Raw genomic sequence first — 72089 nt, forward strand, 5'->3', positions numbered from 1 at the left:
ACTAGTTCTGTGCTTTAGGATTGGTGTAAGCACTGGAAAAGAGATGGTTCTGGTCCCCAATAATAATGCATCTAGTGGGATAAACAAAATTGGGTATTGGGAGGGTGTAAAATGCATAAACGAGATCCAACAACAAAGGGGTGCCTAAGAACAGGGAACATCATTTCAGGTTTCAGAATCCAAGTTCTTGTACTTGCTTCAGAAGTGTGACTCTATTTTCAGCTCAGGAGCTATCACACAAGCAGGGGAAAGAGTCAACATAGTTATTGGTAGCCTGGCATTTGACCAGCTGATTTGCTTCCTGTGTGGAGTAGGTAGAAGATATGGATAGAATCCTCTGTTGGGATTCCTATAAAACAACACAATGCACTGTTGACAACCAGGAGTAATGTCTTCTGGCAAAGGCAGGACCCTATGAACAGCACAGAGGCAGGTCCTCGGACACTCTACTTTGTGAGGCTTCCTGTTTTTGCTCATATCCCATCCTTCTAATCGTCCCCACGTGCATGGGTGCTGAGCATCCTGAAACTGGCAATAATGATTCCTGAGCTACATGAACAGGACAAAAGAAAGCAAAGGAGAAAACTAAGTGGGCACAGGATGACCAAAATGGAAATGACACAGAGGATGCTAGTGTCTGAGGCTTAGAGAGGAGAGGCAAGGGGAAGCATCTGGACAACTCATTTCTTTAAACTCCAAAGAGACGTCACTCTTTGATATGGTCAATCTCTACCTGCAAAAATTCTCCCATTAGCCCATCTAACACAGGATCTTGTTCTCATTTCCCCTCTGTCTTAGTCTGCTTGGGCTGCCATAACAAAATTCATAGACTGGATGGCTTACACAAAAGAAATGTATTTTTTCAAAGTTCTGGAGGCTGAGAATTCAAGATCAGGGTGCCACTATGATCAGGTTCTGGTGACAGCCCTCTTCCTGGCTGGCAGAAGGCCACCTTCTCAGGTGGTCTTTCCTGCGTACATGTGTATGGAGAGAGAGATCTCTCTTCCTTTTCTTAGAAGGTCATGACCCCTATTGAATTAGGGCCCCACTCTTAGGACCTCATTTAATCTCATTACCTCCTAAAAGCCCTATCTATAAATGCATTCATATTGAGGGTTAGGGCTTCAACATATGAATTTGGGGGGGAGGGACAGAGCTTAGTTCATAGCACTCTCCCTGATCAAACATCTTAGGAAATTGGTTTTGCTGAAGTATCTCTTATCTAGTTACTTCTGATTAATCCCAAGAGCCTCTTCCTAGCCCCTAAGTCCCAAAGACTCCCTTATGGAATCTTACAGCCCAGAAAACCTTGCAATAGTCTCAGCTTTCTCCCTATAGTTCCCCAGTTTATTAAGACGGATCTACCTTGTTCTGACGATACGTGAGGACATTCCACACTTCTCATTAGGAATTTTGCATACTATCTATGAGTTGCACAGCTGGAGTTTAGCCTCCTCCTCCACCGTAAACCGGTCTGCATGTTCCCCTCTCATTGCCATCTGCCTTAGCCCGGCAGACATGGCTGGTTTTATTTTATTTATTTATTTATTTTACTTCATCAATAATATTTATTTCTCTTTTTTTTGACATCTTTGTTGGAGGTTTTAGACCCAGGCCCTTCTTAAGCCTCTCCATCCAAGGCAGCTAATTCTCTCCGGCACAAGTTATAGAACATTTGCTTTCCAATTTGTTGGCACTCTACATGGACTGACTCAGAATCCAGTTTTACAAGTAAATCTTCAGGTTATTGATGGCAGATTTCTTTCTTTTTCTTTTTTTTTCCCCTCTGCCTCTACATATATATACTTTTGCCTTCTATAGTTCCCTACTGTGTGATTCTAAGAAAACCAAGCTCTCTTTTCATGGCCAACATACTACGTATCATCCTACTAGCAGATTTCCTTATAAATGGTATATCTATTGTTATAAAAGAGAAGAAAAATATTTTTGATTAGGCACACTGTCTAATCTTTCTGGCCCTATTCTGAGTTCTTTGAACCCTGGGCCTGAGTATTATGCTTATTTTTATGGTGACCCAAACCTGACAAGATCACTGCCTTTATGGAGCTTAAAGTGTAGTTAGGAAATAGACATCAATCAGATAATTAACTAAAATAAAGGAAACATTGCAACAAAGAAGTGGGCTGTGCCCTAAAGAGTACTTGATGTCAGTGTATAACAAAGAGACCAGATTTACTTTGGGAAAATGGGAAAGGCTTCTCTGGTAAAGTGCTTGGACAGACAACTGAAAGTTGGATTGGAGTTACTGAAAAGAAATAGGGAGTGTTCCAGAAAGAGGAAAAGACATATCCTGGGACAGAAAGAGCACACACAGCACATTTTGCTTCTGAAATAAGATCAAGTTTTTAAAGCACAGGGGATACGACAGTGAGGTGAGATGAGGCTCACCGAATTTTAGTTGCTTCTTCATTTATTTCTTGGTCTTTACTATTCTTTATTAATTAAACAATAAGAAACCATTGAATGATTTTCAGCAAGGGGATAGCAGAATCAGATTTATGTTTGGTATGGGATATGGAGATAAGAGGGGCAAGGATGAGAGGTGTGTTAAGGATGATTACTCTTAAATTTTTGGCAGGGCTTCCCTGGTGGCGCAGTGGTTGAGAGTCCGCCTGCCGACGTGGGGGACACGGGTTCGTGCCCCGGTCCGGGAGGATCCCACGTGCCACTGAGCGGCTGGGCCCGTGAGCCGTGGCCGCTGAGCCTGCGCGTCCGGAGCCTGTGCTCCGCAACGGGAGAGGCCACAGCAGTGAGAGGCCCGTGTACCGCAAAAAAAAAAAAAAAAAATTTGGCAGTGGTGCCTGAATGGATGGATGCTACTGGCTGACATAGGGAACAATGGAAGGAGACGCCACGTGGGGGGAGCTCCTGGGTTGATATTAGATCAACATTGGAAAGCTCTTATGTCTCCCAAGTGTATACATCAAATAGATAATTTGATGGTCAATTCTAGAACTCAAGAAGAGCCAAGGTCAGAAATATAAATTCGTGAGGCATCATCATAGAGGTGTTAAGTGAAGCTGTGGGCACAGAGAAAAGTGTGCTGAGAAGTCCAACACTAGGGAGTTCCAAGCACAGGAAACAAGAAAGTCTGTAATAAAGAGTTGAGGTTCTGAAGTCAGATTGTCTTTGTCTACATTCTGGTTCCTTCACATAGTAGCTGTGTGGTCTCAAGCAGTTTACTGAATCTCTTCGTACCTCTGTTCCCTCACCGGCAAAAATGCAGCTAATAATATTTATCCCCCAGGGCTTTGTGAGGATTAAATGAAATAACACACGTAAAGTTCTCAGAACAGTGTCTGGCCCTTAATAAACACCAACCAAATGTTAGTTGCTTCTTTTACTGCTTCTTCTTCAACAGCATTATTATTTTTTATATTATTATCATCATTATTATCAAGATTAGACAAAAGAAAGTAAGTCTGCAAAGGAGACAAGTAGATGGAAATTATCAGATTGAGAAGCAGAGTTGAAAAGAGAAAAGAGAGGAGGAATGAGGTCTTCTAAGAAGAAAGGAATGACTGGGCTCCAGAGCTTAGGTCAAGGCATTGACCTCAGGTAGGAGGCAAGACAGCTCCTCTCTTGTAACAAGAGGGAAGGGGGAGAGAACGGACTCAGAGGGAGTTGAGGGATTTCCCTTCTGATAGCTTCTAGGTTCTTATGTTCTTTTCAAACATGAGAGTGAGATCATCTCCTGCAAAATAAGATCGTGTGTGTGAGTGTGTGTGTGTGTGTGAGTGTGTGTGTGTTTGTGTGTGTGTGTGTGTGTGTGTGTGTGTGTGTGCACAGTGGGGTGAGGGGTGAGTGACCAAGCCGGCCAAGCCTTTCAGGAACGTGGAGATAGTTTGCAGAGTCCTGCAGCAGGTGGGAGAATGAGCTGACTTGTTGAAGTATGGTGTGCTTCTTGACAGTTCTGCAGGACCATTTGATGTGGGTGAGAATAAATTTAATGTAGAACCGATGTGTTTTCTCTCACAGCTTTTTCTATCACATCTTGGTTTCAAGCACAAACGTAGTGGATGTTTGCATTTATCGGGGTTGGTGTTTTAACAAATAGGAGTCATACTTAACAGAAGGGTAAGGGGGAATTTCTAGTACTATCGATATGATGGATGACGGCGTGCAAGTCGGAAGAGGGGGGAAGTGGACAAATAAATGGGTGAGAACAAAGAGAAGTGTCCTGACGGCGTCCAGCAATGACTTAATGAGATTATGTCCCTGAACAGAGAGCTAGATGGGGAGCAGGCTGCTGTGGAAGAAGATGCCTGGATTCAAGCTTTTGGCGAGAAACCACCAAATTCAGGTTGTCCCTCTCCAATAAACTGAATCTTCTCTTCGAGGACCCTGCCCCACTGCTCTCAGTCACGCTGAGGACATCTGTGTACCAACGACCAAACCAAACCGAATGCTTTGTATCACCACTGAGCTCATCTAGATGTCATATGACTGGTCACTTTTATTTTCTGACTGTCAAACCACTAAGCTAATGAATCATAGATGCTGTGCTCACCTCGCTTCCCTTTCTTTGCTTCAGGAATCTTATTTCTGTCCCCAACCCTACAGAGATCCCATTCTCCACTCTTAAATGTTACTCATGTCCCCTCCTCCACCAAATCCGCTGAGATTTTCCCATTAATCATCTTCCTTGAAGAAAAGTAAGTACTTTGAGCAGCAAAGAAGTAAAGAGGATATTTCAGGTGGGAGCATAGCTTTACAATAAAGGTAAGTATTCTGTCTAAGTTTTTCTCTAAGAGTTTTATAGTATCAGGTCATTTATTTAGGTCTTTAATCCACAAAAAAGATGAAATAATGCATTTGCAGCAACATGGATGGACCTGGAGATTATCATACTAAGTGAAGTAAGCCAGACAGAGAAAGACAAATATCATGATATCTCTTATATGTGGAATCTAAAAAAAAAAAAATGATCCAAATGAACTTATTTACAAAACAGAAATAGAGTCACAGACTTAGAAAACCAACTTACGGTTACCAAAGGGGAAAGGTGGTGGGGGAGATAAATTGGGAGTTTGGGATTGACATATACACACTATTATATATAAAATACATAACTGGGCTTCCCTGGTGGCGCAGTGGTTGAGAATCTGCCTGCCGAAGCAGGGGACACGGGCTCGTGCCCCGATCCGGGAAGATCCCAGATCTCACGGGCTGGGCCCGTGAGCCATGGCCGCTGAGCCTGTGCGTCCGAAGCCTGTGCTCCGCAACGGGAGAGGCCACAACAGTGAGAGGCCCGCGTACCGCAAAAAAAAAAAAAAAAATTACGTAACTAATAAGGACCTTCTGTACAGCACAGGGAACTCTGCTCAGTATTCTGTAATAACCTAAATGGGAAAAGAATTTGAAAAAGAATGGATATATGTGTAAGAGAATCACTTTGTTGTACACATGAAACTAACACAACATTGTTAATCAACTACACAATAAAAATTAAAATTAAATAAAAATTTTTAAAATAAAAAATAAAATAAAGGTAAGTAAACAGAAGTAGGAAAAGATGATTCGAGGTGCAAATGCAAAGCCCATGGGCAATGAAGGTTGTATGTTGGAAATAGGAGCAGATAAAATTGGAAAAGTAGGACAGGTATGAAACCAGTCAACTTTTGCATACTAGGTCATCCTGTTTAGACTTAATTCTACAAGCAATAGGGGAATATTAAGAATTGTTTAAGGGGAAATGGCATAGAGACACAGCTGTTTCAGGAAGATTAATCTGTGCAACATCAGAATGAATTAGATATGACTAAAAGCTGTGGATCTAGTTAGGAGGATTCAATTCCATTCAACAAGCATTTGTTGGGCTTTCCTATGGACATATGCTATCCATTGCACTATGAACAAGCAACGCACTGGCTCCAGGTATAAGACAAAGTAGATATAATATGACATATGTTCCTTAGGACATCATAATTTCAATAAAAGGAGCAGTGGAGAAGAACTTTGGATAATATCTCTAATATAAGGCATTACAGGAGATGTTTCAAACCAAAAATACTCCCTAAATTTTATGTAAGTTTCAAGGAGCAATCAACTAATACCAACTGAAATAGAGGGTTAAGAGAAGGTCTGCAGAGGTGACATGACTGAGGTCTTGAAGGAGGATAGAATACCAGTTGGTGGAAGTGATGGGAGCTGCACAAAATTGGAGCTTTTGCCCCTATTACTCTATATGATGTGTATACTGACTTCACACCTTCCAGCCCCGAAGTCCGGAGTTAGCTTGGAGTTTTAGGTCAATGGTATGGGGTGCTTGATGAGGAAGCGTGCTCCATCTTCTAAATGTTCTGACTTGAGGGAAGTCAGAACTAGGCTGCTGGAGCAATCTGATTCCTGGAGTAATGAGCTATTGTTGACTATTGATCTGCCAGAAGCCTGCACTGATGATCTGCCCTGTTGGTGACTACGGAGCAGTGCAAAGAGACAAGAGGTAGCCCCAGAGAGGGTAGGAGATGCAAGGTCCAAGCCTTCAGGCAATTTCAAGAGACTCGGATTCTACTTCCCTGGGGTTCAGGGCTTGGGCTGGCACCTCTGGTTGCTGGCAAGAACAGAGAAATGGTCAGCTGCATCACTGACCTGTTCTATATTCTCAGGCAAATAAGCTTTCCTTGACTTATTGTTCCTACCTGTAAACTGAGGATAATAATCCATGGCCCTTTGTTATCACTCTAAGTGGAAAATGAGAACCTGGAGGTGAAGGACGTTAGAGTCACAAAGACAAAGGAGCTCTTACACAAAATTTCCAGAGAGTGGAGTCCGATGCAACTAACATTTATGAGCCTTTGCTCTGCACTGTGCACCATTTCATATCGTGTACACGGAATTAACTGAAACTGCAAATTGTCCCTGTCTATGGGACGTTTGCCCTTCAAAAATGGTTTGCTGTAGAGCTGATATAAATATATTCATAGAGGAGATAAAGCTTTTGAAGGAGGAAGAGAAAGAGTTTTTTTTCTTTAAGCCCACATCTCCATGTTGGGCTGACTTGAGAATTTTGTTTATTTTTACCACTTATATTTACCGTGCTTACACCGCAAGAAGTCTAATCCTAATCCTGCAAACTCTGTGGCCAGCTATGGACTGACAGCCTGTGCACGGTGGCTCAGCAGGTGGGAAGCACAGAGAGGACATTGAGAGAAATCACTGGCAGGTCCTAAGCATGAAATCCGTCCTGGACTCAAGGAGAGGTAGTAAACAGGCCTTGGTGGGGTCATGCCAGAAGCGAGCTTTGCTTCTGCTGTTTGGACCGGGTTGGGGGCATATGATGACTGCAGGAAGAGATGCATCTCTACATCTGGGGGCTGGAAAAAAATCGGTGCCTCACACCGCAGGTCTCGGTGCCTAAGGAGCCTCTAATTTAATGGATGGCTGCAACTAGTTTCCCAAGAAAATTAAAGCGACTTAGTCAGTTAACCTGAAATTCCCAGCATGGCTCTGCCCTTGGGTTGGAAGTTTTCTCTCCAGATTTTGGAGGCTGAATGAGCAGGAAGCACGGAGGCCGTCAGAGGTGGGAGTCTACTGCCACCTAGTGGCAGGTGACGGGACTGCCTCCTTGTCCTCGTTCCAGAGGCCTTCACGGTGACTGGGAAGGAAACGGCCAAGAAAGAAGATACTGTAAAGTCCTCCTTAGGGCTAGTGCATCTCATAGGACAATCGGTCCCACTTCTGAGGGCGTGCATGTCTGACCATTCCAGAGGGTTGGGACCTGCCTCTTTGGGAGAGTACAGCCCCGGGACCCCGAAACCCGGGATGTATCCAGCCTGCTACCGGTAGTCATCTGCCCAGACAAAAGCATCAGACCTCTCAGAAAAAAACCTATTTTCATATTTGAGGCCAGGGAGCTTAGTTATTTATGACTAATCAGTTCACTGTAGTCAGACTGTAGTTTAGTCATTTCTGTTTCCCTGGCCACCGCCTGCCTTTTGCACTGAGTGCCACTCTGGGAACACGTTTTTTGATGTCAAATGCAGTGCTTGCAGTTTTCTACGTTAAAAGAAGTGATCTCCATGTAGTTATTGTCCCAATGAGACTAAAATTCAGCTTTGCTTCCCCTAAGCAGCTCCGATTCTAGAGGAGCTGGCAGGCACAAACAATTGCAGAGAAATGTGATAAAAGCCTGTGATGGTTTATTTTATGTGTCAACTGGGCTAGGTCCTGGTATCCAGTTTTGGGTCCAACACCAGTCTAGATATTGCCGTGAAGGTATCTTTGGATGAGATTAATATTTACGACCAGACGACTTTGAGAAGATCAGATTATCCTCTTGTAATGTGGGCGCGCTTCACCCTATCCACTGAAGGCCTTACGAGAAAAGACTGAGGTCCAAACAAGAGTAAGGTCCCCCGAGGAGGAAGGAATTCTGCCTTCAGGCTTGAGCTGCAGTATTCACGTTTCCCTGGATCTCCAGTCCGCTGACCTGCCCTGCAGATTCAGACCTCACAGCCCCCACATTTGCTGGAGCCAATTCCTTAAAATAAATGTCTCCAGACAGATGACAGGTAGATAGAGACATATGGATTTCTCCTGTTGATGCTGTTTCTCTGGAGAACCCTGGCTTATACGGAGTTGCAATGAACAACATTCAGGCATCACAGGCAAGAGGCTTCTTCTGCCTGGGGGTCGAAGTAACCCTTGGGTTACTTTTTCAAGGATGGACAAATTGAAGTTCTCCACATGAGGAAAGGGAAAGAAATTCTCCAAGCCAAGGGAATAACCAGACATGACCTGACCAGAGATCCTTGCAGTACATGATGGAGTGGTCCTCAATCACTCTGGTCTTTGGTACCCAGGCTGGTAAGAGCCTGGAGATGCAAGAGGATGGAGCAGGTTACCTGGGACCAGGTTGTGGAGTCCTTGATTACCAAGGGTTCGACCTTTATCAGAGACACTAAGATATTTGACATCATGGATGTGACTATGTAGCGTGAAGTAAAGGTACGAAATGGGGTGTTCGGGCTGCTTTCAAGTCGGCTAAGGATAGACAAGTCAACCCTACGAGGCCGACTACAATTTTTTAGCTCAAATTCTGTTAAGAATAATCTGTAGGTGTGAAGACTGAGCAGTGACCCAGAAAGAACCCTGGAGAAGCAGAAATGTAATCAGTCTTCTCTGTTTTGTCTAATATCGTAATGAAAGAGAGTAGAGTGTGATGGATAAGAGGTTTGGCGCCGCCATCGGACCGCACTGCGTCAGGATCGCCCCTCCACAGGTTAAGTAATCTTGAGCAAACTGCTTGCTAAGCCTCAATTTCCTTATTTATAAACAGGCTGATATTAGTTCCTGCTTCCCAGGGCACCTTTCAAAAGCGCTCTACCCTTTATTTATTTATTATTTATTATTTATTTATTATTGGGATATTTATTTATTATTTGCTATTTATTTATTATTGGGATAAAGCTGTTTATTTATTTAGCCCTTTATTTATTATTGGGATAAAGCTGTTTATTTATTTAGCCCTTTATTCATTATTGGGATAAAGCTGTTACAGCAAGACCCTAGAGCTGCTTGATATAAGGTTGGCAATTTTAAAAAGGGCTTCGTTTCTAATCCCATCCCAGCCCTTTTTTCAAATAGTCATACTGGTGTGTTAACTGGGAGCATAAGCATGTCTTCTGTCTTTGAAGATGCTCCATTAGAGCTACAGTCATGCTCTTGTCTTACCAAAGGGAAAAAAGAAAGACACCAATTCAATTGTGTCCGTCGGTAATGGTGGATACAGAGAAGTCCAGAGAACATGTTACTTACCTACCCTGGTGTTTGTCTTGTTGTCAGAGGCTCAGGGCTCCCAGCTAGTGAGCCCAGCTAGTGGGCTCCTGTGAGGTGGTCAGGGGGTGTGGTTCTAATGTCATGGTACAAAGGAAAATGCTCCCCATGCTGTCAACACCATCTCAAGCTCCCTGCACTTTCCCCAGGCACTCTGCCTCGCTGAAGCGCGGGCTATGGCTGGGGGCCGGGCGATCAGATGGCGAAATGATTGAGAAGTAGCCTCCCACACAGCACCTGCGCCTGCAGCAGCCTGGCCCTCATTAACACATCCTGCTCAAGCCCCCGGGGCAGGAACGGCAACTGGACAGTTGCACTTGTCATCTGCCTACAAGTCGGTATCAGAAAAGTATTTTCTCCTACAGAGTTAATGCTGGTTGAATGTTCCTGGGGTACCTATAGATAAACCCTGCACAGAACGTATGAACTGCTGAGACATTTTAAGCAACCGCAAATTTGCACGGCAATAAATACGATGATTCAAGCATACACACGCACACTTACACACAAGTACACTGCCACAAACACACATACACACATTCCCAAGTGTCCGATGAAATTTAGGGCTTCCCTGCCTGCCATCTGCCAGAGAAGTCTCCAGATGAACCTGACTCAGGTGGGGACTCACTCTCTCTGAGCTCCTGGTCTCCTTCTTAAAGAGGAAGTGCTAAGCAGACTGCTCATCTCTGAGACCTATTAGGCTCCCAAAAGCTTCAGAGCTGAGTTTTGTGTGCAAGGGCAGTGGCTATTTTAAGACTAGGATTCAGTCACCGTTGACCCTCCCACACACTCCGAGATTACTCAGCTCTTATCTTTTATTTTTGTGCTGATGATTCTCCAATATTTCACATCTACAATTGATATATTAAAATACCTTCTATTTGAGGCAAGTATATACACACACTTACTTGCCTCAAATCGTACACAATCACAATAGTACTATAGATAGTTGGCCTCAAATCTTACATAATAGTAACAATGATAATAACACTCATAACATCTCCTCTTTCATGCTGTTTCTCCGGGAGATACATAATTATACCATCATTTATACCAAATCTAATTTATAACCATGAACGTTCTCTCCACAGGCCTTCATGGGTATAAATCTCATGAATCCTATTTTTATAAACCCCAGAGTCACAGACTAGATCCTATTTCTTCTAATGGCATCTCTAGTCCCTAAATGTCTAGCGAGGCAAAGGTTGGATTTAGAAAGATACTGAGACTCCAGTGAAAGAAATATGGGTCTGCGGTGACTTCTCTCATTGATACATGGTGGAGACCGTGACACAGGCTTGGTTCACCTTGTGGTCCAGTGAGAGAGGAACCGGGGATCAAAGAGTGAGTGCAGGACAGGATGTATGCGGCCTGGCCCATGACCTTGACCTTGACCTGGCTACCCTGGGGCTCCAGGAGGCAGCCAGTTCTCTAGGACTCAATGTTCCATCTCGTATGGGACTGAATTAGCTGATTTAAAGCAGAAACTTGCAAGGATGGAATTCTTTTTTTTAGTTGTTCATACATTTTATTAAATGAATAAAGCGTGTCTTTTTCTTTTGAATTTTATTTTATTTTTTATACAGAAGCTTCTTATTAGTTACCTACTTTATACATATTAGTGTGTATATGTCAGTCCCAATCTCCCAGTTCGTCCCACCTCCACACCCACCACCCCCCACTTCCCCCCCGGTGCCCATACTTTTGTTCTCTACATCTGTGTCTCTGCTTCTGCCTTGCAAACCGGTTCATCTGTACCATTTTTCTAGATTCCACATTTAGGCGTTAATATACGATATTTGTTTTTATCTTTCTGACTTACTTTGCTTTGTATGACAGACAGTCTCTAGGTCAATCCACATCTCTACAAATGGCCCAGTTTTATTCCTTTTTATGGCTGAGTGGTATTACATTGTATATATGTACCACATCTTCTTTATCCATTCATCTGTCAGTGGACATTTAGGTTGCTTCTGTGACTGTGCTATTGTAAATAGTGCTGCAATGAACATTGGGGTGCATGACTCTTTTTGAATGATGGTTTTCTCAGGGTATATGCCCAGTAGTGGGATTGCAGGGTCATATGGTAATTCTATTTTTAGTTTTTTAAGGAACCTCCATACTGTTCTCCATAGTGGCTGTATCAATTCACATTCCCATCAACAGTGCAAGAGGGTTCCCTTTTCTCCACAGCCTTTCCAGCATTTGTTCTTTGTAGATTTTCTGATGGTGCCCATTATAGCTGGTGTGAGGTGGTACATCATTGCAGTTTTGATTCACATTTCTCTAATAATTAGTGATGTTGAGCAGATTTTCATGTACCTCTTGGCCATAGGTATGTCTTCTTTGGAGAAATGTTTACTTAGGTCTTCTGCCCATTTTTTGATTGGGTTGTTTGTTTTTTTAATATTGAGCTGCATGAGCTGTTTATATATTTTGGAGATTAATCCTTTGTCCATTGATTCGCTTGCAAATATTTTCTCCCATTCTGAGTTTGTCTTTTCATCTTGTTTATAGTTTCCTTTGCTGTGCAAAAGCTTTTAAGTTTCATTAGGTCTCATTTGTTTATTTTTGTTTTTATTTCCATTACTCTAGGAGGTGGGTCAAAAAAGATCTTTCTGTGATTTATGTCAAAGAGTGTTCTTCCTATGTTTTCCTCTAAGAGTTTTATAGTGTCTGGCCTTACATTTGTGTCTTTAATCCATTTTGAGTTTATTTTTGTGTATGGTGTTAGGAAGTGTTCTAATTTCATTCTTTTACATGTAGCTGACCAGTTTTCCCAGCACCACTTATTGAAGAGAATGTCTTTTCTCCATTGTATATCCTTTCCTCCTTTGTCATAGATTAGTTGACCATAAGACCGTGGGTTTATATCTGGGTTTCTCTCCTGTTCTGTTGATCATATTTCTGTTTTTGTGCCAATACCATATTTTCTTGACTACTGTAGCTTTGTAGTACAGTCTGAAGTCAGGGAGTCTGATAACTCCAGCTCTGTTTTTTTCCCTCAAGACTGCTTTGGCTATTCAGGGTCTTTATTGTCTCCATACAAATTTAAAAAATTTTTGTTCTAGCTCTGTTAAAAATGCCATTGTTAATTTGATAGGGATTGCATTGAATCTGTAGATTGCTTTGGGTAGTATAGTCATTTTCACAATATTGATTCTTCCAATCCAAGAACATGGTATATCTCTCCATCTGTTTGTGTCATCTTTGATTTCTTTCATCAGTGTCTTATAGTTTTCTGAGTACAGGTGTTTTACTTCTTTAGGTAGGTTTATTCCTAGGTATTTTATTCTTTTTGTTGCAATGGTGAATGGGATTGTTTCCTTAATTTATCTTTCTGTTCTTTCATTGTTAGTGTATAGGAATGCAAGAGATTTCTGTGCATTAATTTTGTATCCTGCAACTTTACCAAATTCATTGATTAGCTCTAGTAGTTTTCTGGTGGCATTGTTAGGATTCTCTATGTATAGTATCACATCATCTGCAAACAGTGACAGTTTCACTTCTTCTTTTCCAATTTGTATTCCTTTTATTTCTTTTTCTTCTCTGACAGCCATGGCTAGACTTCCAAAACTATGTTGAATAATAGTGGTGAGAGTGGACATCCCTGTCTTGTTCCTGATCTTAGAGGAAATGCTTTCAGTTTTTCACCATTGAGAATGATGTTTGCTGTGGGTTTGTCATATATGGCCTTTATTATGTTGAGGTAGGTTCCCTCTATGCCCACTTTCTGGAGAGTTTTTATCATAAATGGGTGTTGAATTTTTTCAATAGCTTTTCTGCATCTTTTGAGATTATCATATGGTTTTTATTCTTCAGTTTGTTAATATGGTGTATCACATTGATTGATTTGTGTATATTGAAGAATCCTTGCATCCCTGGGATAAGTCCCACATGATTATGGTGTATGACCCTTTTAATGTGCTGTTGGATTCAGTTTGCTAGCATTTTGTTGTGGATTTTTGCATCTATATTCATCATTGATATTGGTCTGAAATTTTATTTTTTTGTAGTATTTTTGTCTGGTTTTGGTATCAGGGTGATGGTGGCCTCGTAGAATGAGTTTGGAAGTGTTTCCTTCCTCTGCAATTTTTTGGAAGAGTTTGAGAAGGATAGGTGTTAGCTCTTCTCTAAATGTTAGAATTCACCTGTGAAGCCATCTGGTCCTGGACTTTTGTTCATTGGAAGATTGTTAATCACAGTTTCAATTTCATTACTTGTGATTGGTCTGTTCATATTTTCCATTTCTTCTTGGTTCAGTCTTGGAAGGTTATACCTTTTTAAGAATTTGTTCATTTCTTCCAGGTTGTCCATTTTATTGGCATAGAGCTGCTTGTAGTAGTCTCTTATGATGCTTTGTTTTTCTGCAGTGTCTGTTGTAACTTCTGCATTTTCATTTCTAATTTTATTGAGTTGAGTCCTCTTCCTCTTTTTCTTGATGATTCTGGCTACAGGTTTATCAATTTTGTTTATCTTCACAAAGAACCAACTTTTAATTATATTGATCTTTGCTATTACTTTCTTTGTTTCTATCTCATTTATTTCTGCTCTGATCTTTATGATTTCTTTCCTTCTACTAACTTTGGGTTTTCTTTGTTCTTCTTTCTCTCGTTCTTTTCTTTAGGTGTAAAGTTAGATAATTTATTTGAGATTTTTCTTGTTTTTTGAGGTAGGATTGTATTGTTATATACTTCCCTCTTAGAACTGCTTTTGTGCATCCCATAGGTTTTGGATCATCATGTTTTCATTGTCATTTGTCTCTAGGTATTTTTTTTATTTCTTCTTTGATTTCCTCAATGATCTCTTGATTGTTTAGTAACGTATTGTTTAGCCTCCATTTGTTTGTGTTTTTTACTTTTTTTCCCATGTAATTTATTTCTAATCTCATAGCATTGTGGTTGGAAAAGATGATTGATATGATTTCAATTTTCTTAAATTTTCCAAGGCTTGAGTTGTGACCCAAGATGTGATCTATCCTGGAGAATGTTCCATGTGCACTTGAGAAGAAAGTGTAATCTGCTGTTTGGGGATGGAATGTCCTATAAATATCAATTAAATCTATCTGGTCTATTGTATCATTTAATGCTTGTGTTTCCTTATTAATTTTCTGTCAGGATGATCTGTCCATTGGTGTAGGTGAAGTGTTAAAGTACCCCACTATTATTGTGTTACTGTCGATTTCCCCTTTTATGGATGTTAGCATTTGCCTTATGTACTGAGGTGCTCCTATGTTGGGTGCAAATATATTTACAATTGTTATATCTTCTCCTTAGACTGATCCCTTGATCATTATGCAGTGTCCTTCCTTGTCACTTGCAACATTCTTTATTTTAAAGTCTATTTTATTTGATATGAGTATTGCTACTCCAGCTTTCTTTTTATTTCCATTTGCATGGAATATCTTTTTCCATCCCCTCACTTTCAGTGTGTATGTGCCCCTAGGTCTGAAGTGCGTCTCTTGTAGACAGCATATATATGGGATTTGTTTTTATATCCATTCAGCAAGCCTCTGTCATTTGGTTGGAGCATTTAATCCATTCACATTTAAAGTAATTATCTATATGTATGTTCCTATGACCATTTTCTTAATTGTTTTGGGTTTGTTTTTGTAGGTCCTTTTCTTCTCTTGTGTTTCCCACGTAGATAATTTCCTTTAGCATTTGTTGTAAAGCTGGTTTGGTGATGCTGAATTTTCTTAGCTTTTACTTGTCTGTAAAGCTTTTGATTTCTCCATTGAATCTGAATGAGATCCTTGCCAGGTAGAGTAATCTTGGTAGTAGCTTCTTCACTTTCATCACTTTAAATATACCATGCCACTCCCTTTTGGCTTCTAGAGTTTCTGCTGAGAAATCAGCTGTTAACTTTATGGGAGTTCCCTTGCTGCTTTCAATAATTTTTCTTTGTCTTTAAGTTTTGTTAATATGATTACTATGTGTCTCAGTATGTTTCTCCTTGGGTTTATCCTGCCTGAGACTCTGTGTGCTTCCTGGACTTGGGTGGCTATTTCCTCTCCCATGTTGGGGAAGTTTTCAACTATAATCTCTTCAAATATTTTTCCGGATCCTTTCTTTCCCTCTTCTTCCAGAACCCCTATAATGCAAATGTTGGTGCATTTAATGTTGCCCCAGAGGTCTCTTAGAGTGTCTTCATTTCTTCTCATTCTTTTTTCTTTATTCTGTTCCGTGGCAGTGAATTCCACCATTCTGTCTTCCAGGTCACTTATCCGTTCTTCTGCCTCAGTTATTCTGCTATTTACTCCTTCTAGTGTATTTTTCATTTCAGTTTTTGTATTATTCATCTCTGTTTGTTTGTTCTTTAATTCTTCTAGGTGTTTGTTCTTTAATTCTCCTAGGTCTGTGTTAAACATTTCTTGCATCTTCTCAATCTTTGTCTCCATTCTTTTTCCAAGGTCCTGGATCAACTTCACTATCATTTGTCTGACTTTTTTTTCCTGGAAGGTTGTCTGTCTCCACTTCATTTAGTTGTCTTTCTGGGGTTTTATCTTGTTCCTTCATCTGGTACGTAGTCCTCTGCCTTTTCATTTTGTTTATCTTTCTGTGAATGTGGCTTTTGTTCCAAGCTTCAGGATTGTAGTTCTTGCTTCTGCTGTCTGCCCTCATTATAGCCGTATTATGCTCCAGGACCTGTGATAGGCTTTGTAGTTGCATCATCTCCTATAACCCCAGCAGCATCTTGCACAGAAAGGCAGTGTGCAGGGATAGTATTAGAAGAATCAGCATCCACTAGCTTGGGTCAGCTCTATCATGTATCATATTTGACGGGAAACTTAAGGAATTTCCAGGGGGTCATTCTGAATATGCATACTTCCTTTGCTCATGAGCCGACTCAAGAATTTAACACTTTTGCAAGCAGCATTTCTGCTATAAAACAGTGCTTTATAAATATAAATAATTGAATTATTAATATTAAATAAATGCAAAGTGCTTGGAATGATGCCAAGCATATAGTAAATGCTATGCAAAGTTTAGTTATTATTACCCTTATGACCATTATTATTATCCTTATTTTACAGGTTGAAGCAGACAGATGCTGAATAGCACTTAGGATCAGTCCCAGTCACCTGACTTAACACTCCGGGCTCTTAGTCACTTTGCTACACTTGAAACTCAGAAATAAATGAGTGGAGAGCTGTCTGGCTGGAGGGGTGAGTGGTAGGAGACTCTGCTCAATAACTACATCCCACTATAGTTACCAAGTGGACTCTGGTCCCATGGTATTCTGTTGAAATACCCACTTCTAGTTCCAAAATCCTCTGGTTGCTACTAAGATTTGGGTAAACCCAGTCACATTTCCTAAGCAGAGGGCCATTTGCAAGATGGCTTCTGCGATCTACGTATACAGTCTTCCATCTTATAGCAAAATTCGTTTCGCTTAGCTAGATAGTTTCAGTCCACATCCCTAGAACAAATAGAAGTGACAGCTGATATTCCAACCTCATATTCCGTCTAGACCAGGACAAGCTCTTTAGCCAGAGAACCCCCGCACATATTCCATCAGCTGATCTCTACTGCATCTTTCCCAGCAAACACCGGGGAGGTGGGGTGCGGTTAACAGAGGCCCAGCTGCATAGATATTGGGAGCAAAGAAGAAAATAATCAAGTTTATTGATGCTTATAAGACCTGGCCTTTGGAAGAGGATAGAATCTCCCAGTAGGTAGGGAAGAATCTCTTGCCATCTGTTCCCTTACATTGTGCATTTAAACTCTTTTCCTACTATCAGCCACAAGTTTCTTGACCTCAGTTCTCCAAGAAAGACTTAACCTTTCCCAAGAGCCATTGTAGGAATTACTGCTAAGCTTTGCCCATCTGGCAGCTGCTGAACCCAAAAGTTTGCCAGCTGGAACCACTGACCCAGTGTCTTGTAGCTGTTACCACTGGGTCAAATGCAGCCCCGCTGTACTTCCAGGTGACACTGTCATGTTGAAAGAGGGAAAGGGGTAATTCTCGAGGGCTTGGACACAGATGCCTTCACTTGGCTTTTCCCAGCAGTAACATCCTAGTGTTTGAAAGAATTAGAGGCAGTTGATTCAGTAGGATTGACGTACTATTTTAATGCATGTGAATCAGCCTGCAGAAAAATGTCCCACGTGCTGTGCTAAGTGTCTGAACTCCCCATGACCTGGATCTGGGTCTGGAGTTACATTTGTCCACTCCAGGCACAGACAGGGCACCTAGCGCCACGCGGCATGAGGCCTAAGGAGAGCTGAGAAGGCCTCCAGGGAAGAGATGAAGCAATTTGATCCCTTCAAAGAATCTGTCTACGGGGCCTGGAAAGAGGAGTGAAAAAGTACAAAGCATGGGATGGAAACTGAGCTCCAGATGGGGCTGGGAACGGGTAGGAGGTGAGCCCTGGACAGAGGCCCTGGAGTGCTTGAGCGGCTTCAGGTGCTTTTTACAGAGAGGCTGGGGATGGTCACTGAGCCAGTGGAGACGCTGAGGACCTATCAGAAAGCAGGTGGGTCTGATGGATGAACGAGGTGCCTTGTGAGACTCTCGCGGGAAGGTGAGGATGGAGATTGTACTGGGCGTCCGCACAGAGCCACTTGGGCCCTCCTCAGCATCAGTCAGGTGCTCGAGAAGAAGAATTGATGCAAAGGGGCATCAAGGAAGAAGTGGGGGTGCTCTGGCCAAGGCTATTATCTTTCGGCCTGGCTCAAATGTCTGTGGCCTCGGGCTTTCAGAAAATGATTTACCAAAGAACCCACATTGCAGATTATTATTTAAGGCCAAGAGGGGCTTTTTGTTCCCCTGATGGTTTCTACATCTTGATTTTTTTTTTCCTCTTTCAGAGCTAGTCAGTGTTTTTGATGGAAAACTATAGAAAATAAAGTGGGAATGTCTAAGGGGAAGGCTGAGGAAAGCCTGGAGAAAGGATCGCTGGAATTGGGATCATCTCTGAAAACCATGGGCCCTGCAGCCCAGGCAGTGTAGACTCTGAGCTCAGGAGGCTGGGACTCGGTCCTGGCCCCGCGCTGTCACTTGATGGGCACCCCATCCATCAGAAACGTTTCAAAAGCTCTGCCTACAGTGGCAAACAAACAGAAGGATCCTTTTCTTATACAGAGAGCGAGCCCTCCCAGGGGATGGCGGCTGGCGTACACCAGCTCAGCTGTGTCAGCCCCAGTCCAGCAAGTCTCATTTTACAGCATGAGTCCAGCAGTTTCATTTTACAGCCTGAGTCACGTGTTGTTGTCACACAAGGAGGAGAGGGAGGCAAGGAGAGCCCTGTCCCAGGAGAACAAAGGGCACCCCGGACCCCAGCTCATGTGTCTGCTGGTGTCTCACGGGCTGGAATGTGCTCCAGAGGGCCGGGCTCTGGTGGGGCGCCAGCCGGCCGACTATTCCTGCCCCAGAAGACAACGTACAGATGTGGAAACAAAGGGAGAGAAAGAAGAAGAAAGGGAGAGAGAGGAAGGAGAAGACAGGAGGAGTGGAAGGAAAGATAGAGGGAAGGAGGGAAGAAGGGAGGGAGGGAGGAAAGGAAGTCTGGATTTGAATTAAGAAGAAATATATTCATATTTCAGCCTTATTGTTAACTAAATGTAGAGACTTGAGAAAGTCTCTCTACATCTTTGAGCTTCAGGTTTTTCATTTATAAAGTGGGGTTAATATATCTACTCCACAAGAATATTATAAAGATTAAAATTTTAGAGTATGTAAAAAAAAGCCCACTTTGTAAAATGTCCTGTGGTTCAAATCATTTTAAAAAATGATTGCTCCAACATGAGGTTGTGCTTGGTGACAGCCAATTGGCACCGCAGATTAATTTCCAGGAGAAGCTGTAGCATGGTTTGGGATCAAAAAGGCTCTGCTCCCAGATATGACATAAAAACGAAATGGATTCTATACGTACCTCTTGATGTTTTCAGGTATTGATTTCACACTGGCAGAACCAAAATTGCTAACATCTTGATGGGAGTCATAGCGCAGAATGTCCACTAGAGGGCAGCAGGGTTCTTCCCACGTTACTTCAGATTTCCCAGGGACGCTAACGAAGGCTAGCAACCTAAGTACTTTAAAAAGTAAGAACACCACACCTACACTACACTTCTTTCTCATTGCAGACTTCCGACAGGCTTGTTTTGTCTTCTCTGGCATCGGAAGTCAGCCATCTCGGTCGCAACATGTAGTAGGAGCTTAGAGGGGCTTGAGACCTTAGCCAAGATACTGATAAATGATGATTCCATCACCTGGAAAATGGGAATCATAATAGTACGTATGTCTTGGCTGTTGTGAGTTTTATTTATTATTTATTTATTTATTTATTTTTTGACCTTTATTATTTCTTTATTTCTGCTTTGGCTTTAATTGGCTTTTTTTTTTTAAGTTTCTTAAAGGTGGAACCTGAGGTCATTGATATGAGTTCTTTTCTTTTTCTTTTTTTTTTTTTAACATCTTTATTTGAGTATAACTGTTTTACAATAGTGTGTTAGTTTCTCCTTTACTGTTGTGAGTTTTAAATGAAATTATTTCTGCAAAGTGCTTTGCACAGTTTTGGAGAGAAAATAAATGCTCAATATGTTTGCAATGTCTTCTCCTCTTTTCTTTAAACACCAGCAACCGCAGTAGCAGAGTAAGGGGCAGGTAGCAGGAGGAGGAAGAAAACTGATATTTCAGGCCCCAAATCTGGTTGTAGCCATTTCTGTCTTAGAACCCCATGGTGGGAGGCCAATGGCCTGGAAACAGAGCCAGAGCGAGACTATTTCCATGGACTCAGACAGCCAGGAAAAGTTAAGAACAGGGTGCCATAAATAATTTTGAATTGTTCCTTACACCATGATGTGATTTCTCTCTCTATCTCCAAGCCTTCCACAGAGGTCTCCTGCACACCTACTGGGTTACTAGCGCTGGGGCTGCCATCCCTCGGGGGCAGAGGGGAGGGGCAGCCGCGGGTCCCGAAGAGAGAGAGTTAATGGTAGGCATCCCAGCAGTGCAGCCGACAGACTCTTCTAGGGGTCTGCAGAAGTTCAGGGAAGAGACCTTTCCCTAATATGTGGTAGTGCCTTTAAAATAAATTAAACATTTTAATTGGAAATAATTTCAAACTTCAAGAAAATTGAAGAATAAGAATACAGTCATCCTTCAATATCCACAGGGGATTGCTTCCAGGACCCCCAGAGGACACCAAAATCTTCGAATGTTCAAATCCCTTGTATAAAATGGTGGATTACAGCCGGCCCATTGGTATATGAGTTTGGTTGAACCCACAGATGCGGAACCTGCGGATACGGAGTCTGACTGGTAATACAAAAGAAGCCATATACTTTTTGACCAGATTCACCTCTTGTTAACTTTTAACTTTATTTGCTTTGTCATTTGCTTTATATGTCTATCTATATACCCTCACTTTTTTTTCCCAGAAACTTTCCAGGATAAATTGTATTCATCAAGGCTCTTCACCCTTAAATATTTAAGTGTGCATTCCCTAAGAGCAGGAACACTCTTTCACATGATTGCAGTATAGTTACCAGTTTCAGTAAATTCAATATTGATGCAATAGTTACTACAGTCTATCGAGTGAGGTCCTGAATAGCACTTTTTCTCTTCCAATCCAGGATGTAGTTTAGGTGAATTATAAGTTTGTTGTTTATGTTCTTTTAGCCTTATTTAGTCTAGCACAGCATTTCTTGTTTTTCAATCACACTGATGTTTTTGAAGAACGCCACCTACCACCCTCTTTAAAAAATAGAATTGTCCTCATTCGGGGTTTGCCTGATACATTTTTTTTTTTTTTTTTTTTTTTTTTTTTTTTTTTTTTTTGCGGTACGCGGCCCTCTCACCGCCGTGGCCTCTCCCTTTGCAGAGCACAGGCTCCGAACGCGCAGGCTCAGCGGCCATGGCTCACGGGCCCAGCCGCTCCGTGGCACGTGGGATCTTCCCGGACCGGGGAACGAACCCGTGTCCCCTGCATCGGCAGGCGGACTCTCAACCACTGCGCCACCAGGGAAGCCCTGCCTGATACATTTTTGTGCATACTTTCAGATTATGTATTTTCTCCCAGAATACAAAACAGGTAATATCAAATCCCTCACAGGGTATCCTCCATGAGGCATGTGATATCCAACTGTCCCTCGCAGGGGATGTTAATTTTGATCACCTGCTCAAGGTGCATGGTTTTCTCATTGTGTAATTACTACGCTTTCCCCTTGCAATAGTAAGCAATCTATAGGGAGACAGTTAAAATTATACAAATGTCTTGCTCTTCCTCAAAATTTCCCACTAGATCCAGCATCCATTCATTAGTCTTCCCCGATCCAATCTCTACAGTGATGATTGCAAATGGTAACTTCCTTTCTCTACCCTCCATTTACCAGCCAGCACCCAGCATTCTATTGTAATCGGAAGCACTCCTTCTCCGCGTCTGTTTATTTTTCTACTTATTATCTGCTTAGACTTAATTTGTTTTCAGTGATTTACAGTTCACTACTATGCATACCATGCATAATCACCGTAATCTTCAAAGTGTACCAGATGTCACCCATGGGAGCCCTTTTCAGTCTGGCTCCTGTGTCCTTGTGACATGTTCTCATTTATGGTTTTCATGCTGTCTTGCTTTCTGACACAACAAAATATTCTAGGCTGATCTTTCGCCTACCCTATCAGCTATTCTTCTCAGGATTCTTGTTTCCTTTCAGTATTAGACATCAAGATTTGAGCATTCAGTAAACTCATTACTCTAGGAATATCTTTACTTCTGAGCTCTTCCAGTTGACAGAGCTAGGAAATGTCTGCATGCACAGACACAGGCACAGAAATGTACACTCTCACATACGTACATATACCGGAGAAGTATACATACATATGCAGGGTTTAGAAGTCTTGAATTATTGATACCTCTAATACCCATCTATCTGCACAGGAATATTTTCTTGCCCCCCTGGGATGGAAGTGCACTCCATTTCTGATATAAGTGTTAAAGCAAAAGTTGACTCCAAGAAATAGAGGATTTGTGGTCAGTTTGGCAACCAACAATAGAGTTACAATATCAGAAGAAGAAAGCCACAAGAACTGGTTAAAACGGGGGGAAGTAAATGGGAAAATCACTATAAATGTCTTTCTATTTGTTTATGCACTCATTCAAAAACGTCTTTCAGCCTTTATTAAGTGACAAGCACTATTTTAGGTGTTAGGGATACAGCAGTAAACAAAAAATTAAAAGTCTCTGACTTAAAGAAACAGATACTCAAGCAGTTTAAGACATGCAACATAAAATTAATATAAAATATATAAGAAATCCCAAAGACCCAAGCAGCGCAAGGGGCGTAGGGTGTTTGGGAACAGCAGTTCCCATTTCACAGGGGGCTTGGGGCACCGGTCTTTATGATAGGCTCACGTGTGAGTCAGGACTTCATGGAATTGAAGAAGCAGCCACGAAGATATCTGAGCCAAGAGTTTCAGGCAAAGCACAGGAAACACGGGTCCTGGGAGGATGTGCTGGAGGAACAGCCAGGCGGCCGCGGTGGCCGGAGAGCAGGGAGGGAGAGGAGAGAAGCGGGAGGTAAACCGGAGGAGGCCGAGCAGAGTCAGATCCCGCGGAGCCTCGCCGGCCTGCGCGAGGACTTGGCTTTCACGCTGCCTGAGATGGGAAGACACTGGCAAGTCTGGAGCAGAGCACCGGCGTGGTCTAACTTCTGTTTCCAAGTAATCATTGCAGCCGCTCTGTGAGGAACGTATTGTACACGCGAGCAGGAAAACAGGGGACTCCAATCAGGGAGGAGACGGTAGAAGCCAGAGACCAGCTTGAGAGGACCGCAATAAGCCAGAGATGCTGAGGTCTGTACCAAGGTCACAACAAATGGGCGCACTTGGAGGTGGGGGAAGGCATCCGTGCAGCAAGCGTTTTTTGAGGAATACTCGGTGCCTAATATTGTCATAAGTCCCGGGGAATATACAGGGATGGACAGAACACATTACAGCCCTCAAGGAATTCACACTCTTTGGAGACTATGACAGGTGAGCTAGACAGGTCTGCAGACACGGATGGTCCATGCTGATCACTGTGATTGTTCAATCGTGCTCTGAGCCCGGTGCTGTGATCACACAGATGAGGACCTGGTATCCATATCTGCAGACTGCAGATGCAGGGGAAGCGTCAGAGAGAAGGTGATTTTCAAAGCGGGAGATGAGATCATTGGGCCCTAGAGAGAGAGGGAGAGAGAATCCTTCCCTAAATTTCTAGTTGCAGTCAGAGTCCTCGTGCTGGCCTGCTGGCTTCTGTCATCCCCTCGGGGGGCCTTCGAATTATCTGCTGTGGCTTTACCCCCAAACTCCTCTGACATGGTTTACCTCGAGTGAGTTTCTCTTTGTTTCCACCAATAGCTTTAGTCGGAGAGACAGAAGGTAAGGCTGTGGAACCCACAGACCGAATGTGGATTGCCTTGGTGTGCAGGGACAGGCAAAGAGGGAAGACGGGGAGGACGTCCAGATGTGTGGTCTGGGTAAGAGAGCAACATCGTTTAACAAGAGAATCGTTCAGGAAGAGAACCATAATTCGGGAAGAAATGACTGTGTTTTCAGATGGGGTGATGTGACTTGCCTCCGGGAGGTAGGTGGGTGCACCTGGAGTAGGGGTAGGGGAGCTCTGGGAAGCATTGTCGATGAAAATGAACTTGCAGGGAGGGATGGGCTGGTGGCAAAAGAAGGGGTTCCAGCACACAAGCTTGAAGAGAGCAGACAGGAGTGAAGGAAGCCAATAGGTACCATGAGTGGAAATCTTTTCCGGTGGAAAAATGCAAATTCCTTCTATACTTCAAATGACCCATTTTACCATGTCCATTGCATTTCACTTATTTGTGCAGATGACTTAATTCCCATCCTAGCCTGAAACTTAAGGGCTCAAACCATGTGCTTTGTTATGAATTGCAAGCCTTAGAGGCGCACAGTTCCCGAAGTGGTTAATCCACAGACTGATTGCATCAAAGATGGTCCATAACGCCATGTTAATGCTGTGGATCCCAGATCTCTCAAATGTTATTTCACCCACTAGGATTTCTTCAATCTGAAGCCAGGACGAAATATGCGTAAGAACTCAATACATTTTCTTACAAACAAAAATAATTAAAAGTAAATTAGGGAGACGCAAGAGGGAGGAGATATGGGGATACGTGTATATGTATAGCTGATTCACTTTGTCATACAGCAGAAACTAACACACCATTGTAAAGCAATTATACTCCAATAAAGATGTTTTAAAAAAAGTAAATTAAAGATATATATTCTCCTGCAGAGCTTAGTTGAAGAGTCCTGACATGCCCTTCTTGGGGTCACCTCTGATGTCTTCATGGGCTTGGCTTTCCTTTCGAAGGATCCTAGGGGTGGGGTCCTAGCTGTCGCAGCTGTTGTTAAAAAGCCTTGACCTCCTCCCTCACCTGCTCCAGCTGCATCCGGCATTTGCACTCTGTTGGAGCCGCTGAGCTGTCTGCCCTCCCATCCTTCCCTCATCTTTGCTCTTCTCTGACTATGGAGACACTGGCCTGTTGCCTGAGGCCCCCAACGTGCGTGATTCCATGTTTCTGGGTGTAGACTGAGGAGATGGTTGGACTCATCTTTAAATGCCCACCGCAAATATTTTCTCTTCCCCTCAGGCAATTCAATCTCCCCTGCGCAGCAGAGCTGGGTCCAGCCTCTGTGCTCCCAAGGTGACGGGCTTCCAGCTGTTTCAACACTCGCCACGCCACGTTTCCAGTGACTGTTGACTTTCTCCTGTCTGCATATTCAGTGAGCTCCTTGAGGTCGGGGACCACATCTTACACATCTGTGAATCCCAAGTATTTATTTAGTCGAGTGCCCGGTGCCCAGAGGGTGCCCCACAAATGTTTGGTGAATTGGAACAACGTGGGTCCAAAAGATCATCAATTTACTTTCTAATCCTACATTCCTTGCTTTTTCTAATTCTAAATTCAAAGTCAGATGTATGTCTCTTTCTTGGTTCTGTGAGTAGTGTAGAAGGCAGTGGGGATTTTGTTCTACATCGTATCTTTTTGTTTCTCTTGGTTTATTTTACATCTATTACATAAAACTTCTTTGAGTATCTAATAGGATAAGATATTCTTCTTCCTTTTATAGAGGGAAAAGCTTGAAGAATAAGCAAGAGAAGTTTCAAAGATATTCTGGGAATTCAACTAGAAGTGAACTCTTGTCTTTCTCAATGTTGGAGCCCAGGGTGAGCAAGGACTCTGTAAACACAAAACAGTGAGTCAGTGAACGCTGTGGCCAAATCTGTGGTTTACAGTGTAGGTGTGGTCTACATGACTTGTGTGTGCAAAGCTTTCAGTATCACAGAGTCTGCTCAAGGAAGCCCTTTAAAGGCCAATTACAAGTGCACACAGAGCTTCAGAGTCTGCGGTCAGTGGAAATGATGTTTTAAGTCCTCTGGCCAAAGGAGGGTGTACACTCTGTGTGTGAGCTCGGAGGGGGCACCAAGATAATCTCCATGTGCCATCATGTCATTTTTCATGAGCTGTTTTTCAGCCCTGTGGGGAAAACAGCCTTGAGGCCACCACACATCACTTCTAAAGCGAGCAGCAGAGCCATCTTTGGCAAGACTTCTGTTCTCTCAGCCAAACCACCAGCAACTCCTCTTTCACATGAAGCTTCCTGGCCTGGCCTGTACTCAGCTAACCACACAGGCAACTCCCCTCATGAGTTTTGCGATGAGGCCGTCGAGAGGGTGAGTGGGTAGCTGGGGAGGGAGGGCATGTGAAACCCGTTTCAAAGGGCAGATGGTGATTTGTAGAGTTGATGTGAGTGGCGACAGAGGGTGCTGAAGAGCTTCACATGCTCCCCAAATAGATTGTCTTTGCAAGAACAAGTGGGGAAAAGGTGAGAGGATTTGACGAGGGTGATTTTTGTGTAAGGCTGCATTGGTATATCTCTTTCACGTGTCTGTTAGAAATTGTTGAACCCATCTCTTCTCCCTCCATATTCCCCGAGTATTTTGTTCATACATTTGTACAGTACTTATGATAGTCAGTCAAGTATTAGTTATTCAACCTGGCAGGGCAGGCATTGCCATTTACTGGTCTGAATTTCCTCCATGGTGTCTACAATAGCGACTTATATTTTCCCTGCTTAATGATATTTGTTTAGCCTACCTAACTATATTATCATAATAAAGGTAAAGCAAAATTCATTGGTGACACTTATTATGAGGGGGTCAATGAGTAAAACAAATAACATTCGGGAGTTGAAAGAATACATTTTGAATCTTGAATAAGGCGCCATACTCTGAATAAGGTGTTATTTATGATAAAGGAGTAACCTTATTATTATTTGAGGAAAAGAATTAATGATCATTTGTGTCACTTGATAAACATGCTTTGGATGAGTGTTGAGATTTTTATGTGAGTCATTCTAAGCAGAACTTCCACGTGGATTTTCACGGTAATCAGTGTTAACTTTTCTTCTAAAATATTAACAGTATGAGGAAAGAATGAAACAATGAATGTAATGAGAGTAATGAAACCACACGTAGGAAGACCAAAGGGTGCCTCACCCAACAAGAGAACTTTCAGATACCAGCACCAACCTTGCCTCCATCATGGCTGCACTGAAGTCAAAGACGTCCCCTTCTAAGTAGATGGAAATGTAAATCTTCAGACACTTGCAGAAGAAAGGCTTGGCTGTGATATGGGTTGAGACTCAGGGAATGTTGAAACAACTGGTCCTTGAAGCAGGGAGTGTTGAAATAATATGTTGTTTTAAGAGTCTTCACTGGGAGACTAATATTTCAACACATTTGGATGACTTCCTTGCAGTAAAAATGTTTAGGCTTTAACAATGAAGCTGGATAAGTAACAGGAGCTTCCAAGAGAAAAACCACTCAACTTAAATAATTTCACAGCAAAAAAATTAGAGACCCTGTAGTTAGAGACGTTACCAACAAGCCCATCCCATATTGCCTATTTCCACGGAGTGTGACTCTGAGTTGGGTCTGCTTCTGCAATCAAAATTTTAGGTGAATGACAGCCATAAAAAAAGAATGAAATAATGCCATTTGCAGGAACATGGATGGACCTAGAGATTATCATACTGAGTGAAGTAAGAAAGAGAAAGACAAATACCATAGGATATCACTTGTATGTGGAATATAAAATACGACACAAATGAACTTATCTATGACACAGAAACAGACCCACAGACATAGAGAACAGACCTGTGGTTGCCAAAGGGGAGGGGCCTGGGGAGGGAATGGATTAGGAGTTTGGGGTTAGCAGATGTAAACTATTATACATAGGATGGAGAAACAGCAAGGACCTACTGTATAGCACAGAGAACTATACTCAATATCTTGTGATAAACCAAAATGGAAAAGAATAGAGGGAATTCCCTGGTGGTCCAGTGGTTAGGACTCCATGCTTTCACTGCCGTTGGGCCCGGATTTGATCCCTGGTCGGCAAACTAAGATCTCACAAGCCACAAGGCACAGCCATAAAAAAATAAAATCTTAAAACACACACACACACACACATATATATATATATATATATATATATATATATATATATGTTTAAAGAAGAATATTAAAAAATGTATATATTTGTATAACTGAATCACTTTGCTGTACAGCAGAAATTAACACAACATTGTAAATCAACTGTACTTCAATAACATAAATAAATAAATAAATATAAATAAAATTTTAGGTGAGAGAGAAAAGTTTGGGATTCCCAGTTTCTCATGAGGAAATTACTGAGAAAACTGAGGTTTAAGTGACAGAATTTGATTTTCTGAGAATTAGGGAATTTAAGATAAATCCTTCTATCCAACCCCATCACAAATCCATATAATACTATTTCACAGGGATTTAGCAAGTACCTATAGGAAAAACACCCTGTGCTAGTGTCTCATCTACTGAACGTAAGTGATGACTCAGCTGCAAGATCAGAGCTCCACAATCTGAGTGAGGGAACATGATCCTCATTTTTAAAAATGAAATTATCTGTTACAAAAGCTACAACTCTTAGCCTAATACTGGAAAACTGGAACACTGGGTCTTTCTCCAGTATTTATGAATTCCTTGCCTAACATAAGCCTTCCATTGTTTTTTTAACATCTTTATTGGAATATAACTGTTTTACAATGGTGTGTTAGTTTCTGCTTTACAACAAAGTGAATCAGTTACACATATACATATGTTCCCATATCTCTTCCCTCTTGCATCTCCCTCCCTCCCACCTCCCTATCCCACCCCTCTAGGTGGTCACAAATCACCTAGTTGATCTCCCTGTGCTATGTGGCTGCTTCCCTCTAGCTATCTATTTTACGTTTGGTAGTGTATATATGTCCATGCCACTCTCTCACTTTGTCACAGCTTACCCTTCCCCCTCCCCATATCCTCAAGTCCATGCTCTAGTAGGTCTGTGTTATTCCCGTCCTACCCCTAGGCTCTTCATGACATTTTTTTTTCTTAGATTCCATATACATGTGTTAGCATACGGTATTTGTTTTTCTCCTTCTGACTTACTTCACTCTGTATGACAGACTCCAGGTCCATCCACCTCACTACAAATAACTCACTTTCATTTCTTTTTATGGCTGAGTAATATTCCATTGTGTATATGTGCCACATCTTCTTTATCCATTCATCTGTTGATGGACACTTAGGTTGCTTCCATGTCCTGGCTATTGTAAATAGAGCCGCAATGAACATTTTGGTACATGACTCTTTTTCAATTATGGTTTTCTCAGGGTATATGCCCAGTAGTGGGATTGCTGGGTCATATGGTAGTTCTATTTGTAGTTTTTTAAGGAACCTCCATACTGTTCTCCATAGTGGCTGTATCGATTTACATTCCCACCAGCAGTGCAAGAGTGTTCCCTTTTCTCCACACCCTCTCCAGCATTTATTGTTTCTAGAGTTTTTTGATGATGGCCATTCTGACTGGTGTGAGATGATATCTCATTGTAGATTTGATTTGCATTTCTCTAATGATTAATGATGTTGAGCAATCTTTCATGTGTTTGTTGGCAATCTGTATATCTTCTTTGGAGAAACGTCTATTTAGGTCTTCTGACCATTTTTGGACTGGGTTGTTTTTTTGTTATTGAGCTGCATGAGTTGCTTATAAATTTTGGAGATTAATCCTTTGTCAGTTGCTTCATTTGCAACTACTTTCTCACATTCTAAGGGTTGTCTTTTGGTCTTATTTATGGTATCCTTTGCTGTGCAAAAGCTTTTAAGTTTCATTAGGTCCCATTTGTTTATATTTGTTTTTATTTCCAGTTCTCTAGGAGGTGGGTCAAAAAGGATCTTGCTGTGATTTATGCCATAGAGTGTTCTGCCTATGTTTTCCTCTAAGAGTTTGATAGTATCTGGCCTCACATTTAGGTCTTTAACCCATTTTGAGCTTATGTTTGTGTATGGTGTTAGGGAGTGTTCTAATTTCATACTTTTACAAGTACCTGTACAGTTTTCCCAGCACCACTTATTGAAGAGGCTGTCATTTCTCCACTGTATGTTCTTGCCTCCTTTATCAAAGATAAGGTGACCATATGTGTGTGGGTTTATCTCTGGGCTTTCTATCCTGTTCTATGGATCTATATTTCTGTCTTTGTGCCAGTACCATACTGTCTTGATTACTGTATCTTTGTCTTATAGTCTGAAGTCAGGGAGCCTGATTCCTCCAGCTCCATTTTTTGTTCTCAAGATTGCTTTGGCTATTCGGGATCTTTTGTGTTTCCATACAAATTGTGAAATTTTTTGTTCTAGTTCGTAAAAAATGCCAATGGTAGTCTGATAGGGATTGCATTGAATCTGTAGATTGCTTTGGGTAGTAGAGTCATTTTCACAATATTGATTCTTCCAATCCAAGAACATGTTATATCTCTCCACCTATTTGTATCATCTTTAATTTCTTTCATCAGTGTCTTATAATTTTCTGCATACAGGTCTTTTGTCTCCTTAGGTAGGTTTATTCCTAGATATTTTATTCTTTTTGTTGCAATGGTAAATGGGAGTGTTTTCTTAATTTCACTCTCAGATTTTTCTTCATTAGTATATAAGAATGCCAGAGATTTCTGTGCATTAATTTTGTATCCTGCTACTTTACCAAATTCATTGATTAGCTCTAGTAGTTTTCTGGTAGCATCCTTAGGATTCTCTATGTATACTATGATGTCATCTGCAAACAGTGATAGCTTTACTTCTTCTTTTCCTATTTGGATTCCTTTTATTTCTTTTTCTTCTCTGATTGCTGTGGCTAGAACTTCCAAAACTATGTTGAATAAGAGTGGTGAGAGTGGGCAACCTTGTCTTGTTCCTGATCTTAGTGGAAATGGTTTCAGTTTTTTACCATTGAGAACGATGCTGGCTGTGGGTTTGTCATATATGACCTTTATTATGTTGAGGAAAGTTCCCTCTATGCCTACTTTCTGCAGGGTTTTTATCATAAATGGGTGTTGAATTTTGTCAAAAGATTTCTCTGCATCTATTGAGATGATCATATGGTTTTTCTCCTTCAGTTTGTTGATATGGCGTATCACGTTGATTGATTTGCGTATATTGAAGAAACCTTGCATTCCTGGAATAAATCCCACTTGATCATGGTGTATGATCCTTTTAATGTGCTGTTGGATTATGTTTGCTAGTATTTTGTTGAGGGTTTTTGCATCTATGTTCATCAGTGATATTGGCCTGTAGTTTTCTTTCTTTGTGACGTCTTTGTCTGGTTTTGGTATCAGGGTGATGGTGGCCTCATAGAATGAGTTTGGGAGTGTTCCTCCCTCTGCTATCTTTTGGAAGAGAGAGAATGCCTGTCACGTGCATGATTAATGGGCCCACAGTCCAACTCAACTGGCAGCTCCCAGCTCTTGGTGAGGGAGCCAGGACTGAGGGGCAGGCAGCTCTCCCCGTGTCCATAGCAGAGCTGAAGCTCAAGGAACTCAGGTCTGTGCCTGCATAGATGGGAACAGCAAAAAACAAAACAAAACAAAAACAAAAAAAAACCTTTGGCGACCTTCTCTTCACAGCTCATAATCTGAGGACCAATAACCAACGTTTCAAATTCATGTGTCACATTCTTTCCTCCAGAGTCTGTCCACCTTGATCTTAACATAGAAGACCCACTCTGGGGTCCAAGGGAAAGACAGCTCTCTCTTCTCCCCAGTTCTGTTCCTGCTCCAGAATCTTCCTTGATATATTGGGAAACATGTAGCAAAAGTATTTTTATTTTTAAATTTTAAATAATTTTAATGTTATATCAGTAATAACTGTGTATAGTTTTTAATGTCAAATAATTCTTAAAGTCTTAAACTGAAAGAGTATCCTACCCCATCCCATTCCTCAGGTATTTTTATCCCAAAATCAACTATTCTCAACTCTTCTAGCTATTTCACATGACTGATGCTTCCATATTTGTGAACAGCATGTGATTCTACTAGCCTTGAGTATTGTTTTTAATTTTAAGCCTTGTTTATTGACAAGATGCCATTGGAGATAAGGATTTAGCATTTCCACGCCAGTCTTCCTAAATTCACCTACTCCCAGCTTTCCAACATAATTATATCACAACTTTTAGGTAAATTAATAGCTTATATTCTTAGAACCTTCCAAATATTGTTCGCTGTTGTGTCCCTCCTTATAAACCTTGTGCTGTTGTTATTGTTGTTGCTGTTTTTGGAGTTCATCATTACCATAACTTTTCATATGTTTAGTTTTCTATGAACAAACTAAGTGATATCTTTTCAAGAGTTCCAATCTTTCTCCTATAGGCCTATCAATATTATTTTCCATGTACTCAAATACATCTCTTTTTCTCTGGCAAACTCCCAAAGACATCGGTTCCTGTCCTTCTGTCCTAGTCTGTACTGTTTTGTTTCTAGATCTACACAGCTACCATCCTGAACGTTCCTTTTAATGACCACCTGTGTTGGATGGCCAGTTTGCTGGATGTAACATCCTCTTCCTGTTTCCATTTCACTTTAAATTTTGTTGAAAATCATTTTTTTTGTTGTTTTAATATCATCCTGAGAAAAGGTGGTAATAAGTTAATTTTTCAATCTCAGCATACCTGAAATATTTATCACCACATCTGATCTTTTGTCTGGGTAAAGAATTTTATATTGAAATCTTCTCTGTCAGAATTTGAAACCAAAGTTTTCTTGTCTTGTAACTTCCAATCTTATTCCTTAAAATCTTGTTGCTTAACTGATTGGCAAGACTTTGGGAGGTAATAATGCAGAGTGGTTAAGAACTGAACCAACTTTGTTCAAATCCCTTCTTACACCCCACCAACTTGGTCAAGTGATATGTGCAAAGTTACTTAAACTCCCTGTGTTTCCTTTTTCGGCTCTGTAAAATCGGGTGTGATAAAATTCTATTCAGCCCAAATCAATGTCTTGGGTATATTTATCTTTAGATGATATTAATTTAGATGAGGGAGAAAGTGTTTTGGAAAAAATAAATCTTTGTGTGATTTAATGTTGTGATGGATGAACACAATTTTCAGCTATGGTCTTGATGGAAATTTGCAGTAAAATGCAACATGTAATGCTAGGCATATCCTATATACACAAACACCAAAACAATTATGATAGCTCAATTTCTGGGAAAAAAATAGCATGTATTACAATAATACTATGTAAGTCGTAACCCTTAAATTATAGTTTTGTTTTGCATATTAAAAAAAATAGTTCACCAAGAGCATAGAGATCACAGTGGGAGGTCCAAAAGATCAGCAGATAGAGTGGTTAGTCTATTACACTCCCCACAGCAGGAGATCTGAACTTCACTGTTAGGATATTTTGAAGACAGCAAGTGGAGTTTGTCTCTACTAGCACAATGCCTGGTACATTGCCTTGGCCAAGCACACAAGCGAAACTCTAGTTAAACAATTAAAACACAAATGTTACATATTTATTAATTTGGTAGTGACTAATTGTTTGTTATCCAAGCCTAATAATTCATTGTTCTGAATCGGATTTCCCACAGTTTATTATGGTAATTAGTGCTGGTAATGTGCTCCACAGATGGGAGGTTGAATTTTCAAAACACCCTGATTTGGAGATGGAAAATGTGAGCTGTTTGTTCCATGTCCTTGAGTAATTCACTTAACCTCTGCTCAGTTTCCCTGTCTGTAAATTGCTGCAGCTACACTTTTAGAGCATTTTAAAGGCTAGAATAACGTGTGTGAAAATTCTAAGTAAGTCCTATGAAAATGACTGTTCACAGGATCTGAGCCTCAGGCAATATTTTCATGTAATATAAGTTCTTATGAAAGCAGAGGTTCTTCCTTTATTTCATGAACGGTTATCTTTTAGAACAGAAATAAATAAGAACCTGGTTAGTGTAATTTCTACTAGAAATTCCATGTTGCAAATATTAAACTAGTCTTTTTTGCCTAAGAAAAAATGTGCCATATACTCAAAACTAGTCATTTTTTTGTGCCAAGATAACTAGATCAAAAGTCAAAATTTTGTCATTATGGGTTTTTGTCTCCATATATCTCATGCTCGCACTGTTGCAGCTATGTTTGTCATGATTTCTTTTACTAAAGATAATAATGATATTAAATAGCATTGAGTGATGATTCACTATGTACCAGGCATTGTGCTAGCAGAGACTAACTCTGCTGTTGTCTTCAATATCCTAAGAGCATAAGGACATTCTTGAAACAGTATTCATTTTGTAATCACTATTATCTTTTATTTGGAAGACAAAAACAAACATTCACATAACTCCTTTGGGAAGAGGTGTGTTGTGCAAAAATAAAGAACATGCTACGTAGTTCCATGAAGCTTGGGAACGGCTAAGCTAGAGGAAAAAAATGTTTTATTCTGAACTTCCCTTTATTAGTACTTAGTGCTGCACAAGACTAAAATGATGTGATGTGATAACGAAACAGATAAAAGGTCAAATAACTGAAAATTCAATATAAGTTGGACAGGATGGCTAATATGCAGTGTTTGCTGTGGAAACACATAAAGGAGCCGACAAATCTTTCACTTTTTCATTTAATTTTTTCCTACTTTGCTTGATAACTTTTATACATTAAGTACTATGATTTGACAGCCTCTGCAGGGAGAAAGTTCAGCTCCTATTACCAGATTTAGACAGAATTTTTTCTATTTGCTAATAACTGGGTGCTTTGTATAAATTGCTTAAACTCTCTAAGCCTCAGTTGCCTTATTTATAGAATGAGACTAAGAATACTTAATAGGGCAATTATGAGGATTATATGAGGAAATATATTCAAAGTAGTTTCCACTGTGTCTGATCCAAGTAGGCATACAATAATAATTAGCTTTATTGTAACAAAGATACTATTTGTTGATGCTTTGCTGTAATATTAGTTTTGTGAAAATGTTTTCCTTTTATTGAAATGCCCAATATACTACATAAATTATGGAAAACCTAACTGGGTAAGTTCCCCATCAGTCTTCTGAAATACAAAAGCTCAGGTCCGTGGCTCTTAGAAGCATAATCATCTAGTCCTCAGTTACCAGCACATCTGGGATGGTCCCAGTTAGCCCTGTCCACAGTCATTCTAATAATACACAACACATACTCTATTTCGCCCCAGACCCAATTCCATAGTTGGAAATAGGGTACCAACTCTTCCATTAATTTCACTTTAGTCATAAGTTGGAAAAACAAAAGCCACATTTACAATTACACTTAGTTCATTGAAAGTGGGTTCAATAAATAATTAAGAGCTCTTCAAACTCAACTCAAAGAAGCTACCCAGTTTATCCCATTCTTCAAAAATGAGAAAATCACGAAAGTTAAATAAGGAATGACTCGAGTAGCACTATGAAATGCAAATGACTATCCAGCTTCTGGGAAATGCAGGACCTCCCATCTCTACCAGTGTATTGAGTAGAGCAATCCTTAACTTCCACACATGCCCCCGACCTCAGCCATCTATGAATGCTGCAGAGAGAAATGTAACAAGACACCAATTAAAACACACGATCCTTAGGAACATAAAGCAAGACAAACAGAAACACAAAATCATTCAATAAACACTAAATGCTTCCTTCAGCACAACACTATATCTTGGCTTTGTTGGCTGAGAATAATAATAATTCACCAAATTCAGTATAAGAGGGTTGGACTGGAGTGCATAGAGGTCTTCAACTGCAATTTTAATATTTCATTTATGTAAAATACTACTACTGTTACTGCTACAACACATACCAGCACTACAACTAATAACAATTCTGAAATAGGGTAAAACATTCACATTTAATCAGTTATGTGGATTATTGTCTCCATTTCTCAGTGTGTTCATGACTTCATGATCTTTTTGAATGACAGAAAAACGTTAAGGTAAAAAATGACTTGTGTGACATAGGAGGAATTGGGAGACATACATTTGAACTCTGATTCAGCTGCTCAGTAGTAATGACCCTTGTCAATCCTTTGTTTCTATCTATAAAAATCTATATCTACAAAAAAAAAACCCTATAAAATTGTTTGGCTACTTACCTGCCTCAAAAACTATTTTACAGCTATAAAAAGAGTTAATGTGAGAAAAGATCTAGTATAATGCCTAACACTACAAATTCTCATTAAATATTACGTTTACCTGAAAAATAGTATTGATAATAGTTATTGTTATGTATATTATAAATCTTACACATGGCAAGAAAAATGGTATTGTCAGTGGAATTCTAACACACCTGGTGAGAATGGGCTGGCTGCTTGTGAAAATGACCCAACAATGACATACACTGACCAGGAAAAGTGGAGAAACAGACTAGATTGGATTTATGGACACAGAGGTAGAGTTTGAGGAGCGTTAAATGAATAATAGTACCTGCTTTAGTCAAGCTTTAGTAAAGGCTAAATTAAATTTCTCAGACATGAACAAGTTGACAGAAGTACACGAAAGGTGAGCAAGTTCTTGTTAAAACAAGAACAAATTTAAAGTATAAGAGAAATAAAGAATGCCCTGTACTCCTTCCAAAAATTTCAGAAAACAATGAACATTTAGAAAGAAAGGAAGGAAGGAGGGAATGAGGGAGGGAGAGGGAGAGAAAACTTTGAAGGAAAAAATATAAAGCCAGCAGCTTTAAAGAGGTGAATAGATATTTCCAGCTGTGCAATTATTTAATAGAATTCTTGAACAGGAAAAAAAAAAAGGTGAGGAAATTTGAGCAGAAATAGCAGAAAACAAATACCAAAAAAGGAAGAGGTTCGTGAAGACAGGATGAAAGCAATGAATGATGAAGAGTTGAATCAAAGCTCCAACTCCAGCCCTCTAGGAGTGAGGGAGAAGGGGTGGTGGCGAGGGGCTTTGGAGACAAGATAGCCAGGGAAGGCGGCCTGAAGGAGAGGTGATGCAGAGCTTTTGTGTTGAACTCCTTCAAGAGAAGGAGAAAAAAATCAAGGTAAACAACAGCTGAACACAATATGGTCATTAATCAAAGAAGGAAGAGTAAAATAATGGAGCCGTAGCATGGCAGCTTAGAAACTAAGAGGCGGGGAGAAATTCCTGAAGAAGAGCTGGCCATTCTCAATGCAGAGGCTGCTCTGTTACAAGGGGGACGGGATTTACATTTGGCTGCTAATGGCAAGTAGGAGAAAGACAAAAACAATTAGTATAAAGGAGGAAAGAAGCCATTAGGGACATGTTTTTGAGAGAAGCAAGAGGATGATACTGTAAAGTGAGGATCAATAAGCTTTGTAAATTCCTGTTACAAAGCTGGGCCAGGAAACTTGCCATGAAGCCGGGACAGAATAATGGATGTGACAGACATTGCAGCCAGGGCACAGAGGGGCAAGGAGAAGGTTTTGGTTTTTTTTAATTACAGAGGTAATATAGAATAACCCCAAAGCAAGACATCAAGGTTACTTATTTATAAAGATCTGATTGATCAAACAATTCCTTTCCAAGACAATGCAGAAATACTGTGTGTCATAGGTGTTATAAAACCACTAGAATTCCATGTGCGAAGGTTAAATAGAAAAAAATATATATCAGATGAGCCAAGAATGAGTAAAATTGCACAGAGAACAGTTTTTATGTTGCTGCTAAAAGAGACAGCTGCCCAGGGAGCCCTAGAGCCTTACCCAAGGTCCCACAGTTAGGGGTAGGTCTTTTTGACCTAAATCTTTTTGTCTTTTCGACTCCAAATCCTATGACCTTCCCACAAAGGTAGCTGTTAAGTCAACCAAAAACTAAGTTAAAACTGATCAAATTCCTAATGCCAGTTGGCTTAAATAATGCATTCAAATACCTTCCACCAAGTGGGGACCCATGCTGTGTCTCTGTAGCATAGTAAGGCGAGCTTAGGAGGGAATTCCCACACATTCACGCACACGCAAGCAAGTGCAGGCACACGCAAGTGGTAGGAATAACCACAGCAAAACAAAAAAAGAGTACCTGCTTAATAATAATAAGGACAAGCAGAACCCATCACATGTACTCTCTGGTGAAAAATAAGAAATGTTTGATCCAGGTAACCAAAAGATTGTTCTTCCTTTTGCTATTGTTGCTTGTTTGTTTGTCTTTTGGTGTGTGTGTGTGTGTGTGTGTGTGTGTGTGTGAGAGAGAGAGAGAGAGATACAAAGGTTTGTGAGGGAGATGTGGGGCAGGTTTAGTGGATTTAAAGCAGGAAAACAACAGTTACAAAAAGAATTATGCAATCTTATGAAATGAAAGTGGAAAGGAGAAAAAGAGAATCACTTCATGGGAATCATACAAATGTAGAAAAGAGCACAGAAAAGAACTGAAAGTAGAATATGAGGTTATGAGGATAACCTACCTTGGAGAAGAGAAGAATGAAATCTATTAAAAAAGATATTAGAGAGTCTCAAGAAATTTCTGTTTTCTCTCTGGAAATTTTAATGGGCTATTGTGACGGTGAGGCAAGAGTTGCACGTAAATTAAAAGTATTTTTTTTAAGTAAGAATTAAAATGGCTGCCAAATGAGATGATTTATGTGAAAATGCCCTCAACATTATGAAATGTTGCTGTGGTGCCGTCATCGTAGCTGTTACTGCTGTTGATATCATACTTTATGGTGTTTCCTATGGTACCACCCCGTCTCACCACCCCAGTGATGTACTGAGGCCCATCATATTTGGAGGCTGTGGCTCCTCTTTACAGATAAAGGCCTGCCCACCCAGCCCTTTGGAGACAGTAGAATGGATGGTGCTACTGAATCAACCACACATCTTACCATGAAAGAAACAGTAGTGGGCTGGCTCTTCCCCACTTTCACCCAATATGAAATATGAAGAAACGTTCATAAATTACAACAAGAGAGATTTAAGTTTGGAATAAAAAAAATAATTTCCTGCTGTTATGCATGGAAAAAGGTTACTGAGGGAAGTAGAGGTATCTCTTTGCTAGAGCTGGTAGAAATAGTTCCCTGCCTGCCTTCAGATGTTCAGAAGGAAAGCTCTTAGAGGTGGGGCAGGTGTTGCCGAAAGGGGTGATTCCGGGGGTCTGTTCAAATCTCCAGACTGTGTTATTATAAGTGGTTGTCAGTTTATCAAGTCAGAATGTGCTGTTGATCTAGACACTTACAGTTGTGCTTCAATTCCATGTATCCTCAAGTAGCCTTAAACAGTTAACGCAATTTTGAAAATGTTTTCAGGTGACAAAGAAATCAATATTGGATTTCTCTATTTTGACTTGCTCTTTTTTTTTTTTTTTTTTTTTTTTGCTCTCACCCAAACCATTCTTTGTCCAGGCTGAGGCAAACTTGTTTGCTTTATTCACCCAAAATATAGGATTTGATGTTTCCTTCCGTATACAACTTCCTCCTCACATCACCTATCTTCCCAAAGGCTGTTGAAGGCGTTCTCTGCTTCCTTATCCTTTCAACCCGGCCCAAAGAGTTGTTTCCCCTTTCGTTAAGAGGTATAAAAATGTCAGTGCCACTGAAAATACAATATCTTTATTCTCATCGTCTAGGAGACAGGATGCGTGTGAAGGTGTTAAGTGTCAGCCATGTCAGATTTCACTTCCTGCTTCATAATCAATCCAATATGGGTCGACCAGGCCCCTGTTATGCCCCAGCCTTTCCAAGGAGATCTTGCTTCTAATCTGACCTCGGCTGCTCTCACTTCAACTTCCCCGGGACAAAGTTAAAAATACCTGGCAATATTCCTCTCTTTCATCCACCTCCTGGCCCCTCTTCTATATTCAGGGTTATAAAAATGAAGGAAATTTGTTACGACGGATTCCCATGGCTTGGGAGTTGCTTGCTGAATGATTTCATGGTCTAGCTATTAGCTCTGAAGAAACATAATGCCATCCTTACATATCTGGTTTGAGTTGGGAGGGAAAGGCTCAAATGAAAGCCTCAGAAGAGGCAGAGGGGAATGAAGAGAAGAATTTAGCATTCTGGGGACTCCGTCTGCTGATTTTAGGAGGGTGATTAGGTGGCGTATCTATGGCACTAACGTTGGAGTTTGATTCCCCAGCGTTTTTCACTCGCAGTGTGTGTGCCAGGGTAGAAAGTGACCCTGGGGGGCTACCATGTTAGTCCGGGTGGAGGGAGCTCATTGGCAGGGAGGGAATGAACAGCTTTTTGACTGGTTGATTTCCCCCGGTGGAGTGTCTAATAATGACTCTGACAACCAAGAAGCCAGTGCTCTTGGGGTCAGGTCCCACTACCACACAGATAGGTGGTCTTGAGGCAAAATGCTGTCGTGATTAAGAGGTTGGCCCCTGAGATCAGGCTGATGAAGGCCCAAACTTTGCAACTTTATGAAAAGGAACCCCATATCCTCAGCTTCCTTAACCATACAAGGAAGATGATAATTGTATCTAAATGTGGAAATGGGTGAATTGTGCTAAGCGTAGTGTTTAACACAGGAAAACTGCTCAAAATGAGACACACAAGGACAATAAGGAACGAAATAGACAAGTATCTGAAAGAATTCCTTGATTCAACAAATGTTTATTGAACACGTGCCCATGGTATTTTGCAAGACAGAAGGGCGCACTGAGCACAGCTCCTGCCCTGGGTGCTTCTCTTCTCATTGGTCAGACAAAATGTAATTGAAATCTCAAGCTATTTCAATGATGAGAGCTTAGGAATTCAGGAAAGGGGATAACTATTATAAATCAGAGTAAAGAATCTCATGAAATACTTAAAATATTTAGAGAAAATTAGAAGGTATTTTGGGATATTTCATGAAATTATTAGCAACTACAGTTACAGAGTAAAAGAAAAGGTAAATCAGAAGATATGGACTCAATTCTTTCTCACCTTCTCATGTGTGATACTGGGAAATCATTTCACCTCTCTTCGTTTGAATTAATGTAAGATTCAGCTCATGGATCTTGTGAGCATCGGGCAAAATAACATATGTTAAAGTGCCTGGATTTGGTTTTGTTCTAGGGAGCGTTTCAAGGGGTAAATGTGAAAAGAATGCAGAGTCAATGTTCACTCCCTCCACGCCTCACTCTTCTTTCTCGGAACAGAACTACGGCTCCTCTCATTTGATTCCTTGACTTCTTATGCTATTTGAGTGGAAAAGAACAGATTTATCTGGTTAAAAAGTGGTGATAAGTCTGCCACAGTGACTCATCAGATAACACGTTACCCTGTTTCTCCTGCATCAGTCAGCGGCCTCCTGAACGCTCCTGGACCAGAGCTGCCGACCGTGATGGTCCAAGTGATGGGGCCCAGGATTCGCTGCTCACAAGGCCTGACTTCTGCTCCTGACTCTGCAAGAATTTCACTAACTGACCCTGGTTAACTCACCCTCCACCTCTTGCCTCAGTTTCCTATCACAGGGAAGCCACGAAGATGAATTAGCAAATTCCAGAAGTTGGAGATCCTATTGCATGTACAGCCCTCTATTTCTTTACTCTTCCTTTTTGACTATTTGACCAATTCCTTCATAAGGGTAATTAAAAATTAATTCATGTGTATCCTTTCCCGAAAACCAAAATGATGTCCTGAACACGTCCCAGGTGAGAACTGGAGAACACCAGAGGGGAAAAGGTCCACGGCTGCATACAGCTGGTGAGAAAGCACAGACCAGTCACTCTTTCTAGGCTTTTCTTTTCTCCATCTTTATCAGCATTTTCCCCAGTGGAATCAAGGAAAACATTAACGAGAGGAAATACAACCATGTGAAGCAAAAGCACACCCGCATAGTCCCTACTTCACTGAGCAGAGACTAGCAAGGAAGGCTCTGTTCTTCATTCACAAACGCCAAGGAGGAAGGATTGACGTGAAGAGAAGAATCATAGATAGAAAGTCCATCTTTCAATGACAACGTGATTGTTCCAGAAAAAAAAAAAAAAAAAGACTTAACCAGGTAAAAAGAGGACTAGAGTTCCTTGACAATGACTGGGAGGTGTTTTTTCCTCTGTTTTCCTCACAGGGCATAACATGAGGCCATGCACAGAATAGTTGATAATGTTGAGGGTGGCAATAATTATAATTATGACATAATTATGACACTGATGAGCACCTACTCGATGTCAGATGTTGACGTATCTTAAGTATATTTTTGCACAACTCAATAAGGTAGCTGTGTGTAGGTGCCTGCATGTGTGTGTTATTCCCATGAGGAAACTGAGGTACAGATAGTTTAAGAAATTTGCCTATGGTCAAATTTATCCAATTAGTAAGTAGCAAGGACAGAATTCAAGCCCGTATCTGCCTGATCTGGATTCCTATAAATTACCCATTATGTCTCACAGATCCTGAAAAGGTATTTACTGAATAAATAGATAAATATTTCCAAATACCCATTTAAAAACACATAGGGAAGAAAAAAAATAAAACTGTAAGTGGGAAAAATAAAAATATAAGTGAACAAATTGTTTACATAAGGGAGAAAACTAACCTATCACTTATACATCTATTGCTAGACTAGAATCTAAATGCAGCTATAGCAAATAATTTAATGTATATTTCTACAGGCTTTTCCAGCTGTGATTATAATTAGCAAAGACTCAATAGTAATAGCTTCATAAATGCCATCTCCCACCTGCTCCCACAAAATCTCCAAAAGCCTTCAAAATCGAATCCAGTCATTTCCAGGAGTGACTTGGAGGGCTGTCACCTGTGCTTGCAAACAATCTCTTGGGCTACAATGGCCACATGGCATCAGTGAGATTCTTCCTGTCCTGCCTCAGTACCGTCTTCAGTGTGTGCTTCCTGGTAAAGCCAGTGCGGAAAGCCACACCCTTGCCCCTCCAACAGTGCCCACCACGGAGCATCTCTATCCGTGCCAGAAAATCTGTACGCCCTCTTGATGCCAGAGGAGAGCTCTTACTTCATCAAGCCTATGTTGGATTCTGCACAAACTTCAGTAGAAGCTGCTCTCCTAGACTGTGTCACCAGAGCATGGATGCAGAACTCGTTGTGCTCTAGAGCCTGCAGGAGGCCATGACATTGTGCAAACAGCTTGATTATCTTATACCTTCACCTTGTCTCCTATAGGGCTCAACCAGGAGCCACTAATTCTGGTCCAGGGAACTCAGTCCTCTGGACATTTCACACCTATCCTTCCTCCCGTAGGCTCCTTTCTCACATTCAGTGGGATGCCAGAGCCCTGCCTGTCCCAGTAATTTGCCAGTCAAATCCAAACATACCTGAGTCCCAGTGGTGGGTACAGCTCAGGCTCAAGCCGAGACCACTTCTACATCATTTTTAAAACACTTACATTATTTTAGAAATTTGATCAGGTATTTTTCTGTATAGTTTGGTGCTGCGAGAGGGAAAACATGTCACATTCTGCCAAATATAATTTGAGAATTTCAGCTTAAACATTTTTTATCCCCCAAATGCACCAGTCAAATAATATTAGGATGATGGTTATGAGACAGCTTATTAAAACAGGAAAGTACCAGCCTCATAGAGATGGAATGTTTTTCATTGTTAAATAAACACAAATTTTTTTTGTGTGTGTGTGTGTATGTGTATGTGTATGACTAACAAATTTAAGAAAAAGGGACAGACCAGTGATTAAGAAATAAACTCAATGTCAAGGACACACAAATCAACACACAGATTAAGAGAACATCATTATTGCTATTTTTAACCTACTAATATGTATTGATTTCTCACTACACCCAAGGCACCAGGAATATCAAGAAAAACACAGCATGCCACGTAAATTAATAATTGCAATTCAGGAGAACATATTTATAATAACATAATTGGAAAATTATATTTGGGGTCCCCCCTGAACACAGTGATTGAATTTTCCCAGGGTTGTCAAAGATAGATTCATTTAAGATGAAGCCTGAGCCGGTACCCTTTAGGAGTTATGCAATTTCACAAAGCAGATCAAAAGACATGGAGGTACCAGTGCCACTAAGTTACAAAGTCTAAATAACAAGCATGAGACATAATGGAAGGGGACCCTCTCTGAAAAGCGCTCTTCTGATGCAGGTTGAACCTCAGATTCCACGTGGTTTGGCTGGGTGACATGTGCTAGCCCTGCCTTCCCAGACCCGTCAGCTGTTTGCCCCAAAGCTGTCTTCTTAGAGATTCAGCTCTGCCCACTGTCTGAGTCCACTATCCACAGGGCAAGGAATACTCGCCAACCTACCAGCTGGTGGCTCTAGGGCCCCACTACCTGTGTACACAATCAACCTTAACTTTTTAGCCCAGCCTGCTCTTCTATCTCGGTCTGCTGTCCTTCTGTTCAGTTCCTGCCGAGCCCAGAGTCCTTACTCTAAACAACCTGCTTGTCTAGGCCTGAGTCATGGGTCTAGTTCTGGCCACTTGACTCTTCACCCATAATCAGAACCATAATGCTATCTCCCAGCCTGACTCGGCACCTTTTACTTTCTGAAAACTCCTGCTATTGGGGCGTCACCATCAGAATGGAAAGCCATAGCTACCAAGGTCACTTAGGTCTGAGCTTGCTTTGCTTTCTCTCCTTCAACACTGAGTAGTGAAATGCTAACTGTCCCCTTCCGGGACCTCCCTATGTCCCAGTTCCATCTCCCCCTATTCTCCACTTGCCTATGCAATGTCCACCTCTCCTTTGTGCTCCAGGCTTAACCAACAGCTTCCTGAATGCCTCAATTTCTACGACTTCACAGTTTCCACAAACTTAATACACTCAATTTAAAAATGCAAAGATGCTTTCCACCCATTACCCCATAAACCCCAGCTCCTCCCTTTATATTGCATTGCATGGTTTCTGCATAACTGCCTAAGCCAGAACCTAGGGAGCTTTCTCAATGACTTTTTCTCAACATCTACATGTTAGTTATTAAACATTGTTGGGTCTGTCTATTAAGCTTCTCTTATTTTCACTCACTTTCTCTACCCCAGATCCCACTGTCATGGTTGATGTCCTCAATATTGTGTTCCCAGCCTCTAGTTATCTAGTATTGATGCTGTCTCTTCTTCACAGAAGCCAGTCTACATTGTGAACTGTAATATCCGCAGAGCACATCTGATTCTGCATATCTGTTTAAGCCCTGGGATGATTCTCTGCTGTCTATAAAATAAAGGGTAAACTTGTAATGTGGAACCTAAAGTCTTTGTAATATATTCTCCAGCAACCCAAATTAGTGAGAGTTTCCCCCAAATGACTGTGCTTATCCCTCATTCTTTCTATTGCCAGAGTTCTTCCTTCTGTCACCACGGGAAAATTCTATTGAACTTTTAGGACCCAGTTGTATTATTATATGCCCTGTGAAGCCTTCTTAGGCAGTCTCCTTTATTCTCACACTTATTTCCTCTGTACGTCCTAACTTGAACATATTTTAATTGCAGCAATTAACCATATGTACTACTGTCATATTTTTGTTGTCTATCTTCCCTTCCTCTAGACAATGAACTGTTCGTGACATCTTTGCTTACTCTCCATCTTGTTACGGGTTTCTCAGCAACGGTACTATTGACATTTTGGATCGGTAATTCTTTGGTTTTGGTTGGCTCTTGAGTTAACTGTAGAATGTTTAGCAGCCCCCATGGTCTCTACCCACTACATGCTAGTAGAACCCTCTCTCTGACATATCTATTTGTTACAACTAAAAAGGTTTTCCGATATTTCCAAGTGTTCTTTCTGGGGGTGGGGTAAGCAGTGGCAAAAATTGACCCCATATGAACCACTGATCTAGATTAGTTTTGCATATAGTTTAACTTGATAGTTTGATGAAGGGAGGAAGGAAGGGAGGAAAGGAGGAAACAGGTGAAGAAATACATATGAAAGGTTGGATAGAGAAACATCTAACATACAGATCTCAAAAAAGAGAGCCAACATTGCACTCAGGCAAGGGTCAGTCGCCTATAAGCCCAAGATTAAAGTATGTCTACTGATATCACAGTAGTGATAAGACACAGAAGGGAAACAAAATGAAAGAGGAAATATGTCAGAGATAGACTAGCAAAAAGAATGACAAAGACAGAAAGCAGAGGCAAGACTTGCACTGGTCATAGAAATTCAAGTACCATGAATAGCATTGAAGGTATATTATGTGCACCAATGATATTGTGGTTATAAGAGCACCGGCTCTAGATCCAGGCATCCTGGGCTCATGCTTCACGGTACCACTTACTACTTAACTTCAGATTCGTCATCTGTAAAATAGAGATAACAAAACTGCCTTATCTTGGACTGTTATGAAAGATACAGGAGGTACTCTAGGTAAAAGATTTAGAACAGTGTTTGGCAAATTTTAAGTGCTTCATAAATGCTAACTATATATAGTCCATTCTTCTGTATTTATTTCTTTTGTGTAGTGTTATGAACCCAGATTTGGACTAGAAGGATTTGCACTCCCAAATTGATGATTACGTAAGAGAACGATAGATCTGGAATATAGTTGTAGAGCCACAAGAAGTCTAAACACCCCTTGGAATTCATCCTGTCAATTACTCTGCTTTAGTGTTTGGATAATACATTTGTATTTTCAGGCTCTATATCCTTGTATTTTTAATATCTCCATGTCTTGGAGGAAAGTTTCATGGCAAGACTTAAGTCTTTCATCCTTCCCTGTTACTCAGTCACACTGGGTTCTCATAGAAGCCGTTAACCAAGAAATACTCTGGTACAAAGCCCAGAAGAACTAGAAATGGGCTGGGCCGCAGAGAAACTGCTGCTCTTATTGCTGTTGACCTAGTTATGAACCTCCCACCAGGATCTTCAGGAGCTAGAGGCTGGGGACAATAGGATGGGATAGTGAGGGAGACGAGGCTTTTTGCAGGTGCTCCAAAAAGGAGGGTGAAATTAAGGGAGGTCAGAAGTTAAGGCTGCCTAATGCTTGCAGTGTGTGCATGAAGGGGGCACCACAGTCCTATCGGGGTGCAATATCAGAACTGGGTTCCAGTGGGGACAAGAGAGCTTGTCCCCTGAATGAAAGTATGGCCCTTACTCTTAGAGAGCTCATGAGCTGATGCAATACAAGCGTCAGATTGATATAGGAAAGAAAATTGCAGCTGCTTATTTCCTTTCTCATGACCATTCCTTCTCGTTTAAAGAGGCTAAGATTGGCTGACCTAGCATGGTTTAGTAGAAAGAGTGTTTTTCAGCATTCTAGTCCTAGTTCTGCTAAAATCAGTCCTTTCAAAATTATCATTTAGCTTCGCTAGACCTCAGTTTTTTCATTAGTAAAGGGAGATGGTTGGATTTTTGAATTTTTTAAATCCCTGAATTCCTGTGAGTTCTACTGAGAGTAAGGCTACAAAGAATTGTTCCATAATAGGTGGTGATTTTCTCTGCTGTCTTTGGAGCCTAGATTGACTATAGTGACCACCTGAGGAGGGGGTGGGAGGAAGAACAGTCATCCACAGCTTTGTCCCATCATTTTATATAAACCTGCATATACTATAAATCTTTACATATCTTGTGAAATTAAGCTCAAAATTATCCTTACCTAATATCCTCCTTTATTAATCTGCATCATTAAAACATTTCTCTTTTTCCATTGAATTTTTATCCCATCTGCATCCTTCCAATGAATAGTACTAGATCTTACAATCCCATACCGTGTGCATGTGTGTGTCTGTATTGCAGAGCAGCAGGAGTAGCAGAGAAGGATAAAGGATCATGTTACGAGTGCCTCTAGGGTGAAGGAACAAAGAATTAGAAAACCAAAGAAATCTTGCATTCCGATCTTCATTGTTCTAGATGCCATGAAGAACATTGGTGATTCATGGGAAGAGGTCAAAATTGTCAACTTTAACAAGAGTTTGAAAGAAGTTGATTCCAAACCTTATGGATGACTTTGAGGGGTTCAAGACTTCAGTGGAGGAAGTAACTGCAGATGTGGTGGAAACAGCAAGAGAACTAGAATGAGAAGTGGAGCCTGAAGGTGTGACTTAATTGCTGCAATCTCATGATGAAATTTTCGTGGATGAGGAGTTGCTTTTTATGGATGAGCAAAGAAAGGGGTTTCTTGAGATGGAATCTACTCTTGGTGAAGATATTGTGAAGACTTTTGAAACGACAATAAAGGATTTAGGACATTACATAAACTTAGTTGGTGAAGCAGGGGCAGGCTTTGAGGGGATTGACTCCAATTTTGAAAGACTACAGGGAAATCATTTGTAAAAGGAAGAGTCAACTGATGCAGCAAATTTTATTGTTGTCTTATTTTAAGAAATTGCCACAGTGACCCCAGCCTTCAGCGCCCACCACCCTGATCAGTCAGCAGCCATCAGCATGGAGACAGGACCCCCCACCAGGAAAAGATTATGACTCACTGAAGGCTCAGATGATGGTTAGCATTTTTCAGCAATAAAGTATTTTTAATTAAGGTATATACATTTTTGAGACATGATATTATTGCACACTTAATAGACTACAATATACTGTGTAATAACTTTTATATGTACTGGGAAACAAACAAACAAAAAATCCATGTGACTCACTTTACTACAATGTTCTGGAACCAAACCCACAATATCTCTGGATTCTGCCTCTGATGAAGTATGTATAATATATGAGACACTGTTCTAAGTATTTTACATGTGTTTTCTTTTTCAATTCTCATGACAACGCTATGAGGTAAAACTATTATTATCTCCGCTTTAAGTTAAAAAAATATGTCACAGAGAGAGGTTAAATAATGTCCCCTAAGACACAGAGATGGTTAGTGGTGGAGCCAGAATTTGAAACTAGACATGTTCTTCCCCAATCTACAATTATCCCTAAATATCGAGATAATCCTGAAAAAGTAGCACATTAGCTATTAAACACTTCCTTATGAGCTGGTGTAACCCAGACTTACAGACCCCCGGGATCTGGGATAAGAGAAAGGTTAAAAGAGCAAGGTAAAAAAAAAAAACTTGTAGGATTGAATACAAAATTTCTGTTATCTTTTGAAAAAGAGGACATTGAGAGCAATAAGAATTTCTTTTTCAGTGGTTACACATAGACCACAACATTTTAGGTAACAACTAAATACATAATCAACTGGTTGCAATATACTCTTTCTGCCCACATACACAGACGCTCATCAGATGCCAATGGAATCTGAAATGGAATGAAAACAATAAAACAAAACAACATCAAAAGCAAGAACTTACACATAGTGTTGGTGGGAATGTAAACTATAGTACACGTAATTTGGAAAATGATTTGACAGTTTCTTAAACAGTTCAATGTACACTTACCTTATAACCTAGCAACTGTACTCTAGGTATCTACACAAGAGACATAAAATCTTATGTCCATGTGAAGAGTTGTTCATGAATGTTCACAGCAGCATTATTCATAATAGCCGAAACCGGGAAACAACCCCAGTGTCCATCGACTGGTGAGTGGATGAACAATTATCCACACAATGGAATACTACTAGGCAAGAAAAAATGAAATCCTGATACATGCAACAATGTGGATGAATCTCAAAAACATACTAAATGAAGGAAACCAGACACAAATAGTATATATTGTGTGATTTAATTTTTACGAAATTTGTAGAAAAGGCACAACTAGAGTTCACAAAGTAAGATTTTCGGGTGATGAAAATATTCTAAAATTGGATTATGGTAATGGTTGCAAACCTGTATAAATTTACTAAAATAACTAATTGCTCTCTTAAAGTGGGTGAATTTCACGGTATGTACGTAAATAATAACTCAATAAAGCTGCTTTAAAAATATTTGTCTTCCTCTAGACTTACTAAGCCAGTGTCCCCTGGTACTACTATTTTTCAATTGTGGAAAAATACACATAACATGAAATTTACCGTTTTAACCATTTTTAAGTGTCCAATTCAGTGGCAATTAGTACATTCACGTCGTTGTGCAAGCATGACCACCATCTCTCTCCAGAAGATGTTCATCATCCTACGCTGAAACTCTCTACCCATTAAATAGTAACTCCAAACTCTCCCCTTCTCCCAGACCCTGGCAACCACCCTTCCCCTTCAGTCTCTGTGAATTTGGCTACTCTTGGTACTTCAAGTAAGTGGAATCATATATCTGTCTTTTGGTGTCTGGCTTATTTCACTTAGCATAATGTCTTCAGGGTTCATCTATGCTGTAGTATGTGTCAGAATTTCATTCCTTTTAAAGGAATGTATTTTCTTTCCATTGTATGTATATACTACTTTTTGTTTATCCATTTATCCATCGGTGGGCAGTTGGCTTGTTTCCACCTTTTCGCTATTGTGAATAATGCTGCTATGAACATTGTTGCATCTTGGTACTGTGTTTCTTCTTTTGGGAGAAGGAGATCCATGGCTTTAATTATATTTGCAGAGTCTGTGATCCAAATGTTAGCCATGTGGCTGACTAAATAACACATAAATAAATGAAGTCTTCATGACTTTATTTTCCTGAGTGGGGATGAGTTTAGCAATTCAGAATGGAAAATACACTTACTAGATGTGAGCCAACAACATAGAGATAATGATCATTATCTTATGAACCCTTCATTATGTACCAGGCTCTGTACCAAACACTTTTTATTCATTATAGCATTTAGCCTTTAGAACACACTTCTGATCCAAACCTGTGAAGCAGTGAGAAGCAAGTAATTTACTCAAGGTCAGCAGAGAATTTTTATTCACTCAGCTTTTGTTCTGACCCACAGGCCATTTTCATAACCACTCTACTATATTGCCTCTGTAGAGAAAATTCCTTGATTCACATGAGGAATTTGAAAATGGTTAGCACTGATTTTAGGAAAGACTGGTGCTTTGATTCAAGAAACAAAGCAAATCTCTCTCACATTTTGGAGTATAATTAGCAGAATCTGATAGCTAGAAGGAAAGCCTACAAATCTAGCAGTGCATGTTTTAGATCTGATTTGGGACTCTCTTAGGCAAAAATGAAGCCATTTGGAATCAATCCAATGCTATTTAAACTACATCTTCTTAAACTTCCTTGTATTTCCTTTCCCATATCTGCAGCAGAGAGGAAAGGCCATTTTACCATAGCAACAAAGCCTAAAAGGTTTTGGCCGGCCCTCTTTTTCAGGAATCCTCTCTCAGTGGCTCCAGGGCAGGTGTCAGGAGGGGAGGTGCAAGAAGCTGTGTGTTGCTACCCTGAATTCAAAGCAGACTTTCCCACCAAAATATCCACAGCAGCCTGCAAGCAAGTCAGGCAGCTCTTTCAGAGATGGAGATTGTATTCAGATGTAAATAAAAGTCTTCTTGGGATACACTGGTGTTCCTAGCTCTGACTGCGGTGCCCTAACCTGGGTTTTTGAATAACTCCCTTGGCTGCAGCTTAGTGAATTTCCTACGAAAATGCAGACACCTGTCTATTCCTTCCCAGAGCTTTGTTCTCAGAGCTTCAGTTTCTATTAATAGGGACTTTGGGAACCAATACCAATAGAAGAAACCACTCAAGTATGAGGCTATCTTGTTGCTCACAGATCTGGTCACAAGGGTCGGTTTAGGGAGTAAAGCAGAACAGAGGATGACTAGATGTATGAGTTATAAAAGCAACATGGCTCACGGTGGCTTGCCAGAACTGTTCTGTATTTGCATGCCATTATTCTAAGGCATGCCTGCTGAGTTTAAAGATTGTGACATCCAAACTAGAAGCTACATTCTTTAAGGGAAAGAGTGTGTTCCTGTCATCTCTGCATCCCATTCATCCCCAAACACACAAACTATATTTTTGGCATTAATACTTCAAAGGTGTTTCTCTTTACCTTTTACTACATTAGCAGGAGCAATATAATATGTAATTTCCCCACTTTTAGTGATTTAAGATTGATAAGTAGTGTATTTTTTTCTGCCATGGACTAATGGTATAGGCAAAAATATCTTACGAGGGTAACTTTGTGTTGCTGAGGTCTGGGCTTCCCACAGACCCACGGGGCTGTTAACAGAACCTTATTGCTTTAATCCTAGACTTATGAAGAGGATTGGGATGGATGTTCCCAAAGAGGAAAGGGACGTAAACTTGCGCTATTAGAGGAAGAAAGGACTTGTCAGAGGTGATACACTGCTCATTGGGAAGGACAGGACATGGAACATAAAATGGCAAACACCTGTCCTCCCTTGCACACCACCCGGAGGCGCCAGGACCTCAGCTTGTGGATGGTTCTCTGGAGCTTGTGGAGGCTGAGTACTGAGCATCATGTCCTTGAGAGCTGTGGTAAGGATCCACATCATGAGCTGGATTATGACCAGCATCTCTGTGTACTCAATGACCTTGAAGAGCCCTGACCTGCTTGACCAGGGCACCGTGTGGTGGAAGAGTGACGACGGATGTGCATGGATTAACAACCATATGACTCCTTGCTTATCCTCACCTGGACTGCATAATCCCCAAGTCTTTGTACCACCATGGAAAGAAGGAGCCACCAAAGGGATTTGTATTAGATATCTTAAGGACTTCGGTGAATGAGCCCTTGGGACCAGCTTTGACTTGACATTGGGGGTTGGGAGGCATGATTATTATAGCAAACACTTCACGGTACTTACTATGTGCCAGGAGTTGTTCCAAGAACTTATATTTACTAACAAAATGAATTCTTACATTTTACATATGCAGAAACTGTGGTAAGGAGAGGTTAAGTAACCCATCCAAGATCGCAGACCTAGCAAAGGCGGGGCCAGGATACGGAACCCAAGCAGTGAAGCTTCAGCATCTGTGCCTCTCGTTTCCATGAGACAGGATTTACATCCATTAGATGCTTAAGAAAAAGAAAGAATGTACGAATATTGGATGAGACCCCCTCCCCTCCACCACAAACCTTTTTTCAGGGAATATGCTGATGATGCTCTTGATTTGCCCTCAGGTAATATTTGGAATGAAGGCTCAGTTTGACAAATAGGTACCGCACTGGAGGAGGTGCAACAAAAGTCATTGTTGTATCACTCAGAGCTAGAAGAAGCAACTTGGAGATAACAGAAGAATCAAGTCTTTCTTATTTCTCCTGCCTTGCCCCCATGTCTGTTCTTATTCCTGAGTCCCTCATCTGCCCTCTCCTAGTCTAGACAGCAGAGAATGACAAGTAGGTGTGACCCTATACTCTACACTTCTTTAGCTTAGTAAATTCTGAAAACCATGCATGTTTTGCAAACAGGGTTTTACTTAGAGGGATCAGATCTGTCAGGGCCTCAGTCCTGTTTCGGTCTTCAGGCAATACATGTGTATTTCTTCCTCCCTCTCCCCAGATTTCCTGAGTAGAAGCCAGTTCAGCCCCCAAACAACTCAGCTGTTTCAAACACCCTCGTGTTCTCTTGCAAACAGCTTTACGCTCAAGCAAACAGCACAGCCTGGGAGGTCTGTGGTGCTCGTGGGTTGCCGCTGGAGCCTGTCCAAGCCCCCAAAGCCTGTGCCCGGGCAAGGTCTAATGGGATATACTGCCAGGCTGCATGTGATTTATCACACCTGTGCCTGCTTAGAGCAAGAGACGCATTCGGTTTTCCTTTTCTCCCACCCTGTGATTTCTATACCATTCCTATGCTCAGTTCATGGGTTCTAACTAAAAGAAGAGTTGATGCCAAATATTGCTAGCAGATGCAAACTAGATAAAATAGATAAGCAAGGTCCTACTGTGTAGCACAGGGAACTATATTCAATATCTTGTAATAAACCATAATGGGAATGTTAAAAAAAAGAAAAGAATAGTTGATGAAAATGGATAGTGTTTTCTCCAAACAGCTCTCAGTTCTCCTTTTATCTTTTCTCTCTCCTGCATCTTGCAACCCTTTACCCTTTTCCTTCTTCTTCATTATGTTTTCTCACCCCCATTTTAATTTTCTTTCTTTCTGCCCCGGACCTTTTCTTTAGACTGAGACTACTGTATGACTGAACAAGTGCCTGGTAAAGCCTTCAGTTTCTTCTTGGTTTTATTGGTCATCTCAAATAAAAATATATGTTTTTAAGAACTGGTTTTTGAAGTGGTTGTAAGAAGAACAGATTTGAGGAGTGTCTGAAGGGAGTCAAGAGGTCAGCTCTAACCCATGGAGGAGGTGACGGTGACTTGAGGAGGTGGGAACCGAGAAGCCCAGATACGATTAGATAAGATAATGAGGCAGGTCACTCTATAGGAGAAACCTTTGCTTAAAAAACACGCACAAGGAGACATTTAAGGTTGTCTGTTTCTATAATAAAGGCAATCTAATTAGAGCTAGTGTCATTCCTACTCAGTAGCAAAGAGCAGTGATGCCAACATTTCCACACAGTTGCCTTCTGGAAGGGGAGGTAAAGGCCAAACACAGCACACATGAATAATGTGACGAGGTATTCGTTCCAGAGGCAAAGTAAATTTAAAATTTTAAAAACATGGTCAAGCGAGAAATATTCTTTCAGCACTACAGGATTATAATTTGTTGTCTCTGGGAAAAAAATAAATAAATAAAGCTTGATTTTCTTTAGGTACTTATTTCTCAAGTGAGTCATAAGGGGAACCAGGCAGGCTGAGCTCTCACTAGTAGTAAGGCGGAAGTTGAATTATAACTCACATAGGACAAAAGGTCAGAGGAAGAACCCCCCTCCAATGTCAGATCTCAAAACAGAGGGAAACTAGCCACCATGAGTGACAGCCAAAATAACAAACAGCACACTTTTACCTCCAAGAGCCTCATATATTGGAATAGTTGTAATCAAAATCAAAATAGTTTAAATAGTTTAACAGGGAATTTAAAACACAAATAAACTATAGAAAGATTTAAAAATAACCTTAGAGGAAATTATAGTAATGAAAAATTTTATTTAATTGAAATCTTGTAAAATCAGTGGATATTTCAAATAGCAGATTAGACAACATTTCAGAGTTGGTGAACTGAAAAATAAATCTAGGGAAATTATCAGAATTTTGTACAGAGAGCAAAATATGAAGTCTGACTATAAGGTAAGGAGATAGATGAAGGAATGAAAAGCATTATCAAATAGTTGGTTAAAGATCAAGAAACAATGGAAAAAAAAGCAATATTTGCTAAGAGAAAGACTGTCTAAAAAAGATGGAAGAAAAAAAAATCCTCAGCTTTGGGAAGACAATTGAATCCTAAGAAGGATTAAAAAAAATGAAAGTTAAAGAGATGATATCATAGACTCCCAGAATAAAAAACAAACAACAAATTGCCTATGAAGAAATAATGGACTTGGAGAAGACTTTTCAACAGCAAAGGTGGAAGGAAAAAGGCAGTAAAATAATGATTTCAAGGTTCTGAGGGAGACTTAACTAAACTATTACTGAAGAAAGAGAGTAAAATAAAGACATTTTGGGCTTCCCTGGTGGCGCAGTGGTTGAGAATCCGCCTGCCGATGCAGGAGACACGGGTTCGTGCCCTGGTCCGGGAAGATCCCACATGCCGCGGAGCGGCTGGGCCCGTGAGCCATGGCCGCTGAGCCTGCGCGTCCGCAGCCTGTGCTCCGCAATGGGAGAGGCCACAACAGTGAGAGGCCCGCATACCGCAAAAAAAAAATAAATAAATAAAGACATTTTTATTAAAACAAAAACTGATAGAGTTGACTCAAATGACTTTTATATAAATAATTTGAAAGAAATGCTTCAGGTAGAAGGAAATAATTTTAAAGGAGATTTTGAGATATAAGAAAAATAATAAACTGGCTTACAAAATAATAACAATCATGTCTAATTTGGGAGATAAAACATAATAGCATTAAAATATTGAAAAAGGATAAAATGCTAAGATGGAGTAATGGAATTGAAGTTAATATGTTATATTAACCTATTTTGCAGAGGCAATGACTAAAATTTGAGTTTTTGTAAAATACGCATGTATTTACAAACTACTCAAAGAATGGAACTAGTGTGTAGTTTATAAAACAGTACAGTGGCAAAATGGATTATATAAATAATCCATATATTATATATATATATCCATATATTATATATATAATATATATATTATATATATATTATATATATTATATTTATATAATATAAATTATATAAATGCACACAAAGTCAGAAATGAAAGTAATAAACATAAAATGAGGGACATAGAGAAACCAAAATAATATGATAGATAGATTAAACTTTCCAATTAAAAGATTTTTTTTCAAACTTGTTCAAGATAAATCCAGCTATATGCTGCTTATAAGGAATTCTTCTAAAAATACAAAGGCACAGAAAAGTTAAAATTTTAAAAATTGAAAAATATATATCAGATATGTTTTACTTTTAAAATGTAGTGTTTTTCTTTTAGAAACAGAGCTTAACTAGTTTTAGACCTTAAAGCCAATGAATTTAGTGTTCTACAGATAAAGAACACACTAACAACAACAATAAAATTTGGAGTGTCAATTCACCAGTATGTTTACAAGTACATAGGATGTATGCATATAATAAAAATAACCTCAAAATACATAAAGTAAAATTTGACAGAACAGCCAGAAGAATTTGACAAGTTCACTAATACCTCTCCTTAATACCTCTTTTAATAATTAACTGATCAATTAGAAAAAATAAGTAAGAATACAGAACAAAGGTGGGAACTCTGGCCTATAAAACCAACCTGCCAGAGGCTTCCCTGGTGGCGCAGCGGTTGAGAGTCCGCCTGCTGATGCAGGGGACACGGGTTCGTGCCCCGGTCCGGGAGGATCCCACGTGCCGCGGAGCGGCTGGGCCCGTGAGCCATGGCCGCTGAGCCTGCGTGTCCGGAGCCTGTGCTCCGCAACGGCCGAGGCCACAGCAGTGAGAGGTCCGCGTACCGCAAAAAAAAAAAGAAAAAAAAAAAAAAAAAGAGGAAAAAAAAAAAAAAAAAACCAACCTGCCACCTGTTTTTGTAAATATAGGTGTGTTTTTATTTTTACTTTTAAATTAAAAGAATTTTATTGAGGTATAATTGACATATAACAATATATTACTTTCAGGTGTAAAGCACAATGATTTGGTACTTATATATGTTGCAAAAAGATCACCATAGTAATTTTAGTTAACATGTAAATACAGTTTAATGGTGCAGAGCAATGCCCATTGTTTACCTTTGTTGATGGCCACTTTCTTGCAATAATGGCAGAGTTGAGTAACATAGACAGTGTTGCCATCAAAGCCTAAAATATTTAGTAAATGGGCTTTTTTCAGAAAAAGTTTAACAATGACTGATATAGAAAATCTCCATTAATATATTTTTTAACTCTTCTTGGTTTATAATTTATATACAATAAAATGCCTAGTTCTTGGGCTTCCCTGGTGGCGCAGTGGTTGAGAGTCCGCCTGCCAATGCAGGGGACACGGGTTCGTGCCCCGGTCTGGGAAGATCCCACATGCCGCGGAGCGGCTGGGCCCGTGAGCCATGGCCGCTGGGCCTGTGCGTCCGGAGCCTGTGCTCCGCAACGGGAGAGGCCACAACGGTGAGAGGCCCGCGTACCACAAAAAAAAAATAAAATAAAATAAAAAAAATAAAAAAATAAAAAATGCCTAGTTCTTAAGGATTTAGTTTGACAAGATATGACAGCTATATACACCTGTGTAACCACCACCCAAAACAAGATATAGAACATTTCCATCATCCCAGTAAGTTCCATTTTGTCCCTGTCTAGGCAATTTTCTTACCTTTCACCCTCAACACACATATCCAGAGGCAATAACTTTCTTATCTCTATCACTATAGGTTAGTTTTACGTATGGTGGAATCCTATTGTATATACTCTTTTCTGTCTGGTTTATATCACTTTACACAATGTGTTTTAGATTCAACCAGGTTATAGCATTTCTTACTTATTGTCAAGTAGTATTACATTAGGTGATGATTCCACACATTTTTTACCTGTTCTCTTTTTGATGGACATTTAGATTGTTATCAGTTTTTAGTCATTATGAATAGACTGGTAGGAATATTCTTAGGAAAGTCCTTTTGAGGGATTTCTGGAATAAATATGCAGACGTGGAAGCTGAGTAGTGGAGTTAATTTTACAAGAAACTGTCAAACCGCTTTCCAGACATGCACCGCCCTCATCAGCATCATGCAAGGTATCCAATTGCTCAGAAACCTTTGATAGTGTCAGTCTTACTGAGCTCAGCTGCCACTCTAGTTGGTGTGAATAGTGTCACAGAGGCACTTAAAACTATACATTTTCTTGTACATTTCCTTGTTTTAGCTGCATCTCACAAATTTTGACAAGCTGGCTTTTCATTATAATTCAGTTAGAAAAATATTTATTTTTGACCTCTTGATTGTTTCAACAATAGGCTGCTTAATTTTCAAGGATTTAAGGATTTTGAAAGATATCTTTTTGGTTTTACCTTTAATAATGTTGTGGTTAGAGAACATATTCAATGATTTCAATCTTTTGAAATTTATTGGTGTGTGTGTTATGACCTGGTGCACGGTCTGTCTTGGTGAACACTGCATGCACACTTGCAAGAAGTGTACACTTTGAAGTTTTGTGATTTTGTTTCTGTGTTTCTGCAATGCCAGTTGGGTTGAATGAACAATTTGGTTGATGGATTTTTTTTTCAAATCTTCTATAGCTTTACTTATTTTTCTACTATTTTTAACCAAACAGTGTTAGAATCATCTAATATAATTGTGTATTTTTCTAATTTTCCCTTTAATTCTTTTCATTTGTTTTTATATCTAAAGAGTTATTTTTGCTTCATATGTATGTATGATTGTTGTATCTTCTAGACCATATGTCTCTCTTTATCTTTGGTGTTGCCCTTCATCTTGAAATTTACTCTTCCTGACTCTACCATAGTTATAATAACTTTCTTATGATTAATATTTATATAAAATATATTATACATTTTTCTCACTCTTGTGTTTTCAAACTGTCTGCACTTATATTTAAAGTGTGTATCTTGTAAACAGCATTTAGCTGATCTTGCTTTGGTATCCAGGCGGATGAATTTTGTCCTTTAATTGGCGTATTTAGTCTATTTTCTTTTAATTATTGATGTGATTGAGTTTAATCTTACCATCTTGGTATTCATTTTTATTTGTCCCATCAGCTTCTTGATCCTCTTCCTTTTCTGCCCCTTTTTGAATCAGTGAGGATTTAGTATTTACCTCCTTTAGCATTTTTAGCTATATGCTAAAAATATATTATTATTTTTAGTGATTGCTCAATAGAATACATTATGCACCTTTACCATAGCAACATCTACCTTCAACTATTATACTATGTCACAATGTAAAAATCTTGGTTACAATCGTCTCCCACACACTGTAACCTTGTTGTCATGTATTTTGCTTCTACATATTTATATACCTCACAAAATATTGTGGTGTTTTTATATTTAATCTGTCAATAATCTTCTTTAGGAATGTAACATTATATTAAAATAAAGACAGAATGTTTTCTATATTTTCCCAAATATTCACCCTTTCTGCCATTCTTTATTATTTCTTGCCAAAGTGAGGAAATTTCCTTCTGTTATTTCCTGACTCATTTGAGGTTTTTTTCTATGCCTTTATCCAAATAGTTTCATTATTTTCACCTTTTTTTAGGTAAGAATAAAAGTATCTAGAAAAGTGAAGATTTATCTAAACATTTCTATGTCTGCATTCTAAATGTTTTGACAGGCACTTAAAATATTGTTTCCTCACTGGTATGTATTTCTAGAATTGTTTTTCATTATGATCCAAAGATACAAGGACAGTATTTTCTAAGGTCTAAATTTGCTTTGGCTTATTTTTCAATGTTTGTTTCTAGTTTGAATTTATTGTGTCCAGAGAAGATAATATTATTTACTTTGGGGAATATAATGATTTTTTTTAAATTAAGTGCAAGCATTTTGTAAATGCTCTATGAATGTTTGGGAAAATATGGATGTCTACTGTAGGTACACATATTTTCTTCTTTGCCTTTCAAACATATTAAATTCATGAAAGCCCTGTAATAGGTTAAGTATCTCAGGTCAATAGTATTCATTTCAATGGGGAAAAACTGCGTTCCGCAATTCCCATATCAATGCTAATTTTTGTTAAATTATTACCAAATCTTAGTAAATGGACATAATTCCCTCAACTGTCAAATAAAACACAAGTTTAACAGATACTTTTCATCTAATTAAGTACTCTGTCTTATGGCTGTTTTTCTCCTTTCATTGGTGGCTATCACTTACCATACACCTAAGATCATGTAAACAAAATATAATGTATAATGCCCATAACTTACATTATTCAACCTTTAATACAAAAATAAAATAATAAAAACAGAAAGAAAAGAAATAAATGAAAAGGTCATATTTTAGGAACTTGATATATGAAATTATTAGAGAGTGATTACTAACAAATCATGGGTACTGTGAGAGGACAGTTAAACCACCGTGTTTCAGTATAACACTGCAAACATGATTGCATAGTTGTTTTATTCTGCTCTCAGTTTGGAGCTCCTCTATGAGCTGCACAAAGTTGAAATAAGAATGCTAAGTAAAATTCTTCATAAATCAACTTCCCACCATCCAAATAAGCATATCTAAGAGTATATTTCAAACCACCGTTTTAAAAAAATTTTTTTTTAATTTATTTTATTTTTGGCTGTGCTGGGCCTTCGTTGCTGTGTGTGGGCTTTCTCTAGTTGTGGCAAGCGGGGTTACTCCTCCTTGCGGTGCACGGGCTTCTCATCACGGTGGCTTCTCGTGTTGTGGAGCATGGGATCTAGGTGCATGGAGTTCAGTAGTGTGGCCCGCAGGCTCTAGAGCACAGGCTCAGTAGTTGTGGTGCGTGGGCTTAGTTGCTCTGTGGCATGTGGGATCTTCCCAGACCGTGGCTCAAACCTGTGTCCCCTGCATTGGCAGACAGATTCTTAACCACTGTGCCACCAGGGAATCCCAAACCACCCTTTTTATTACTTTCCTACTTGATGTGACAAAGAATGAGAATAATGTACACCCTCCATTATAATTACAATTTAGCCAAATCCTTTTATTTCTCTTTACTTTTGGTTTTTATAAGTTAGCTCTTGTTGAGAACATAAAAGATAATGGCCACTATAACCTACTATATCTTCAAAGTATATTAGTGTTTAATAAAAAATAGCTTTTTTAAACAACTTTATTTCTTTGAATTTGATTATGGATGCCATTAATATTACCTATTTTCCTTTCTTTTTTGGGTGGACTTGAGGTTTCGTTTTTATTTATTTTGTATGTCTTGTAAATAGCACACAAGTTTGTGGGGCTTTTTTTTGTTATTTTGTTTTTGTCTTTTCTCCCAGGTGAGCCTTGCCTCTATTTGAAGAGTTTTTAATTAAATTATGTTTTTGTTTTTGTCACTTGCATGATACCTTGCTTTTTAGGTTTCTCTGATGTCTTCTCTTTTTTTCTTCTTTTAATATTCATGTCATTTATAACAGTGTTTCCTTTGCTTTTTTGCTTTCCTTTGACATTTTCAAAGTTATTTAGTGCATTGTTTTTAAAATTCTATTAAAAGTTGGTTTTAAGATTTTAAAAATATTTTCAAACTTACTGGTTTTAATTTGTAAAATTATATTTGTAAAAAATATATTGACTTCTATTTATTTGAAGTAAGAAATCAGTAATACATCCAACTTCCCTTCCACACCTTTTCAATTTTGGTTACTACCACCTCTTATTTTAGATCTTTGTTAAGATTTCTTTATAATGTATATTTTATTTAAAAACTTTGGTTTGACACAAATTTCATTATTGTAGCCATATTAACAGCAATCACTTACTGTTTTCTGGTACCATTGCTCACTCACTATGAATACTATAATAGCACAACCTCTCCATTATTGAGTTTATTTTAATCCATCTCTTAGTCAACAAAAGTAGTTCTTTGAGTAGTTTTGATTTAGAAAGTTCCAGAATTGAGTAGAATACTTTCTCAGAATTATTACAACTTAAAATTCTTTTCTCTGCCCATATTTATGCACTCAATTCATGTAGAATTTTTGTGTCATCTTCTTTCTACCCAAAGACCTATAGGTATCATTACTCCATTGTTTCTGAAATAACATGTTGCAGAGAAGAGTGATACCAGATGAATTTTTTACATTTATAAACATAGTTTTTTCTATTTGAATTCTTAAGGATGTTGCCACTATTAAAAATTTCACATAAAACCTCTAACACTTCTATTTTTTTTTAATCTGGGTTTTAGTAATCCACTTTATTATGAAAACTCAAATCTTTGGATTAGGAAAGATTTTTTGTTTTTTTATTTTAGAATTTCTCATTCTTTACCTGCTGTGCTTGTTTCTTTTGAAATTCTAATTTTATATAAAATATCCAAAAACATACACTAGTCTCTCATTATTTTTGCTCCTATTTTTTTTCTGAGTTTTGCAAGCATTTTTCAAGTTATGCTTATGTCATGTGTTCAATTCTAATCAAAATCCAAATTGTTGTTCATTGAATCAGTTACAATTACTGAATGTAAAAATTTTCCTTTTTCATCTCCCACAGTCTCTTCTGACAACATTCCTGTTAAACATTCCTGTTTAACATTTAATTCTGAGACAAAGTCTTCCTTTCCCAGTGGACAGTCAATATCCAGCCAACTCTTCCACTGCAGTTCAATATTTATTATGTTGCAAGCAAATGTTTAAATTTTTTAGGATCAAGATTCTCCTTTTTCTAATTTTCAGAATGAAGGTCAGAATTTTTCTTTTTTATATGTATTTTTTGGTTACTTTGATGAGAACCGTGGACATGGACATTTAGATGTACGTACTCAAGAAACCTACCATCCCCTCCATAGCCTAGAGTGTAGTTTTGCCATTATTTTGTATTATAAATATTATGTCACTGCCCTACTTAAAATTCTTCAGTGCTTTCCTATTGTCGAAGATAAAGTTAAAATGATTTACCATTGTATGCAAAGCCTTTTAAAATGAAATCATTAACATGGAATCACACACTACTGATCCACAGACTTTATCTCCAACCAGCAGATACTTTGTTTATGCAGTTCCTTGTCTATTCATTTGACTATAAATGCTTTTAACCTGGTTTGCAATCTCCAGCTACCATAGTTCTCATTATTTCCCATTCTTTTATACTGCGCCCTTCATACTTCTAAATTTTCTTTCTGAGCATGGAAGACTTTTGAGTTTGCCATTTATCTATTTCCAACTAATATTTCAGCCACTGTAGAACTATTTTCATTTCCCTACCCTGTGATTTCTCTTACTCCTGTATTTGTGCCTATCCTAGGAATATCTTTTCCTCTCTCACTCATTCTTTTCCTTGCCACTACTATTTGTCCTTCAAATTTTGACTTAGACCCCCACTTTATCTTAGAAGCCTGCCATGATTCCCCAGGACGGGTAAGACATCTTACTGATGTACTGTCATAGCTATCTTTTCGTGCTTCTCATGTAGTGCCCACTACACTATATTACAATTCTATGTTTACTTGTTATTTTCTCTCTCCAGATATGAACTCCTTGAAGGTGGAATTGTACCTTTAATCTTTGCATCTTCTATATATGCCATGAAAGACATTCTAGAAAAAAAACATTAAAGTCATAATTATATGAATGTAAAAATTTTTCTAAAAGGGATATTTAAATTTTAAAGAATATATATAGTTTGATCACGACTTTGACATACATTTATGGCATAACTAGAAATAAAAATGGCCTAACTACTGATTTATTCCTGGTTTTTTTGGAAAGAAACATGCTTTATTTCTTGATGAGTTTATGTGTCACAGGGTTTATTCATTTATTCAATAAAACATCATTAAGTGTTTGATGTGTCAGGAACGTAATAATGTCTGGAAATACTTGTGCACAGTAATACACCCTACTTTCACATTGGGTGAATACTTGCAGAATTTCCCAAATAACTGTTCGAATTTCAGAAATGTATTTTAGTTACTGGATGTGTGTTACAGAACAAAAAAATATGAAATAGATTTGTTTCAGAGTTTTTGTAGAGAAAAAAATAAACTTTTAAATATGTTTCCTTTCTACCTTTTAAGAAGACTCACTGTGTACCTCAAAGATTTCCTCCTGAAATCTTTCTTATTAGAAAAAGATCACAGGAGAGTCCATTTGAAATTCTCCTATTTAAAATGAGGTAAATGGTGATCAATGTGAGAGGGAGTTCCTCATTTACCCCAAAATAAAACTCAATACAATGCGATTTCCAGCAACATATTATGAGAGTGGACTGCCTTTGGCTTTTAGCTTCTCCTCATTCTACTTCCTTCCTGATTCCTTAATATTTAATCCAGGGCTAACACTATGCAAACTTCAACAGAGAAACCTGTTCATATATTCTATTTGAAAATTATGAGTTTTAATAGAGAGTGGTTTGAGCACCAAAAGTGGTAAAGATTTTTGCCTCACAAATATATTACTTGCTTTCTGGTACTATGTGTAGCCTCTGAACTTCTATAATTTTTTTGAGGATCCTTACACTTTAAAAAAAAATCACTATTTCATTCAAAGGAAGGAGGATAGGAGCTTAGTTTAAATTGGTTTTAGTTTCTTTGTTTGTTTTTGTTTTTTAAATTAGTGGGCCAAATGTTTGGTTTAGTAAGTGAGAAAAATGTTTATATTTTTGGAGTTGCCTAGAATATCGAGGCATATTTTTCATGGCAAAATTTAACCTCTGAGCTATTTGATTTAAACCATTTGTTTATCAGTGGTTAGCACTGGAGTCTGGTTTCCAGCAGCTTCAGGGAACACGGTCTGACCTTTACTCTTGATGAATTTACCTTCAAATCCAAACCGGAAGATGACTTATTAAAATAGTTCGCCAACTTTTCAAACCCACCTTGTTTCAGTATTTTCCAAGGAGCATAGGGGGAAGAAAGATGTTTCAGTGCACCTATAAATAAACCTTTCATTGGGTTGGAAAACATTTGTCCTGAGGAGAGTTAAGACCCAGCTGATTTCACTCCATTTTCTTGTCCAAGGATGTAGTCAGAGGTTAATATCTTGGCCCATATCTATCTGAATAGCACTAAGGGAAAAGAAACTACTCTCCCTGGAGCAAGAGGTCTCTGGGTTTAATATAACTTAGAGATCTAAATGATCACTGTGGAGTTATCAGGAGTCTGTAATATCTTTTGAGAAGAAATTGTATCGTTTTTATTGCATGTTACACAATACTCTTGGAGTTTATGTTTTAAAGAAGACAGTAGTCCATTAAAAAATAGATTATAATATAATTTGAGATAATGATACATACTGATCACATACTAGGAATGTACAAAGCAAAGTAAGTATGTACGAAAAGCCAGGTTACTGGAAAAGAGAAGCAGAGCATCAGGAGTGGAGGGGAAGCTGTATGTTAAATAAGGTCAAGGAAAAACTCTAGAGGAAAGCCTGGAAAAGAATCCTCTACAGAGAGGAGTGTAGCCACGCAACGACTAGGGTTGAATATACCAGACAGAGAGCACAACAAAAGTGTAAAGCCTGCAAAATGGGCAGAGATTTGGCATATCCAAGAAAAATCCAGAAGGCTAGTGTTGCTAGAACATAATGAAGAAAGGAAAAACTAGTAGGAGATATAGGTGAGGGACAGGCCATATAATGTCTTTAGGCCCCGGGGAGGAATTTGCATTTAAATTATAAGGGGAAGCCACTGAAGGATTTTATGAAGGAAAGCAACATACATTATATTCATTTTTTAAAGTAGTAGTGTCTGCTCTGTGTAGAAAGATCTGTAGGGAATCACTTAGCAGGGTCAGATAGGCCAGACAGAACCAGGCGAGACAGCAGCAGCTGGAGGAGAGACCAGGTAATAACAGAGCAGCCTGGACTAAGACCCAGCTGTAGAGCTGCTAAGCAGTTGGAGACAGAACTCACTCTGGAGAGAGAGCCGACAGCACTTGCTGATGGATTATATTCAGCGAATAAGAGAAAGTTTTTGGCCTGAGTCATTGGGAGGATGAGGGAAGTGTTTCTTGATTTGGAAGCAGTACAGCAAAGAGCAAGTTTAGGAGGGAAAAACGAAAGTTTTGTTTTTGTAAGACTGGTTTGATATGCCTAATTTGACAGCCAAATGGAGATGTCAAGGAGGCAATTAAATTTCCAAGTCTGAATTCATGAGAGAGTTTAGGGCTAGAAATGTCATTCTGGGATACATCGCCTTAGCGATGGTTTATGAAGTCAGGCTGCCGAGGGAAAGAGAAAAAGCGTATAAAGAGCAGTAGACTAGGGACTGATCTGGAGCAGTCCAGCTCTTAAGAGTCAGGAAGAGAAGGGGAGGCAGCAAAGAAACATGGGAAGGAATGGAGAGCCATTTGGAGAAGACCCAGGGAAGTGAGGTGTTCCCAAAGTCAAATGAAGAGAGTTCTTTAAGGACGAGTGGTCCCATGTCAAATGCTGTACAGAAATTGAGAAAGAGGAATAGAGAGAATTGATCACTGGATTTGGTGAGATGGGTGTCTTTAGTGGCCTTGACAAAAACAGTTTCAATACCATGGGGGGAAGAAATTTTGATTGAGCGGATAAACGGGTGGCAGTATTTTAAGGAAGTCATGGGAATAAACATGGACAAATCATTCAAAGATTTTTGATGTGAAGTAGGGAGAGAGATGAGACCGGATGGGGCTGTAGGGTTCACTAGGAGTCAAGGGAGGATTTTTTTGTTTTTGAGATGGAAACTATTACAGCCTGTGTACTGATGGAATGAATACTTCAGAAGAGAGGGGAAAAGGAGGCTGTTAATTTGGGGAGCAAATTCTTTCAAAAAGCAAGAGTGGAGAGACTGAGAGAGGGAAGGACTGATTCCAAGAGTAGAGCCAAGGAATAAAAGCCAGGAGAAACACTCCACATGAGGGGCAATGAGGGGTAAGAGGGGCCAAGAGGGGGCCCCAGCCATAGGCTCCTATCTTTGTCGTTAACCAAAAAGATAAACCAACTCCAGAAACTAGAGCAAAATGGGAATTGAAAGGACATCTGTTAGGAGTAGGTAGTGTAAGGGAGGAAAAATAAACTTTTCCCTGTAACCTCACAGATTCTCTAATTAGGGCCCTGTAAAGCAGACTGACAAAAGACAGATTAAGAAGAGAAGAACAAACAGAAGTTTATTAGCATGTGCATGATGCATACACAGGGGCTTACTCAGTGATAGGTAACGGGATGATTAAAACATGGGCTTATATAGCACCTTGACAAAGATAATAATTTTGTAGAGGAGTGACAAGACAAAGGAAGGAGGGTTTAGGCTTTTCGGTGGCAAACTGTGGAAAGGTAAATTTATAGGGCAACTCATGGAAGATAAGGCCTACTGTATAAAGTTGTTTTGGTAGATTTCTCTGCTGCCATCTCTGGGTTGATAAGGGTCTATAGTTGTCTCCAGTGATAAACTTCTGTCCTTCCTGGTAGAGAGGGTAGGCGGGACACCTTTACAAATTTATGTCTTGTATTTAGGCAAATAGGGGGAGGGCAGAGAGCTTGACTCTATTTCTTCTCAATTACCTTCAGTTCAAAATAATCCCTATTGCCAGAGTGGCATGATTTTTTGAGGTGACACTCTGAACCCATTTAGTAAAAAAGCTGCACTTAGGGAATCTAGCTGCTTCCTATCTCTGTTGGTAGAGCATTCCCAGATTCCTGGTTAGGCCAGGCTCCCTTTGGAGCAAACTCGCTCCCTTTGGAGCCTCCCCACTGCAGGGCTTCAGTGCAAGTTGGCAGAGGGCGTAGGATAGACGTGACTCAATAATAAGGATTTTTTTGGATTTAGAATAACAAATCTTTCACGTTGATTACTTTATTGATTGGTATAAGAAAGATTGTGAATATTATCTTCTCAATTGGCTAATGGGTAAAAGCCAGGCATTGCTTCCAGCATCTAAACGTATGGGAAACAGCATGGAAGTACGCCAGTTATCAAGGATAAACCAGCTGCAGATCAGAACCTCATAAATCATTCTAAGGATGATAATCGCATGAGAATAACTAAAAATTAGCTTTATGTGTAATATACTTTTACAAAATAACAAGTGCTATTAAATATTTTAAAATTTTAACATTTTAATTCTTTTCATTTTTAAAATTTAGAAACACAAGATAATACAGAAATGTGAATAAAACACTTATATACTGTTTAACAAATGGTCATAAGTGTAACTCCACAAAAGGTAAGAAACAACACTACCAAAACAACTCGATTCCCTTGTCCTATAATCTGTTCTACTCCATCTCCCCTAGAAATAGCCACTATTCTGGCTCTAGTTACAATCATTGATATGGTTTTCTTTGTAGTTAATCATATCTAGAAGTATCCGCAAAGCTTTACACAGACACACACACACACACACACACACACACACACACACATACACACACACTCCAAGGTACTTCTGTGTCCTTCAGCTTTCTTCTCTTGTCCCCATTCCCCCCTGTGGCTATGGCCACCTACCTTTACAGCTTAAAACAGGAATTTACAGTAACTCCTCGGGGTTATGTTTCAAAGACTGGAAGGGCAGAAATGAGTATAAGGCAATATCAACCAGGTGCTTGTTCACATGTGAACCTAACCTCTATCACTTGAAGAAAGTCATCAGAGTACTATTTTTGTATGAACATACTTCCCAAGGAACCTTAGACCTTAAGCTATTTGTTTTCCTAGACTTTCCCTGGAGAAACTGTGGAATTAATCTCTCTGCACCACTCACACCCTTAGCCTCCCCTTTTGACAGCTGGTGCCTTCATAAATGTTGCCTGACTCTCTAGCAGGTGACCAGTCTTCCTTGAAGATTTTTGAACTAACTTTCCAAACCCCATTTCCTTCAAGACTGACCTACACTGTTTCCCATTCCTGAACTGCCTGATAATCAGAGATAATAAACACATGGCTAAAGTCTACTCAAAATTTTTACTATATTTCAAGTATCTTGCTGGGTGTTTTACATGTTTAAGTGCATGATCTTGACATTAATCTTACAAGATAGATTTTATATTATCTTCATTTTACAAACGGGAAAAACTGAAGTCCAATATAATATACCTAGTAAATGTCAGAAAGAATTTTCACCTTGGTCTGGTTTATTGGAATATACAATACTCTCTCTAATCATAACATATTCTACTGCTTTTCATTAGCTAATTCAAGCTCAAGTGTTACTAACAGGTATTGTACAAATGGTAGAAGTTGAGCACAATAAGTTGGCTAGTGTTAACTCAAGTTACTAAAACAAGTAGGTCACTTTAGTCAATCTTTGTCTCATAGTAGTTATACAGACTATAATAAGGAGAAATTGGTAGTTTTATGCCTAAGGGTTTACTGCCTTCAGTTATCTTGGATTAATGCTTCACCAAAGGTACATTTAAAAATATAAATAGAAATTATTATGTAAAATAAAAATTTATCAAATAATATTTAGTAAGGTTATAAAATGAAAAGATTATGGAAGCTGGTCATTTGCTACAAGCGTAGGGAGATACAGATGTTTCCATTAATATACACAGATCAGAAGCTCTGATAGATCTTCCTATAACAATAAAAGCAGAGCCTAAATAAATTATAATAAACAAACTTCTAAAATAAAAATGTGTACTCTCAAACAAGTAAGGAAAATATACAAATGTAACAAAAGAAAACAGAAACCAACAACAACATCAAGAGAAACTAATAAGCAAATGCAAAATCGGGAACTGACCTGTAGATAAATGCCACTGTTTATGCCTAAATGGAAAAATAAGTTCAAGCTCTTTCACCATGGGTGGAGAATAGGGACTCCCACATTAATCCTGTGTCCAATAAGAAGTTAAACCAGTCCTGGATTGATACTACCCCCCAGCTCTTGGGTGAGTCAAATGAAAACTGTTTCTACAGTAAACCATTCAGAAATTTAGCTCTTAGAATGCCAAATTTGAGTTAATACTCATCAATTATGAGGAATCCAAAGAAACAAGGTGACAGTAATAGTTGGCAGAAACAAATATAACATCAATTTAGACACTTAAGAACTTAAGATATTGAATTATCTAGTACAGGATATAAAATGCATGAAATGTTTAAAGAAATAAACAATAAAACAACAATTAAGTTAAAAGAACATACAACATCCTTAGATTTTAAAAGAACCAACAGAATTTTTATATTTGTTAAATTTTTGTTTATATTAATATTCTATTCCTATAACAAATATAATTTATAATAAATTTATATTAAAACAAAATAGGAGGTTTAAAACAAGAGAAAGTTTAAAAGAGAGTTAGTAAATTAGAAGGTAGATCCAGATAACTGACCATAATGGAACACAGAAAAACAGGGAGAGAAAATATAAGAGGGAAATAGACACAGCGAATACAATAAGGAAGTTTAACATACCTAAACTATGTCCCAGAATGAGAACATAGACCAAATGGAGGAGAGGCATTATTTGAAGAGATATTAGCTGGGAATTGTCCAGGTGTGTATAAAGAAATAAAAAGACAGTTGTCCACTCCTGGGCATATTTTAATGAATTGGCAGAATAACAGAAAATCTAAATGCCTAAAGGAGAGACAGAGAGAGGTACATTTGCAATTAAATGACAGTTAGACAAACAGTATAGTAGTCTCCCCCAGTGGATGCCTGAAACCACGAGTGGAGTGTGCATGAAATGTTCTGCCCCTCACCATCCCTGTCCCAGGGCTAAGGGGGAAAAAAGCAATCTCAAAACTTGGCAGTGAGTGAAAGGAACAAAAATATTCCTCTAAGAATTTGGAAGAAACTAGCCTCATGCTGATTTGTAGTCCATATGCACACACCCAGGTAATATACAGAATCGCAAACTCAGCATTTAGTGATTTGATACTATATAGTGTCCACAAGTACCTAACAGAAGTGAATGAAATCTACTCTGAAGGAACCAAGAGACATTTAATGTGTCAAAGAATTTGTATTAAAAGATCTTTTAGGGAAAATAAGAAGTTCATGGTCAAAATACCTAAACTTACAAGTAAGTTTATTGGTTCTTTTAAAATCTAAGGATGTTATATGTTCTTTTAACTTAATTGTTGTTTTATTGTTTATTTCTTTAAACATTTCATGCATTGTATATCCTGTACTAGATAATTCAACATCTTAAGTTCTTAAGTGTCTAAATTGATGTTATATTTGTTTCTGCCAACTATTACTGTCACCTTGTTTCTTTGGATTCCTCATAATTGATGAGTATTAACTCAAATTTGGCATTCTAAGAGCTAAATTTCTGAATGGTTTACTGTAGAAACAGTTTTCATTTGACTCACCCAAGAGCTGGGGGGTAGTATCAATCCAGGACTGGTTTAACTTCTTATTGGACACAGGATTAATGTGGGAGTCCCTATTCTCCACCCATGGTGAAAGAGCTTGAACTTATTTTTCCATTTAGGCATAAACAGTGGCATTTATCTACAGGTCAGTTCCCGATTTTGCATTTGCTTATTAGTTTCTCTTGATGTTGTTGTTGGTTTCTGTTTTCTTTTGTTACATTTGTATATCTTCCTTACTTGTTTGAGAGTACACATTTTTATTTTAGAAGTTTGTTTATTATAATTTATTTAGGCTCTGCTTTTATTGTTATTTTCATGGTCAAAAATAAACTTACAAGTAAGTGAAGTATTTTTGAGTGAGACTAGCAAAAAAATTTTAAAAACAGCAGAAATAGATCAGTAAAAATTTCGTAAAATGGAATCCTCAGACACATACTCCAAGGGATGGAGAGAAGGGGGGGGGGGGAGGAAGAGGAGGAGAAGGGAGGGAGAGACTATGCTTAATATTTTAAAGAAATAAAAGTACAAGTTTGAAAATATATGCAAGAAGAAAGAAATATAGAAATGGATATGAAAAATTGAAAGGAGCCTACTGGAATTTTAGAAATAAAAACATAAGCATTGAAATTTAAAACAGTATAAGTTAAACTAAAGTTTAAGCACAATTGTTGAATTAAACTAAAAGAGAGAGATGAAGAAATTGCCCCAAATCCTATAAAGGTAAACAGAGAAATGGGAGTAGAAAGAGTGATTAAGAGACCTGAATGAGAAGGTCTTATCAAAGACCAAGAATAAGAAGGGAAACCAAAATACGTTGGAGACAATATTTGAAGATCTGTTAGTTAAAAATTTTCTAAAACCAATGAAGGGTACAAAACAATAGATTC

The 72089-nt window shown here is 39.3% G+C and overlaps 1 long non-coding RNA gene across 1 annotated transcript; it reads left to right on the forward strand.

Annotated features, from left to right (window-relative positions):
* The first annotated feature begins 23236 nt into the window (after nt 1-23236).
* Nucleotides 23237-54005, forward strand: LOC136794538 (uncharacterized). Its single transcript, XR_010841502.1, has 3 exons — nt 23237-23595; nt 47837-48637; nt 52017-54005. It is a non-coding gene; the product is annotated as an uncharacterized lncRNA (long non-coding RNA).
* The last annotated feature ends 18084 nt before the right edge of the window (nt 54006-72089 follow it).

This window comes from Kogia breviceps, chromosome 7 (genome assembly GCF_026419965.1).
Source record: "Kogia breviceps isolate mKogBre1 chromosome 7, mKogBre1 haplotype 1, whole genome shotgun sequence".
Taxonomy (NCBI): domain Eukaryota; kingdom Metazoa; phylum Chordata; class Mammalia; order Artiodactyla; family Physeteridae; genus Kogia; species Kogia breviceps.